This window comes from Cupressus sempervirens, chromosome 7 (genome assembly GCF_028749045.1).
Source record: "Cupressus sempervirens isolate cs-2001-9-10 chromosome 7, ASM2874904v1, whole genome shotgun sequence".
Classification (NCBI taxonomy): Eukaryota; Viridiplantae; Streptophyta; class Pinopsida; order Cupressales; family Cupressaceae; genus Cupressus; species Cupressus sempervirens.
Window position 1 is genome coordinate 429,916,051 of NC_143124.1, and position 72,089 is coordinate 429,988,139.

Genomic DNA, 72,089 nt, shown 5'->3' on the forward strand with positions numbered 1-72,089 from the left:
ATCTAAAAACATTAAAAATTTGTAGCTTTTAGAAATAGGTACCCATTTCTAAAAATTGAATTTTTTTTTTTTTTTTTTGGGGGGGGGGGGCGAGTGGGGGATTTTATGTGCCGATTTGACATTTTCAAAATGGGAACCCATTTTTTGAATTTAAATAATGGGTGCCCATTTCCTAAGACATTGGGTGAGATTTTTTCCTCCTACCTCAGATTTTGGTTTGGGATAGGCTTGGTGAGACCAAGCCTATGCCTTGACCTCTCAAGATTTGGCTAAGGCATTAAACTGAAAAATTCACACCTTGCCATAATTTCTAGAGGATATTCCTGATCAAATTTTTTTATGAAACAAAAACCCATTAGAGATCTCACCATCCTAATTTTAGAAATATAAATTTTATAGTGCTATGATTTTATTTACTATTTTTTGCATTATTTTTTAATGAAAGGTGGTACCTAAATGTAAAATAGTGAAGTTCACTAAAACTTTAATAACTTTTTTATTTTATAATTTTTCTTAAATTAATGTATGTCATCAATCTACATACAATTCTTTTAAGGTTTTAAAAAAAAGAATTTTTAAAAATAGTTGAACTTTGTTAAATTTTTTTTACCTTTATAGCCAATTAATAATTATTAATAAAAAATTATTTAATAAAAAATTAAAGAAAAATATTGTCATCAATTTTAGGTGTATTAGGTAACTCCTTTTAAAAGGATTTATAAAAATTCATTTATTTGTGTCAAATTATGGTGTTCGTACATGAGTGTGGTATGGTCTTGAAACAAATATTTTAAAAATGTGGTTTTAAAGATCCATACCAAAAAACAAAAAATATCATATGGGTACACAAATAAATTACATATTCAAAAAGTAGATTTCAAACACTAAAATTTTTATTTCCAAAGTTTTTTAATATTCAATCTCTAAATGCATCAAATTTTGACATCAATTGACAAAAAATTTCAAAAATAGGAAAAACACTTTCACTTTTTGCCCAAAAGTTAGACCCAACTTCTTGCACCTACCCATGTAATTTGACATTCATAATATGTGTCTCGGCAGTCACTAAAAGTTGTTGTTTCTATGCAACTTAATTTACAACATCTTCACTAGTAGGCATACCTTCATATATTTATATAGATGATTAATATTCTTTTGGTTCCTTCATAGGTTCAGCCTCATATACTTTTGTATATTCATCAAATTTCACATTTGTATTTTCCAAAACTTTGTTATTTTTAGTATTTTAACACTTATAATCTTTGCTTCTTGTGGAATAATCAATAAATATTCCTTCTTCACTTTTTCCATCCAATTTACTATTCCTGAAATCTTTAATAATATAGCATTTTCTTCTAAATAACTTCAAATATTTTACACTGGGTGAGTATCCATACCATAGTTTAAAAGGTGTTGAATGAGTACCTTTCTTTACTTGTACATGATTCAAGGTATAGATAGTTGTACTTACAGCTTCTCTCCAGTATTTCAAAGCAACATTTTCTCCATCATGAGTGTCCTAGCACATTCTATTATAGACATATTTGTCCTTTCAAAAATTCCATTTTGTGGAGGGTTTTAGGAGAAGATGTTTGACTTTTGATTCCTTTGTCATTACAAAACACCTCAAATCATTTGATGTAAATTCTCCTCCTCTGTCAAATCTCAAACATTTTAGACTTTTACCTATTTCCTTCTCAAATCTTGCCAAGTAACACTTAAACATTTAGAAAGTATCAGATTTCTATATTAGAAACATAACCGTCATCATTCTAGAATAATCATCAACAAGCAAAAAAATGTACTTATCTTCTTTGTAGCTTTGAACTTCAATTGGTCCACACAAGTTAGTATGAACAATCTCTAATAGTCCTTTAAAGGTATGAGTGTTACTCTTAAAACTTGACTTTCTCATTTTGCCTAATGGCCATTGTTTGCAAATTATATTGTTAGGCTTCTTCAACTTAGGAAAACCTTTGACTCTTCTCATGTTACTAATACTAAGAAAGTTATCAAAATTAACATGACATAACCTCTTGTGCCATAGCCACAAATCATCAAATTCTACAATTAAACAAGTAGCATCCTCTATATCAAGGTAGAATAGATTACCTCTATCTTGATCACCTTACACTATTTCCATCATAATATTTCAAGGTAATGAACTTACTTTTATCTCCAATCATGTGATGTGAACAACCACTATGAATGATCCATCTATCATTCTTTTTCACTCAAGACACTAGTACAGTTGCCTCATCCTCATCAGATTCATCCTTCATTCCAACATACACTACTTCATCATCATGATCTTTAGATCCATCGTTTGTTTCCTCTTCAACAATGTAGCAATACTTCTTACCTTTGTCTTTGTAGTCTTTGTTATCTTCATCTCTTCTACTTTTGTACTTGTCACCACCTCTATAATTCTTCTTCTCTAGACATCTAGTAGAAATATGACCAACATCATTTCAATTAAAACACATGATAGGTAACTTACCTTTAAACTTTTTTTTACCTCTGTGAAATCTCCTTGCTAGTAGTGCTTCAAGTTGATCTAAAACTTCCTCATCTATATCACTATCACTTGACACATATTTTGACTTTTTCTTCTTCTTCTTCTCATCAAGTTCCTTTAATGATAGTTTAACTTTGAAAATAGATTCAATATTTTTAGGTTTGTAATTATCAAAGTTAGATAGTTCAAAAGTAGTGATCCTACCTAAAAAACCTTCAAGAGTTAGATTATTCCCTGGCATACATCTCAGTTCTTGTATTGCAGAAACTCTAGTAGTATATATAGGCAATAGTGTTCTCAAAAATTTACTTAATAGAGTATCATCATCTATTTTACCAGTAGCTCCTGTTATTGCATTAACAACATCTTTTGTCCTAGATCAATATTAATCAATATTCTCACCTTCTTGCATTCTCGTGTCACCAAATTTACCTCTGAGACTTTTAGCTTTGTCTCTTAGAACATTCTTGTCACCTCCATATATAGTGTGTAGAGAATCCCACATTTTTGTTGCACTATCACAACCTTTGATATCATCAAACTTGACATAGCTTTGGGAAGAGACAATATCCAACATTGCTTACTTGTGTTCTTTTTTCTTTTTCGGATCTTCAATAGTTAGGGCTCTAGCAAAATTAGTATGCTCAACATCAATGATAGATTGTGTATGATCTCCAAGACCTCCTAGGTGCAGCTTCATAAGACTTTGTGATTCAAATTTTTTATCTCTATTAAGCTTGGTACTTCTCTTTTTGACATCTTGATCTTTTTGCTTCTAGTACCTTCAAACTAGTCCTCTTAAGAAAATAGCTTTGATGCTAATTGTTGGAATTCCTTAAAATAACTGAGAGATGGGGTGAATCAGTTATCCAAGGAATAGATGTACAATTAAAAATTTTTACAACTTATTGAACCCATATCCATTAAAAATTTTCATCATGCATGCATCCATTAGATTATGCAATCACTCAAACTTGTAGCTTACTCTCAAATCAATTTACAAAAATGTAAACATGAAACATAATAGATTCAATAACACATTTTTAATGTGGAAACCCAATTTGGGAAAAATCAATCGTAACATGGTACTTATTCTCACTCTTCTAAAGTGATTCCCTATGAAAGGCCAACCCTGTTAAAGGTTACAATTAACACTATTAAATGTGACCATGTTAAAGGATTTCAATCACCTTGTTAGAGGACTTTAGATCATTCACCTGGAATGTAATGCCCCGCCAAGGGATCCAAAGAATTAACCTAGTATTTCACTAAGTTGGTAGCATTTTTTATTTTTTTCATGAAAGTAAATACCACATATAACTTATGCACAATAACGGAAGCAATAGCAATGTCCATCTAAAGAGTATACATATCATACATAACAGACTACATTCTTTAAGATCCCCTTAACGTGAATTACTTACATGAATCCATCTAGTACAACATCCACATGAAATAATATGATAAGTCCAATGTTCAATTATTACATATCCAACTGCTCATTCATCCACTGTACATGTCACAGGGTATGAAGGCTTAAAAGAATATACATATGTAGAATAAGGTATATCATCCTATTCTAATCCATGATACATCAAAGTAAAGATAATCACATGATACTCATGATACATCATCATAAAAGTCATTTACATCTATCATAAAGATCTAAAAAATAAACTAAGTGCACAGTTCCTCCCAACCATTAATAGCATCATTAGACCATCGTGGATCCTAGCCATCCCTCCGTGTGTAACATTCCAAGCACCGAAGAGATCATCGATATTATCATAGTAGGAATGTCACTCCTAAACATCCTACTAACATAAAAAGTAAAGCATAAGATATCATCATCTAACATATGCTAATCATCAATGAAAGGAAACATATCCACGATCACGAAGGACGCATTAACCAAAATGTCTCAATGAATCTCAGATGATAAGAGTGGAAAATACTCTACCACCCGACCGTGTGGTACCTAAGTGGTCCACTCCCACCGTGCTAAGGAGATAATCTCAAGTCCCAAACAGATTATCAAAACTACATAGCACACGACTCTAAAGTCCAGGATTCCTAAAAGTATACTAACTCAAAGGTTCCAATCACAAAATAGACATTTACTTCCCAGAGGCACATAATGACATGTAGGAACCTACTATGCAAGCGGGAAAGTGTCATCGCATTTATCTCGTACAAGTTACCCTGGCAGTTAGCTAAACTCCATAGGTCCATACAGATCTCATGCGGCCACTAGTATCCTTTCATACTGACAAGGCATACTATGGAATGCAAGGTTGCAACCATGCGTTCTCTCTACTCCCATCCTAGCCTATGCAAGCACTCAAGGCATGGGCGAGAACCAAAAACTCTTATCTTTTTAGGTTCATTCAGTTAGTATTAAGTGTGTGAATTTTATCACTTATTAATCCAACTTACAATGAGTTACCCTGGCAGCCTATTAGGGCCCCGGCCCCCATTGCAAGCCAATTCCTGACACTGCATGAAGATATCCTACCCTAATGCTCATGGTATCATAATCATAAAGAAAGTCCACAAAATCACCATATTAAGGATCAACAAATATCCATGATTAAAAATCATCAAATATGCATAAAAGCATCAAATCACCATGAGCAACATCCATAGAAAATCATGAACACAACAGCTCTCTATTGGCAACTGAAGTATCACTGATAATCAAAATATCCATTGGTTCTCAATAACCAAAATATATCTCAAAATCATACTGATTGAAGACTCCAAAATGGTTGAGTCAAACATGTCACAACATGACATCATCAATAATAAATCCACATATTAGTCCCATCATGGCGACTAGAATATATCCAAGGATAACTGATCGATGACCAAAAATAATGGTTAATTCAAGGGTCCCAGACATAAGAATCTCAACTATAACAATCAGTATTCATGACCAATACATAGAGCATTCCATCACATAATCATGGTTGGGTTTATAAAGATCGAGATTAAAACATCATCAAGACATCACATTCACATAACCCCCAAGCCTCTGGTAGACGTCCTATACCGGTCAACACTAGTCATCCCAAAACCCAAAACATTAGCATAATGAATACACAATGTAAACACATGTTTTGGTTTTGCTAAGTTTTCAAATTTGAATTCATATGCAAAATCTCAGTTTTTGTATTCCAAGTTTAGAGGAAGAACATTTTCCTACGTTTCTCCATGTATTAATTTTTTTGGATGGATTAAAAATTCCCTCTAAACTTTAGTTTCCAATTATAATATTTAAAAGACGTTTCCACTAACTTAATTTTCATATGCTTCATATATCTTATAATCTTAAACTATTAATTAATTCATAATAGTTAAAACTATAAAATTACAAAACTATTCATCATTAAAAAGATGAATTTATAAATCTTTTATTATCAACTTTAAATCTTTTAATAACATATATATATATATATATATATATATATATTACATATATACATATATATATATATTTAAATATATACATACGTACATATATAATATAATATATATATATTTTTTACCATTTTATAAAAAATAGAACCAAATTTTTATTAGTTTCGATTCATAAAAAGGAAATCGAATAACAAAATTTCCTTAGAACAAAGCCGAATCGAATATGCCGTCGGCTGTCACTGTTGTGACATTTTCTGCGAGTACCTTGCGACCAATACAGTCGTGGGTACATTGTGTAGCAGGTACCGCGCGACCCTTTAAAGCACGGGTACGGGGTGCGATTCCGCTCCCACCCAAACATGCATTAGTATTTGTTTTATCAAACAATCGCAGCGTGATTTAATAAGTTGCAAAATACGTTTATAAAAATGTTTTCGCCATAGTAAGGTTGTGATTATATAAATATATTATATATATATATATATGTATATATATATATATGTATATATATATATATATATGTATATATATATATATATGTATATATATATATATATATATATATATATATAACAAGGTTTATGTATATATATATATATATATATATGTACATATGTATATAATATACAGAATCTCAGTATGTTTATAAAAATACAAGCTTTCATTTTCAGAACCTCTCTATGAAACTTGTTCTTTTAAAAATTCTCTAATGACTAATTCTAATGGGTTTGTCCATGAATTGCAACCCTAGTCCGTATTATTTTCAGATCTAAGCATATAGAATCCTTAAACAAAACTTAATTGCCCAAATTGAAAATGCACAATGAAGACATATGGAAAATACGAAGAAGACAGGGGAGAGCAAGATGCAAAAGTATCATAATGAAATCACAAGAATCTACCTGGATTCTGATGCTAACTCGCTTATCCTCAGATAACCCACAGAGCAAGCTCCCCTTCTTCAGAATTTTCCCAAATCCTCCAATGCTTCAACTGTTCTCCACGCTAACCACACTATCGACGCTATATCCAAGCTATTAAGGAATGCCCAAATATAAAGAGCTTTCGGATAACCCTACAATGCTTCTAGAACCAGCTGGAAGATATTGCCAACTAAGCATGGACCTATTTCCAACGTTTTTGATAAGCCCTAGGGTTGTAGACACCATGTGCTCAATTGATGCACTAACCCCCGTGTTGTTGACATTTGAAAAATGGGAAACTGCATTAATTTCCAAGCAAGTTTATAATTCCAATTATTTTTAACTAATTTCCATTTATAACTCCCATTTTAATTTTCATAACTTTTATTTTAATTTTTATAACTTTTATCATTAATATTTGTTTATTAATTTATTAATATTTTATAATTATTATTTATTTTAATTTAATTCTTTTATTTCTCGATTAATTCTCCTTGAATTAATCATAATCAAAATATCAAAAATCATGATATTTAATCTCTCAAATAATTTATTTATTAATTAAATCTATTTGTTAAGACTTAATTAATAGAAAATTCACCATAGACCTTCATGATAAAATATGAAAACCTATCATAGGACAATTCATACGAAATCAGTCTAAAAGATTAAAAATCACAAAATATGTCATCCGACACATTCAGTGGGTACTCAACTCAGATACTTGTCCTAACTCACTAGGACAAATGGTTTTAGGGTTTGGGATTTGGACTTGAGAATTTATCTCCCCTCTCTTATCATTGAGATAGTATAATAGGGTACGCTCATCCTGGAAATTTAGGGAAGTCGATACCTGGTACCTGCAACCTGTAGAAAAGCCATGCATGTACATACAATATATATAGTGCTAAGCTAAACAGGCAATGGAAGGAAGTGGTGCATCATGTAGATCCTGACTAAGCAGGTGACTATGACTCCCTTCCTTAACCACATCAGAAATGCCATACAATAAGAAAACATGCACACCATGTGTCTAAATGATCTCATCATATAATAACTGAATTCATAACATAATGGCTGATAGTGTGAAAACAATACCACTAATCCATCTACATAGTACTAGTCCATCAAAGTCTGATAACAATAGCAATAATATGTCTAGAGAAGATGTGAACGAGGGTAGGCACTACATGGAATGTCACCTAATTAAAGGATTTACAAATGACTATTAGGTCAACCTTAATCCAAAGGATTTACCCTAGAATGATACAATTATTAGAGTGTAGTTACATTAAGGCTTGATTTGATAACAACTTACAACTTCATTTGTAGATTATAGATCTCTATTTCAATCTTCCATTCTACTTGGCTTTCATACACTTTACCTCTAATAGCTTGTTTACCCTTCAAGCATCCACACTCTTAAGTTTTCTTTCTTTGTTTGGCAATGCAATCTCTTCTCTAAGGTCATTGAATGGACTGATACCCTAGAATCCTTGTCTTCCTTAAGTTCTCGCACATGAAAACCCTTGCTTCTGACCAGCCATCTCTATAAATAGAGAATTAAGATCTTTTGTCATTTATCCTCTATCGTCCATTTTAGGGTTAGCTTAGATTAGGTAGGATTTAATGAATCTACCCCTCATTTCATTTCATTCCCTTCTAGAAACTTTTCCTTTAGTTCTCTTTGAATCCAGCCTTAAAATGGTTCACCATAAATTCTACGCCACCCGCTCATCAATGTTATCTTGCACTCAGCTCAGACAATCCAAGAAATCAAACTTGTCAGCTCAAATACATTGAATTCTTGATATTTCTCATAATGGTAACACTCGACATTAACTAGCTTTTGATGCTTAACACATATTGTAATCCTTGGTATCCATTGTCAAAACACTCAGTGTGAACTAAAGTTTACTATGCTTGGCATCAACTAAACTTTACTCAGCTTACACTGAATTTGACTTTTCTCGACTCCGACTAATTTTTTGCTTAGCTTGCACCAACTTTTCTCATCGCCTACTATCCACTTGGTCAAGCTTGGAAAACAAACCTTTTTTATCTTGTTCTTCCAAACTTACTCAATTTAATCCAACCTTTGCAACCTTAAGTAGATTATCAATACACTATAATATCATTGTCATAATTGATGCTTGTACTCCTTTTCATATTATAAGTCAACCTTTCCTCTAGGTTCTACTGTTACCTCATTTGATCAAATCCTTTTCATCAATGAAATAAATGATAGTACTCAAATCATATAAGTAATTGCCTAACTAGAAAGTATCAGGTTTGACATCATTGACAAAATAATGATTGAAATACATTTATCATACTTATATTAATCTATTTTCAATAGAGACTTGAATGAGGAGACAAGTCATAGTATGCCACAATTACATAGTGGATGATAAGTGAATTGGACCAGGATAATATCCCTTGCACCAAAGATAAACCTAGAGAGATACTTAAGAAGTGAGATATCCTAATTTTTTCAAGTGTGACTACCAAGAAGTTGTTCTTACTTGACCAAATAAGGGAGCATGAGGATTCTACCTTGGTGTCAGAATTTGAGCCATTGGATAAGGTGGAAGGAATGGGTTTTGATCCAAGAATTGAGCCATTGGCCACTTGGGTAACACTCAAGGAAAATAAATCAAAGTTGAATAATATTTCACAAGGTGAAGAAGTAATGGCACTAATCCAAATTATTGAGAATATAAATCTAGAACTTATTGCTAATAGACTCACTCATGAGTCAATGTTCATCCAAGCTCAAAGTAGGCATATGAAAGAAATGATAAAATATTTTCAACAAAGAGAAATAGATGTGGATTCTATCATTAATAGAATAATATAAAGACTTGAAGGGTAGAAAGGGTTTTGAGTGAAAAGGGTTCTGGTGAAGTTTATAGTGCAGTGGTTGTTTGGAAAGCTCCTATCATTATTGAGGAAGAATGTCCTACCACAAGATTGATTAATCATTGTGATTGTGTTTTAAATACATTGAAATAAGTTATTGTATATAGGGAAAATATTATTTTAGTGAAATGTAAAGAATTTTATGAGGGATGCAATAATATTTCAAGCATACTGCATTTCTTCATGAAAAGAATAGAAAAGTTGTTAGACCTAGGCAAAAAAAGTTGTTCATAAAAGGGACCCTAATGCACTTGTGCATATTAGGAGTACTATTGATTTCCTTGACACATTAGCAAAAAAATGGCTTATATGAATTAAAAGAAAAAAACTCCAATAGAAGTAAAAGGCAATCTTGGTTGTTGAGCATTCTTGTATTCCTTCAATTATTGATGAAAAATGGAAAGATTAAATCTCTTTAAGATTGGATTCATGAATTTAAATTTTTTCCATTGTTTGTTATAATAGGATACAATGATGAAAAGACCTCTTAGATGGATAAATTTCATAGATTATTCAACAAGTTGATTGTTATGGAGAATAAGTTTGCGAAATTCATCATTGAGGTTTAAATAGCCTGAGGAAACTAGGGGAGTGATTTATAGGATTTTTCCCTAGTGGTTTCTACTTTCACATGGCCCACTCATGCAAAAATAGTCAAATGAGTTGAAGTGTACCTGAAGGTGCCTAAGAAGGTCAATGATGTCACTATTGCTATAGAAGAAGAGATTGAAGAAGCCTAATAATTGTCTTACAATTTATGTATAATTTTTTGCTTAATTAGGTTATTTTTTTTAGTTATGTAAAGGTCTAAAGTTTGTTTGTACCTTTTCATTTTCTAAGGAAAAGGCACCAAGACCTATATTTATTAGAATAACATTTTGAAACTAAAAAAGAGGAAGAAGAAGTAGAATATTGGAAAGACCACTTGGCAATTTTCAATATGAATTAAATACTTTTAGCTCCATGTATTTAGTGAATGGCTCTTGAATCCAAACTCCTCTTCTATGTTTCCATATACAGAAATAGAAATAGCAATAATTCTCTTAAATTTTTTTTGGCTTACAACATATTAAATCTATCACATTCTTCATTATTTTCTTAAACTAATACTATTGTATTAAAGAATAGAAAAATTGCATGATTTGGTTCTATATTAGTCTCCTTAAGTTGGGATTAAATTCATGTAGGCATGAGATTGCATTTATCTCTCCTCTTATTCAGTGGTTGATGGGAGGCACATTATCTCTAATGTTTAAAATATTAAGATTATGTGAGAATTGACCATATTTTCCCAAAAGGACTAAGGATTGGTCACTGTATATCTCTTGTAAGTGTATATGATAGAGGGCCACACCACCCTTACCCGCTCACAATCAAGAAAGCAACAATATAGAGACCAAGAGAAATAAAAAAAATGCTTCACAAGATATTTTATTATACTTGAAGATCCTTACAACACCCACAAGATGATATCAAGCTTCTCCTTGAGCTTCTCCTTCCACAACTTCTACTTCTCAAGCTTCTATTCCTCAAGCTTCTACTCCTCAAGTTTCTACTCCTCAAGCTTCCCCTTGAGCTTCATTTAGAAATGCTCATATGCCTTGCTTAAATAGGCACTTACCACCCCATGCATGACTTATCCACAACCCTCTAGAATTCCTCCACAACCTTCTACAACTTCCACAACCTTCTACAACTTCCAAAACTTTCTACAATATTCATAACTTTCTAGAATTCTACCCACTCACCTCGATAAATGGAGTGACAACCATTTATTTTTATTTTTTTTCTATTATGCCACCTATGCACCTCAAAAATAGAAATCACCTTTTCCTTTCTTTTCTCCTTTTTCCCTTTTTTTATTTTTTTATTATTTCTCCTCTAATTTTCGTCACTTTCTCTCTCCTCCACAATTTTTTTTTTTTTTTTCAATTTTTTCAATTGTTTTTTTTCCATGCAAGATGCTCTTGCATCAGACTCCCCCGGTAAATAGAAAAGTGTGTCCCACACTTTGATGCCACAAGAAATATCTACCACCATCTTCATCTTCACAAAAGGCTTCCACCTCAATAGGGACAACAAAACCACCATGCAAATCCTCCACATCTGCATTACTCTATCAAACACTCGAATCTCAACCATCCAATCAGCATGCTCACCCTCAGAAACAAACTAAACATAATGCTTCATTACCAAACTTCCATTCACATCAACAACTAGTGAATCCATACCAGCAATAACAAGCTCTACATCAGCATCAACATGTAGATCTCCATCAACACATTCCACACTCACAACATCAGCAACCTCATTGCTCACAACAAGATGCTCTGCAACATACAAGTCACAACCAACAACAACTGGTTCATCCACAACCGAGTGCTCCACAATCTCCATGTCAGACTCAACCAACTGATCATGAAAACCAACCTCTGTCCCAACATCAACAACATTAGGAATATCTTCAGCAACAATCTCTAGTTGCTCTGCAGGTTCTGCATCAGACTCCACAAACTGATTAGCAAAACCATCCTCTTCCACCTTGACCTTCTTAGCTTTAGCATCCAACCGAGAAAACATCTTAGAAAAATTCCTCTCCACTATATCATGGATTTTTGCAATCATCTTAGGGTCCAATCCTCTTGGAGCCATCTTCTAAGATCTTCGTAAACCCTCTGCAACAAATCCTTCATATGCTCCTTGTGACAACCTTGAATTGTTTGCAAGTCAGATCGCAACCTGCCACCCCGCACGAACAATCAGGAACCACATCACAAGTCTAGGACAACGGATTTGCAATCCACAAGCTCTAATAAACTTTTCCCAACCAAGGTCCTAGTACAAACTGCCTGACACTTCGGCGATCTGCTTATACACTCAGGATCTCCTACTCTAATACCACTCGATAAAGGGCCACACCACCCTTACCCACTCACAATCAAGAAAGCAACAATATAGAGACCAAGAGAAATATAAAAAAATGCTTCACAAGAAATTTTATTATACTTGAAGATCCTTACAACACCCACAAGATGATATCAAGCTTCTCCTTGAGCTTCTCCTTCCACAACTTCTACTTCTCAAGCTTCTACTCCTCGAGCTTCTACTCCTCAAGCTTCCCCTTGAGCTTCATTTAGAAATGCTCATATGCCTTGCTTAAATAGGCACTTACCACCCCATGCATGACTTATCCACAACCCTCTAGAATTCCTCCACAACCTTCTACAACTTCCACAACCTTCTACAACTTCCAAAACTTTCTACAATATTCATAACTTTCTAGAATTCTACCCACTCACCTCGATAAATGGAATGACAACCATTTATTTTTTTATTTTTTTCTATTATGCCACCTATGCACCTCAAAAATAGAAATCACCTTTTCCTTTCTTTTCTCCTTTTTCCCTTTTTTTATTTTTTTATTATTTCTCCTCTAATTTTTGTCACTTTCTCTCTCCTCCACAAATTTTTATTTTTATTTTTTTTATTTATTTTTTTTCAAATTTTTTTTTTCCATGCAAGATGCTCCTGCATCAGTATATGTACATGATTTTAGGCTAGTGAATTTCAATCCATCAATATTGTACAAATTCCCTAATAATACTTTCTTTCTATTTAAAGTCTTTTAAAGCAACTAGACTTTTCCTTGAGAACCTTCGCTAACTCAAAAGCATCATTAAGTCTACACTTAAAACTATTCACCACCTTTAGCATAGGTAAAGTTGTTACAGTAGTTAGATATTTCCTAATTAACTCTAGTCTAGTTAAGCTAAACTTTAGGCATATAATAATTAATTCTTTTATTAATTATTATTATACAACATAGCTTAGACATTTTTAGGGTTCTGATCTCCTTTATAAGGATGATCTCTCTTTCTAATAAATGAATTCATTATTAACAATAGCAATTTATTTATTTTCTCATCAAGAATGTCTCATCTATGGATCTAGCAATTTTAGCCTCCATAGCTTTTGCTTCTCTCTTTCTGTGATAGGTGTTTGCATGTAGGTGATTCTTGAGAGCTATGTGGTTGAGTCTTCTTCAAGTTCAACATGGTATCAGAGCTCCAAATCTTCATGCACCTATTCTATTTATGAGAGGTTTGGATTAGCTTTTAGATTTGTGCTTTCTCTTTAAGAGGGTTTCATTTTTTAGAGTTAGTTTGTATTAAATCTAGGGGGTCACTAATTTTCATGTTAGTTTGACACCAAATAGACATCACCATTGAGCTCAAAGAGCTCAAAAACCCTCATTTCCATATAAAATATGTCCAGTTTGGACATTGTTGAAATCTGAGGCAAAAAAATTTTGCACCCAGACTATTTAGCTTGGGCACATAAAATGAGGCAATGGTATTTTTCTATTTTTAAAAAAATATATGTTAATTTTTATTTTATTTTATTTTTATTATAGAAAATTTGTGGAGATTTTTTTTTACAAACAAGGTTAGAGGGAGTTATTTTTATTTTAAAAAGGGAGGTAATGTGGATTGATGGGAATGACATGATTTTTTTTTTGGCAAATTTAGTTGAAGTAAACTCCATTATACAAGCTTGTACCTACCTCAAGCTTTGATCACACCTCAATACATTGTCATTTTATTTGGAACCTAACACCATGATTTCAACCCCACGTATTTTGAAGGACACACTTTGGGAGTCAGTCTTTCATTGAAGACAATGCCTCCACCTTGCCCAACTAGCTCCATTCCCAAGACACCCAATCTTAGCCTCATCCTCTATGCATGGAATTGAGCCATTTTTGTTCACTTTTTTATATAGTCAAAGTGTGATTTTAATTGAAGGGTGCATTTTTGGAGGCTGCACCTAGCCACCTTATGAATGGGAGCCCACACCTTATTTCCACCCTCCTCTCCACATGTTTTCTAGAGTAATTTCCTAATTATTTTTGGCTCCTTCATTATTGGTGGCTTCCTTCGCTTTATTGCACTGACGTTGACCCTTGATTACTATGGTAAGTGTTGGCTCTTCCTACATCAACGCAGATTCCTCCAGTCACGCGTTCCCTCCTAGTTCAGTGTGCTAGTTAAGTCCTCTTGTGGGCATGATTATTTTTGGGAGCATTGGTTTTGTCGATGACCCCTTCGCCACTCAAGCACTAGTTGTGGCGCAACATATTTGCACTAGTTGTATGTCCTCCCCTACATAGGCATTCACATGTACGGGATTATCAAATCATGTGTAGTTGATGAATTGTACATGTAAAAAAAAGAGTGTCAGATGATATAGATTGTCTTAACAATTACTATAATATAGATATCATATGTTTTTTTTAATTTAAATAAATTTATAACTCTAATATGAATATAATTTAGATTTCATACGTTATTAAATTTAAATAAATTTATAATTGTTATATGAATATTTAGCGAGTTGTTAATAGGAAACAAATATTAGTATTACTTCATTAAGCCACAAAGTCATTTAAGAATTATTAAAATAACATTATAATAGTTCAATATGTTCTTTAATTATTTAAATAAATTTAATTTTTTATAATTTTAAATGAATTTATTTAAATTTTTCTTTTACATAAATTTACAAAATAGATGATTTAAGATATTTTTAATATTTTTAAAAATAATATATTATATTTTTATAGTTTATAACTATAAATCTTATAATAGATTATAAATCTAATAACATTGATTACATTTTTATGTTAATTTCTAAATCAAAGCAACAATGTGTTTTTGTTTAATAAGCTTTTATAGAAAAAAAAAAATTGCAATTAATTATTTTTGAAATATACGGAAATTGAAATAATTTAATATATGACTCAATGTTTCTATTTATTTTTTTGAAAAATGAGTAGTTTTTATTCTCAAATTTATTTAGTTGGTTTTCTTGATTTTGGTTTGTTAGTTTTTAGGATTGCCCAATTTTTGTGACATTGTAAAATGTTCTTTTCTACAATTTACTATTTAATCTTAGATCACTCTTTACATTGGAATGTACATTTATAAATATTTAACTACAAATGAAATTATAGATTTCTAAACATACTTCTAAATATTTTTAGATAATATAATATGATAGTTTTGTTTCAAAATATTTAGATTTTGTATTACTTCTACTTCTATGATAATTACTTATAGTTGTTACATTTTTAGGAATGCCAAAGTTATGTTAAAGATTTTTTCTTTTTAAATAATAGTTTTGTTAAATAATGAGTGCTAATATTATATATTTTAATATTCTTGAATAAATGACAAATTATCCTTACAAAATTACTTGTTTGAAAATGAACTTATATTTTACTATAATTTCCAATAATGTGAACATAAAACTCAAAAAAAATTAACTTATTCATATATTGTATTAAATTATTTAATTTAAAATTAAATAAAAATATATAATGATATATTATTATTAAAAAAATTAAAAATCATAATATTTTTAAATTTAAAATTGTTTGAAAGTATAAAGAAAAAACCTATTTAAATAAATTTACATCAAATTAAAAATTATTTAAATGAAATAAAAGAACATATGAAATCTATTAATTCCTAAAATAATCTATACCATACACTTTTGACACGCTCACTTATAACTTTTGATAGTTTTTTTTTTTTTTTTTTGACAAATGTGCTCCAGTTAGAGATATGGTACATGTAGATGCAACATGCCTATGCATGTGTGCACATAGGGGAGGACATCCAGCCAATGCAAATATGTTGCACCATAGCTGGTGCATGCCATTCATGGCAGCCATTATTTTATTGGAAGTGTTTTCTATTGGGCACATTAGTTGGTTTTTTTTCAAGTTAATGCAGCTCCTCCAATTTTTCTGGTTGTTTCAATTTTCTCAACCACTTCTTTATTGCTAGTTTTACAACACCAGCCCTATGCCTTCCATGTGGTTTCAATTGGCCATGATGTACACATGTTCCTTGATTCTTAACATGATGGCTATCTACACCATGCCACTACTTCCTAGGATGAATTACATGTATCCATTGAGTGTGGCTCAGCTAGAAAGCCTAAGGTACTAGGCTATGAACATTGTAGCAATGAGGCTAAGCAAAGATGAGCCTCCTTTAAGGAAGGAGGTCAAATAATACATGATTGATGTGGATTCTGAGATGTGGAGCATGTAGTGAAGGCCAACCTTTTCAGGATCATGGTGTACTATTTGGGTTCATTGTTGTGACCCAATGGTTTAGGGAGATTTGCTATTGGAAAAACCTTATGAAAACAGTGTTAGCTCACATTTTTTTCATGATTCTAGTATGGTACCCTGAGCTTATTCTACCCATTATTTTCCTTTACATATTCTTGATTGGAATATGACATTACTACTTGAGGTCAAGTTTCCCGATGAGAGGAGGGTGGTCTCCATTACCACTAACAACACTTTTTCATTGGAGCACATGTTGAGTTTGAGTCCATGTGGCATGATTTCTTTCCAACCACCCTTAGTGGTCTTCCTAATGCTTGTTTTAGTATGTCTAGCTTGGCTAGTTAGAAATATCAACTCCATGATTGGTTCTTTTATTTGGCCTCATGCATTCAATAAAGAATTTTTTGGGATACATTTTGTGACCATGAATCCCATGCAAATTTGGTGACCATGGTTTTGGCCTCAATTCCTACACCCACCTCAACAAAAATATTGGGCATGTTAGGGAATTGCTAGTGTTTGATTGGTATGGATTTTTTTTTGAGGGCCCACCAAAAGTTAGTACGGTATTATTGGAGACCCCCAATCATCATTTTTCCTTTTGGGTGCATGGTGAGTTTTATGACATGTGTCATCTTTTGGAATTTACTTTTTAATCTAGCACTATCCCTTTGTTCTAGCTATTGTTTTCGGTAGTTGGACATTTTCTCCATAAGGGGTCATTTTTTAGGTTTTTTTTTGCATCGACAATCATTTGACTATTAAATGTTGGCTCATCACTTGCTAACATCAGCACTTTTGTCACCTCCTCGGGCTCTATTTTGACTTACCTTCACATTTTTTCTCATATCTCTAGCATATAGACTCCATTTTCTAAAAATGAGATATGAGTAGAAAGTTGGTTCTGAACCCGTCTGAGCCCGTCTTAGTGGTGTAGTTAGTTTTTAGTTTTGATGCATTCTTGATATATTTTTCTTCTATCAAAGTTAGGGGTACATTTTTGCATTTTGAGAGACATATCTTGAGCATCTAATCTCTAATTTGGAAAATCTTTATATCATTGGAAGGCATTTCTGAGCTCTTTCAAGTGATGCTAGTTATTTTTTCATATTCTTCTCTAGGCACATTATATTTAGTCTTTTGTATTATTTCATTCTAGTGGATATCTTAGTTGTTTCAACTCCAAGGATCAAATTTGTTGCTTTAGATGATTCATCATGACTTGTACTATCTATTGTATTAGTCTTATGTCTCTTCTAGTTTATTTAGGTATCATTTGTATGGATTCTTGCAAATACATTGAGATAAAGTGTCATATTCCATCTATATTTTCATTTCAGTTGTTTTTCCCTATTTTTCCTTCTAATTTGAGTAGTGTCATTTGAGGACACTCATGTAGTTTATTGTATTCTTGGGATTCATTATGTCTTGTGCCTTATTGTACATGCAACACTCATGAATAAAGTTTCATGAATGGTTGATTTTTTACCTTTGTTTTCTATCTTCCTTTTTCCAGTGAGTGTCCCTTCCATGACATTAGCCTCATGAATTGTCTAAGATTGATCATCTTAGTACACACATATATACTCTTTTGTGCATCTTGATCATGGTTTCTTGACATGCAGTTCTTTTGGCCCACTTTTCTAGTTGTCTATTACATCACTCTTATTTGTATTAGGGGGATTCTTTTGTTGTTTCTCATGCTTCCTTGGTTCAATTGATCAGCTCTTCAGGCTTTGGTGTTTCATGCCATCTGTATCTTCAAATTCAATTGGTTTCCTTTGTGAACCTCCTAACTTGATGTAGATTACAATCTTCTCTACCTAATTAGGTTCTATTTCATTGGAGTAAAGATCAATAATTACTTTTGACAGAGTTTTGCAACTTCTAAATGCTTTTGTCATGTATTTCATGACCATCTTTTGTTCCTATCTTCTAGGACATTCCCTTGTTTGGAGGCTTCTTCAATCCTTCACTAGTTCTTTTCAGCATTATTTCCATCTCTTTTTGGAGTAGGGTTTTTCCCATGTTGTCTTCTCTATTTCTCCTATTTTCAGAGATTTGGTTGTGTTTGGGTACCTCATTAGGCTTTGTTGTCAAGACCCAAATCTACTTTTTTTAGTAGTTTCTATGTTTTTAGCTATTCCCTAAGTTTATATTAAGAGGGGGTGTTAGAGTAATTAGATATTTCCTAATTAACTCTAGTCTACCTAAGCTAAACTTTAGGCATATAATAATTAATTCTTTTAATAATTATTATTATGCAACCTAGTTTAGATCTTTTTAGGGGTTCACTCTCCTTTATAAGGATGATCTCTCTTTGTAGTAACTGAATTCATTGTTAATAATAACAATTTATCCTTTTTCTTATCAAGAATGTCTCATCTACGGATTTGGCAATTTCAACATCCATAGCTTTTTCTTCTCTCTTTCTATGACAGGTGTTTGCATGTAGGTTATTCTTGGGAGCTGTGGAGTTGAGCTTTCAACTTCAACAAAAGCCACCTAGGTCTTACAAAGCCTTAAGTGTGGAGGTTGAACAAACAAAGATTCAACCTTCTTCATTGACCAGAGTTGTGTTGAGTTTCTTGGCATCGAGGAGACAAGCTCATAGGAATTCAACCAATAATTTTGTGCACCAACACCTCCTTCTCCCACTTTCTTCCTCCACATCAAAGACAACAATATGAATTTCCTTTTTCAATTGTAATTTTTTGAGAAGTTAGGGTGGATAGGTCATAGGGCATTTAGTTTCCCTAGTAGACACAACCTTGACAAAGACTTGAGAGGTTGAGTTGGTGGTAGTTAGGTTTGGTAACACAACCTGAACATTAATAGGCTAGAGAAGACAATGGGGATTTATTGAAGTTGTAGAGTGTAAACATAAAACCCTGATGAAGAACATTATAAGGTCTACCTAGCCTCATCCTTTTCCTAACATTAAGGATATTCTCTTTCATAGAATGAAGAATAAGATAAGGGAACAAAATGAGGTCACAATTTCTAAAATAACTAGGAATAAAGAAATGGTAATAGTAAACAATATGATACCTTCCTTTGAGAGTAGTATATCGTATAATGGCATAACATACCTCTTTCCAAGGATCTGGTAGGGTCATTCTCACAAAATCACCATGATCATGACACAAACTTTCATCAAGGTGGAAGAACTGGTTGAGGTTGGCTGCATTTAAGACTCTAGTTTGTTTTCTCCATTTCTAACCTTCTAAGGAAAGATTTTCTAGCTTTGTGATGACCTCTTCATTGAGTTTAAATGAGATCTCATTCACAATCACCCTTCCATTATTCTGAGAATTGACGAATTCCGTAGACACAACCTCATTGTATCCTTCAGTACACTGCATATAAGGAAGCATACCATCCTCTTCCAAGTAGGTTCATGCAGTTCTTCATTGTATTGTTCAATAGTATCTAGTTCTATGTGCACAAGATTCCCACCAATAACTTTATTATCTCCCGAATCCTCAATGAAATCCTTAGAAGAACCCGACATAACCACACCTTGCTTATGAAAATGGCAAGAGAAATTATAAAGAGAAACTTGGGAATAAACTAGTTCAAGTGGAAACCAAACAAATGGTAGTTGCCCAAGTAAAAAATGTGAATCGTGGGCTGAAACCACTGAAAATCATTATGACTCTGAGTACACACCCTTCTATGATAGCAACATATTATCCTTCCAACAATGCTCATACTATTATTATTTAAAACTCTCATCGTCTCATATTTTATATGACACATAGTTGCGACCAACATTTTTATTATAATTAGATTATATACATCACATTTGGGGTTGAACTGTACTTAAGCGTCATCTCCCAGTGTTCTTAAATTGCTTTAGCATCTGATGATCGATTGTGTGGATATCTTTCGAGTAGGGGAGCGAAAGATGAGTGGATATTCTTCTGGAACTATACTTATTTCAATTATAGCCAACATCAGTACCTGTTCTTCCTATTATACAGAACCTCTCCCCTTTATTCGTCTCCTTGCCCGCGGATCGTCTTGGTTTCCTTACTATTGAACTTTCAATTTGTTTATATATAGAGAGATAGTTATTATATATAATTAGACTAGTATGTAATTTAGCTACAATATTATATCTTGGTTCTCTTTATTTTTGTGTAGAAATTCTATTAGAATGTTTTAGTTTTATCTATATATATTAAAATATAGATAAAATATTCAAATATCACAACACAATTTTCATTTGGGATATCATTAGCATACATGTGATGTGGAGAGAGAGAGAGAGAGTTGTTTACTTGTAATTGATGTCAAACCAAGTCATTTGAAATCAACTCGATAATTCATGTTTCTAAAGGAACTAAAACAAGTGATCTGGTATTTTTTTTTTTTGGCTTGAGTGTATCTTTTGGTCGAATCTATCCTTGGTGTATTATGTTGGTTTGGAATATGTTTTTGGTCAGTTTCCTTCTTCCAAAATCTATTAATGGATAAGTTATATGTGCTCAAGTTGTGTTGAGCAATATTCTACTTCTATGTTGCTTCATGTATTACTATGCTTACTTGGCCAACCTTGTCAAGAACTTTGTAAGAAGGGTTTTGCACACACATGCATGCAACCACATGCGCATGCACACACACACACACACACACACACACACACACACTTTCAAGTTTGTCATTTAAATAGTAGATAATATATGGGGATAATAGCCATGAATATGATAGATAGAATTTAATCTAATGCAAAGATCAAATAGTAAGAAAAAATGAGTGATAATATTAGATGACAGACAAAGATTTTAGATGATTAATAGTTTGGATATGCACAATGTGAACCAAACTAAAGAGCTATGATTTGCATATCTAGATGCATTACTAATTAAAGTTCAATTGTTTCATACTAGTCAGAGTTATTTTATCTTACCATGTAAGTAATAAGATTTAGGTGACAAATCAATTATGTTGTATCCTAATGCATTAGGAGTGAGCTCCTATTTTATTATCAACAATAGATCTATATAGTAGATCTATTCTCATTGTAGCTTTTCCCTATTGGGTTTTCAAAATATAAAATGATTAATGTTATTGTGTTTATTTTATAATGAATAAATGCTCCTTTTATGAGTAATGTTTGTGGAGAGTGTTCTTGGTATGAATATGTTTAAATAGAAATTGATATGAGACATGGACTAATTTATGCATTGGCTAATCTAGATGCAACAAAATCTAAGTTGATGAAGGTTGGAGATAATATTGTATGTCAAAGAACACTTCTGGAAGATGCAGAGAGGGAAATAAAGGATCTATATGAAAGCTATGTAGAAAAATTAAGAATGTTAAAAAATAAAAAAGGAACTATACCAAATTAGATAGGAATTAGAAGAAGAAAATAGATAAATTTAGGAGTTCAAATTATGAGGTGGAATAAAATTACTTGATTTTGTACTTAGTAGGAAAAAATTAAACCATGAAAATTTTGTCTTGGGATAGAAAGAAAATGACAACTCAAAGTTTGAAGAAGTAAAGAAATATAAAGATAGGGTTTAAAAATCCTTCTCCAATAACTAATAGGTATAGTTTCAAAGCTAATTTTTGTGCTTGAAATGAATATAGACATAGATATATTCAATGTAGAAGTCAATTCAAAAATAATTTAGAGGACTAAAGATGTTATTTCTATAACAAGTTTAGGACCACAAGAAATGGGAATAGAAAAGTTCTCAAGACATCTCAAATGGGATATGACAATGTACCCTATATAGAGAACCTTATTATATGTCACCCTTTTTTTTGGAAACAAATCTTCAAATTGTATATTGTCATTGATGTAACACAAATTTCAGCATTAACCAAGCATAGTCAAGCAATAAAAGAACAACAGTATTAGCTGAGCGCAGCTAGGAAATGAAGGAAATTTAGTGTTAACCAAGTATAGTTGGGAAATGAAAAAATCATAGTATTAACCAAGTAGTCAAGCACCAAAGGGATCCTACACCAAGAGTGTTAACCGAGTGGTTAATCCCAATATTAATTGAGTATAAAAAAATTACACTTATTAATTAATTAAATAATTAAGGTCGACTAGTTGGATGTTTAATGATTATTTGAAACGGTATTCAAGCCAAATTAGCAAATCTTATGATATATAAGAAGGGTCAAGAGGTGAAGTGTAAAAGGAAGTGTGTGAAACAAGATGAATATATGATGGAAGAGAAAGGGAAGAGCAGAAAATTTTGGAAGATAAGTAGCAAAGAATATTCTAATCATGAAGGATCTAGAGGTCATAAAAACTAGAGATCTAAATCTACAAAATAAGTTGCTTTATAAATTAAGTCAAATTATGGTTACACTAGTACATTTGACCCAATTTTTAGACCAAAATTTTTGACCATCTATTAAAATGGGGTCAAATTGGTTGGAATATGCAAGGAAAAATGTCTTTTTTTCAAAATCAATGCCCGTGTTGGTCAAAATTTATACCAACATGGGTTTGTTATGTTAAAATCAAAAAAGTTTTGTTTCACACAGGATTGCAAGTGGAACTATAGTCAGTCCATTTGGAGGATGGGCTTGTGGGCTACAGAGAGTGAGAAGTCCTTTGGTTGGAGTGGCGAAAGAAGGGTAACATTCATTTCCCAGCCATATGCTATAGAGAAACATGGACATGGATGGGTTGGGAAGAAAATTGGGCCTTGCAAAAAAAGGGAAGGTTATCAAGAAAGTTGAGGAGCTGAGATGCCTCAATAATGTGCATTTTAATTCTTCCACTTTTGGTGTGGTATGTTTATCTAAGCAATGCATCAAATTTAGTGCAATTTTTATCAGCTGGAATGCAATTTATTGGGAATATTCATCATTGATTCCTTTTTAAACCCCTTTTAACCTATAGGGTGAGGTTTGCAAATTGGTTCTTTGCTTTAAACTTGCTGGTACAAAACAATTTTTCTTGAACATTATTCAAATGGGTTCATCAGATTTTACATCCAAAAAGGATTCGGTCATTTCTCAAATTTATAGCATAATCCTTACAACAAAGATCATGCCACATGCTAGTAGTGAGATAATATAACACTAGGTTGAATCTTATTAATGTCATCTATCATTGCCATTACACTGCATTCCTCAGGACTAGATCTATGTTGCCCAAGAAGAAATAATTTAACAAGAGGAGAAATTATTCCTTGAACATTAGATGATTCCCATTGCTTACCCTTCATGGATTTCTAGTTCTCATTCTTTATAATTTTATTAGAAAAATTGCAACAATGACATTTAATTTGTAATGATTGAATGCATTGTTTGTACAGATTACAAGTTCCCTTTGATAGATAGAAGGCCATTAGGTTAAGTGGCATGTCTGAGAAAGCATATACTAGATCCTTGAATGCAATACAAAATGCACTTGGAGTTAGGTAGGTTAATTATCTAAATCGAATCAAGTGTAATTCTTTTTCTATTTGCCCTTTTGATGTTAATGGATTATATTCAAAAAGGATGATGAGTATGCACTTTTAATTTGCCTTGTAGGCCAAAGCTGGACATCCAAGAACTTGGAATCTAGTTTGGATTTCTTAGATTGATTGGGTATGCCCAAAGAGCCTTATCTTTCTAAGTTCCATTTTCCTTGACTTAGTTTTCAACTCTCAAATGGTATGTTTACTTAAACTTCAAATCTTTTGCAACCTATTGGTCAAATATTTATATAGTGCTCTATGAAACTTGAGAAACTAGGTTTCCTTAGTTATGATTTCAGGACCCAAATGCTTTTTTTCCTTGGGTTTCCAATCTTTTGAAATTTATGGCTCAAAGGCTTATAGTATGCTCTGTGCTCTTTGTGCTTGGGGAAATTATAAGGGTGGGTATAATGATTTCATCAGAGTAAGGCCTAAGGGCATACTAAATGAAATCCTATGTTGTTATACTTTGACCTTGAGCTCTCTGATAAGTGTGGAGTTAGCATATGATCCTTGAGTCTTGTCAGCCCAAAATCATGATAAAAAATGCAATTCTAAAATTAACCTTATACAGATACAAAGAAAGATTTATAGCTGCTCTACCAGAGTCCTAGAGATCAAGTGCTAATTTTGGTCGTCCAATGTTCACTGTAGTAGATTTTTACCTATGTGCCAGAAGAAATAAGGTTTTCTTGTACTTGCATTTTTCAAGCTTTTATTAGGCCAATAATAATCCTTTTATTCTATAGCCAATATGAATGGAGGATATAACCTAGGAGCATTTTTTTTCTCTTTTTTCTTTTTCTTTTGGGTGAACAACTTAAACAAAATTCAAACCCTTACTCTTGTGTTTCTTTTTAGCATCACACATATGACAATGCTACAGTAATTGCCTCAAGTTAGTCTTCTCTAAAATTTGTTTTCATGTTTATCCATATACCCCCCCTAAGTTCTAGAACTTGTTGTGCAAAAACCTAGCTTATTTATCTAGATGCAGTCAAAAGTTGATAGGATGAAACTAATCAAGATATGTGGTACATCAAACTCTGAGTTTTCAAATGTAAGTGTTCTTTTTGGGTGCATAGAAATCTTGAAGGTTTTGTAATATTATTCACATTGTCAATTTGCAGATGCTAACTAAATCAAACAAGGGAACCCTCTCGATGATTTATGTTTGTTCTTAACTATATACATATACATATACATATACATATACATATACATATACATACATATATACATATATATACATATATATACATATATATACATATATATATATATATATATACATATATATATATACATATATACATATATATATATATATACATATATATATATATATATATATACATATATATATATATATATACATACATATATATATATATATATATATATATATACATACATATATATATATATATATACATACATACATATATATATATATATATATATATATATATATATATATATATATATATATATATATATATATATTTCTAATTGTTTGGGCTAGGTTGCAACATCTATGAATGATCTTTGGGTAAAAGCATAGATCTATGTCACCGTTTGTGATACAAAAACTTGTTTTGGTCAAATCTCATTTCTCTATCAAAACTCAATTTTATAAAAAAACTAAAAATACCCTTTTATAGATTTCAGATTCAATATCATCATTATATAAATTTTTGAGTGTTTTGATTAGTTTTAATATGTTATAATCTAAAAATATTATAAATCAATATTTCAACATTTCAAAAGATGCTCTCTCAAAAAATTAAAAAAAATAGTAAATCATATCAATATATATATATATGTGTGTGTGTGTGTGTGTGTGTGTGTGTGTGTGTGTGTGTGTGTGTGTGTGTGTGTGTGTGTGTGTGTGTGTGTGTGTGTGTGTGTGTGTGTGTGTGTGTGTGTATGTATGTATATATGTATGTATGTATCACTAGAGGAGAGAATCCTCTTCATGAATATGCAATTTTTTTTCAAGAAGGTATAGATTTGATAGGGAAGTTTTGACAGGAGGAAAAAACTATTGGATTCTGACAAGGTCGAACTTGAGTACTTATAACAAAGAAAATATACATCAAAAATAATTATTTCTTTTTTTGTGCACTAGCTATGCATTTCATCTATAAAATATTTTCAAATCATAACAAAAAAATATGATTTGCACATACTTGTTTGACGGGAACTACATCCTATATTTTTTACAGTTAAAAAAGGGACTTCAAAATAAAATAAAATGAATAAATTCTTAGTAAAAAAAATAATAAAAATTATAGGCATAAAATTCATACAATTCTACACATTTCATCAGTTTACATCATCTTCATATTTTAAACGCAAATACCATTTTTTTTGTCCTTAATGTTGAACTGTCACATTCTGATATCACTTTTCTTTATAAAAGGTGACACAGGTTTGTGCTTTTACCCCTCTGTTTTGATATTATGGGAATTGCCAAAGAAAATAAGGATCCAAAATCTGTGAAAACAATAGAGGTGTGTTTTCTTTAGAGACTATTTTGTTTATGTGATGACATTGATTTTTTAACGGTTGCATATTTTTTAGATGGCAAGTTCTTTTCATTAATTATGGTCAAGTTTAGACTAGGTTCATTCTTATTACTTAATAGATACATTCTTATATTTTTGTGCTTGCTCAGTGTTGAAAAGTTTGAAAGACTATTTCGGGCTTGTTTACATTGTAGTGATTGTGGCCTTTACAAATTTCTCCTATATAAAATTCATATGGGCTAGCATATCTTAGATCCTTATTGTTGAAGATTTCAAAGCGCATTGCACTCTTATGTCTTAAATTGGTTTGATAGACCAGCTACATAATCATTTTTCTGTTGTTTACATGGTTTCATCTATTTTCACACCATCTTTAACTATTTCATAGGTTCACATTGATTTAGTATGGAAATTGGAACAAAAGCTTGGTCTAAATTCCGGTTGTTATGATTGTTGTAGGCAACTAAGTGTATTGGGTGTGTACGGACAAAACTTTTGGATGCATTGCCAAGCAAGAGAATATGTGAACACAAGGTAGAATATGACAATAGTGGCAAATCAATTGATGATGAATATGAACATAAGGTAGCTATGTTCATTTACTATACCTAAAAGTTTACAAATTTATTTTTATATATTTGATGTTATTCCAATGTGGATAGGTATGCAATGCATTTGTCATATAATAATTTATAACTAAGGATGTAAAAGGAACTTAGCTACTTTGTTTTATGTGAAAGAATGTGTTTCTTAGTTAAGCATTGATACTTGAGTGTTTCGTTTATTGATGATTGGAAGCATAAGATTATATTTCTACATGGTTGAAGGATGTTGTAGTTAAACATAATAACATTTTATCATAGCTATAGTAACATTCCATTTGCATGGTAGTGAAATGGTGTAGGAAAAGTGTAAGTGGTATTCAAATATTCACATCCAATTAAAACACAAGGAAAAAACTTGGGGGTTAACTGAACAAAACAATAGCTCTTATAAAAAAGCTATGTTATGTTCTGAGAGCTTGAGAGAGCTGATTTGATTGCAATGTTTGTATCCCTTGCCTAGTTTCCTAGTTTAAATTGCAATCTAGATTACTATGAGAATTTCATATGTTTCTTTTATTGTGAAAATCTTGCTCTTGGATGGTTTAGCCTTTTCGAGGATGACACCAAAATACTCTAGTTCAATAGTTGATGCTGAAATAGTTAAACTTAGAGCTCTAATGGCATTGCCACAAAAATCCAAGGAAGTTTGTTTCAAATGTCCTTTGTAAGCTAAAAGTTCTAAGACTCCTTGGATGTTAACCTTACTCTTGATTTTGATTGTGCCTGCAAATGATTGATATAGCTTATGTTCATTGGGTTCTTTGCTAGGAGGACATCACTTGGAAATTTTCAATATTTGGATCTATATTGTGTGGCCCTCTCATGGGATTTAAGTTGAATTTTTTTTTTAGAACTTAACAAAAGCTTTAGCTTAATCACTTTATAATAGTCAATCATAGATGTTCTTAGTTATGGCCCTTACTATGTCCACACATTTTTTATTGCTTGGACAAAATATTTTTTGGTCTCTAATCTGTAAGCATGAAATGCCAATTTTGAGTTGAATTTTTAGGCCAGCCACTAGTATATAGGCCATTCCTATCTACAATGCCACCTCATTTAGTTATGCGGTGTAGGTCAAAGTGGATAAATTTCAATTAACTTATTCTTATTGCCAAGTTTGCACATAGCTTTATATTTCATAGGATCTCAAAGACTTCAATAATATGTAAATTGATGGTAGATACCATATTAGAGGGCTTTAGATATCCATATTATGTGGCAATGAACTCAAAGCTTAATTGTATATTTGCTCAACTTAAAGCAATCTCCTTCCACAAGGTTTCAAAACTCTCAATCCAACTTGTTGATCCTTATGTTGCTAAAGGGCTCAAGTCAAAGCCAAACACAATCAGTTGAAGATGGTGGTATAACCTCTGATGAAGTTTTTGAAGCCATGCAAACTTGATGTTTTGTGCAACATCAAGGCAATTTAGGAGTCAAATTTTTACCATATAGAACTTCTTAGTGTTATGTGTGCTTTTGTGCAACACCATGAAAAAATGTTTTCAAAATTTAGGGAACCCTCTTAGGCTTAGATGTTTCAACATAAACTAGAATAAGTAATGCATGTCTTAAATTTTCTAAATTGCCAATTCTTAGGTTCCAACATCTCCACATATTTCTGTTCATCTTATTTCACTCATTATTAAATATAGATAAAACATGAATTTTTTAGCATCTATACATGAAAGATTTTGTCATTTGCTAAAAGTCCAATAGTTTGATGGTCCAATGTGCTAGAAATACAAAATATTGTGAATTTCTATTTTAGGATTCATTGGATTCTAAATGATAAATTCATAGATTAGCAAAGATTATTTTGGGGCAAGTGTAAATATAGCCTCAAAATGTTTTCACCAATTTTAGTCAACCAACACTATTTCACATGCGCCCAGTGATTGTAAGTGAAGTCTTTTGAAAACTACAATATCAAAATTTTATTGCATATAGAAATAAAATATTGAGGCTATAATATATGTTTGACAAAATGCTTGTTAGCTAGATAGATAGTGCCCCTAGAACCCTTCATGAAGGCTATAAATAGAAGGAAGCTCTATGGATTGGTTTTGAAGTGTCAGGAACGATTAATCTTTTGTCTTATTTGAGAGTTTCCTCATACAAGACAATTGATGGACGTGGGCATCGAATAAAGCTGGTGGGCAAGGGCTTACAGTTAAAAGAGTGTGAACATATCATTATAAATAATTTAGAATTTGAAGGTGGCCTATGGCCTGATGTTGATGGAATTCAAATAAAGCCAAACTCACAGCATATATGGATAGATCACTGTAGCCTTAGTGATTATGATGATGGACTTGTTGATATCACACACCAAAGGACTAATATAACTATCTCAATGTAAAGAAAAAATTTTTTAGTTTGGTTTGATTCAAGTAGTGCTTTAAAGAGCTATCAATTCCCATACAACCTTGAAAATAACATATATATTGATAGTCTTAATTATGTAACAAGCGTATATAACTACATTTCTACTATGCCTCTAGTTAATTCTTCAATGCTTTTCTTGGAATAGACAAACCTATAATTGGATCTTTGTTTGAGAAAATATTCTCTCTTATCATGATCTAGCTTGCTTCCAAAATACCCTGGGATATAATTATTATTCAGTCTTCTTACAATCATAATTGATTCCTGTTAGAGTAATTAGTTATTTTCACTTATTAATTAAATCACTTTGATTTAATTAATAAGTTACCTATTACTCTAGTTTGCTTAAGCTATCTTGTAGGTGCATATAATTAATATTTTATTAATTATATTGTGCAACCTAGCTTTTTTAGGCTTTAGGTTACCCTTTTTAGGTTTCGATCTCCTTTTATAAGGATTGATCTCTCTGTATTTTTCATTATGATAATTTGTTGAATAATATTTTCTTTGTCTGAGTTTTTCAAATCAAAACCTTGCCTCTTCTTCTCTTTTTCTTCTTTGTGACAAGTTTTCTGCATGCAGGTTTTCTTGGGCTTCGTGGATTTGTGTGCACTTTTTCTCAAATCCTACATGGTATCAAAGCCAGATCTATTGTAGCTTGTTCGGTGTTTCAAGAAAAAGGGAGAAAAAGGGTTTGGCAGATCAGATCTAGTGTTTTTTCAAGATTTTTTGAGAAAATAGGGGGGTCACCAATTTTCAAAGTAGTTTGAGGCAAAAAACCATCACGGATGGATTCAGAAGGTGTCAAAACCCCCCTTTTGATATAAAATTTGTCTGATTTGGACAATGTTGATCTAGGAGGCAAAAAAAAATTGTACGACAGGCCCATAGGGCCACCGGCATGTGGATCGAGGTGGAAAATTAAAAAATTTGCAAACAAATATATTTAAAAGCGACACTTTTTTCTGTAGCAATTTAAAAAATTGCCTGCGGTCACCGTGACCACTAGCAGTTAGCGGTAACCATTTGCGATAAACCATCGACGGTCCGTTGACTGCAATGACTCCCAGTGACCGCTACCGCTCAGCAGCCTCTACCACCAGTGGTGCTGCCTGCCCACCACCGTGGCCACCACCAACATCGCCACCTTCCTTAGCTCCACCTTCGCCCAAGTAGAAATGGCATTTTTTTGTGAAGTTTTTTTTGTTTTTTCTTATTTTTTAATTAAAAAATTAATTTTTCATGCATTCTAGAGGCCCTGGATTTTTTTTTCCATAACTCGATCATACAAACATATTTTTTTGATCCAAAAAATGTGTCAAAAAGCTAGTTCCAAGATGGAAATGCTGGTATAGGTGTTTTTGGGTTTTGATGTAGTTTGGTTGCCTATTTTGATAGTCAAAGCTGGATGTTCTGTTTTGCACTCCGAGAGGCATATCTTGAGCATTCGATCTCCGTTTTTGGACTTCTTTATATTGCTGGAAAGATCCTTTTGTTCTCTTTTCAATGATGTGGGTTGTTGTTCCAGATTCTTCTCTAAGCACATTTTATTTAGCCTTCTACATTTTTGCATGTTGGTGGATATCCTAGTTGTTTCAGGTCCGGGGATCTATTTTGTTGCTTTAGATGCTTTGTTTTGGGTAGTACCTTTTGTTGTATCAGCCTTATGCTTTTTCTAATCATTTTTGATATTCATTGTAAGCATCTTTATGCAAATACACTGAGATAAAGTGTCACTCTTACATTTTAGGATCTTTTTCATCATTGTGATTCGTTGCACTCGCACTATTTTATAAAGTGCCATGGGGGGATAGTTGTTTTCCACTTATAGGACCTCTTTCTCTTTTACCTCATGCAGTGTCGATGACACATGCCTTTATGGGTGTCTGTACCTCACTCTCAATGTGTCTGGTTCTTGTGTTGTAGGAGATTCTTTGGCCCACCTTTTCAGCTACCTGTCACCTCACCTACATTAAGGGGGGGTTATATTGTTGTTCTATGCTTCTTTGGTTGATGATTCGTTGGTCTGAGCTATGTATTTAGTACTTGATCCTACATACTAGGTGATTTTAGTGGCTGGCTACCTATGCATTTTAGTGAGATGGATCATCTACCATATAGAAACGCTTGGTTCATGCCTTATATTTCCATGGAAATTCTATAGATCAACATTTTGACAAAGTTTTCTAGTTCTTCATGCTTCATTGATTCTCTTCTGATCTCTTTGTTCCTTCTTCTAGAACATTCTTTACTATCTCTTTTTGGAGTAGGGTTTTTACCATGTGGTTTTCTCTATTTCTCCTCTTTATAGAGATTTTGTTGTGATTGGGTACCTGATCAGGCCTTGTTGTTGGGACCCAATTTTCCTGCTTTCATAGCTATGCTACATTAGCTAACCTCCTGAGCTTCACTTAAGGGGGGGTGTTAGAGTAATTAGTTTTTTTCACTTATTAATTAAATAACTTTGGTTTAATTAAATAAGTTACCTATTACTCTAGTTTCCTTAAGCTATCTTGTAGATGCATATAATTACTATTTTATTAATTATATTGTGCAACTTAGCTTTTTTAGGCTTTAGGTTACCCTTTTTGGGTTTCAATCTCCTTTTATAAGGATTAATCTCTTTGTATTTTTCATTATGAAGATCCATTGAATAATATTTTCTTCATCTAAGTTATTCAGATCAAACCCTTGCCTCTTCTTATCTTTTTCTTCTCCATGACAGGTTTTCTGCATGCAGGTTTTCTTGGGCTTCATGCATTTGTTGTGCGCTTTTGCTCAAATCCTACAATTCCTACTTTTAGTAGCCTATATGCTATATGCTAATATGATGAGTATAGAAAAAATAAGGCCTTATCTTCTAGCTTGAGTCTTGTTTGAATTTTTCTATTTAAAGCCGAGTTTCCACATTTTACATTTGTTAGTCAATACATATTAATGGTTTAATACATTGATTATTGTGTAAAAATAAACTATTTACAATGAAAAAAGAAAAATTTCATTGGATTTTTTTTTTCTTGATTGGCACACATCTTATTGGAATTCAGTTCTTTAATAGCCATCAAAACTTTTATCTTGTTCTATGCCTTCACATATATTTCACAAACTTTGTTGAGAAATTTTGTTTGAAATAACAAACAAATGGGATTGGCCTACGACAACACCTTTCAAAATTAAACTAGAAGATGTGAAATTGGTGGCATGAAATTACTTGTGTTATTACTTAGAATGATTTACATTTCTTTTTCAAAGTACACCTTGACTTATAACATTAAATCAGAGTAGGTGATGGATTTTTTATTTTTGATTGATAGTTGGGTTTTCAAAGATTGATCTATTAACTTTTTTAGGGAAAAGTGGCAATTCTTTCTTTTTGAGATAACTAGTTTAGCTATTTAGGACCACAACTATTCTTTGAGCTGAAACTATTTTTTAAATAGTCAGTTCATCCCCTACTATTAATTTCTTTTGCATATGGTTCTTTCTTTTTTGGGAGCTAACTCATCATTCCCATATTTACTAAGTAAAGGATGTGACAAATTCCAAAATATGTTCTTATTATAGTTCTCATTAATATCTTAGATTACTAGTGAGTTTCAACTTTCACATGACTAATATACAGCATTGGCAGTGTCTTCTCAAGAACATTTTCACAGACATGTCATTGAGTCTCACTGAGGATTTGTGGATTTGAGTCTAGGTTAGGCTCAATGAGTCAACAACCTTGACTTGCAGAGTTGGCAGATTTTGATTGCAGACATTAGTGAGTCTTGGTAGTCAGATGTAGTCAAAATTGTGAAAAATGAGAAATCCATCTTGAAGTAAGAACAAAAAAACAACATTTTTTATCTTACATATATTTTTCAATTGCCCATTTTGTGCTTAGTTTTGGTGCCAAAGCTGAGTCCGAAGCTACAATGGCTTGCAAAGTCTGTGCTGAGTTCAAGTCCGGACACTATGATTCAGATAGTTTTATTTTTGTGATATTTCAACTGCATGTAATATTTTTTGTTTGTTTCATCTTTTAGTAACCTATTTCCCATGAGAATTGATTTGTTTGAATAAGGCATAATGTGTCAGATTATTGGGTTTCTTAGCAAGAGTTAGTTCGTATAATGTACCCAATACAAGCCACACAATGTTACAGCATTATGTACTACCAATGACATATTATGTACTATCAATGACATATTCCCTAGAAGTGGAGAGCATGCTAGAGTAGTCTCCTATAGGTGTCGAACGTGCTGGTTGGTTGCTATCTCAGGAGCCTAGTGGTATGAACCATGGTAACTGCCTCCATAATTGCATAATAACAATAAAATTAATAAGATTACTTTCCCACAATGAATGGGTTTATACCTATGTGAATTTGTAAAAAGTGGTATTTTATTTTTTTAGTAGATTGTCCTTTATCTATAAGAAAATGATATATCTAGATAAGTAGGCATATTGATATATCTTCATGATATTTAGGCATCCAAGTGTTATGTGTTTGTAGAATATTTTGTTGACATATTGAATGGTAAGTGTAGAAGATATTTGTTAGAGATAGCTTAGAGATGAAAAGTGAAATCCTCAAGGTAGTTGCATCATTAAAAGAACTTACTACATGAATTTTATAAACTATTGTACAAATTTCCTGAACCTATTTAGTTATCCTATTCTGAATATGAGTTTTTTAATTGCATTTTGATCCAAAGGTGTGTAAAAGTAAACATGTTCTACTGATAAAATCTTCAACTGAGCATCTAATACCATCTTCATCTATAGGTATGGGATATCTTGAGTTGGATGTGAAACTGTTTATGGGTGCAATAGAGTAGTGTACAAAATGCATTTCAATATATTTGAGTTTGAGTGTTTGTCCCTAGACATATAGGATTCAAAAAAAAATTGAATTTTCCACACTTGGTTTTGGGTGTACAAGAGATTTACATTTTAAACGCTGTGCATACTAATTTAGTCTCATCTATGCCATTTTTGCAATTATTCAAAGAAAGTGGGAATTATTGTTCTTAGTTTATTTGGCAATTTTTGTCAACATCCTTGGAAATTGATGCATCTTTGTATCTTAAGATGATAGCTGTAACTGAATGATTCCTTTAAGCTATACATTTAGGTATGGTAGCCAACTAATGCTAGTTGTAAGGTACATAAATTTTATATTGTGGGAGTCCCTTAGTTTTCCTTAATGTTCCATAGGGTTTCAGCATCCTATTGCTTTTCTTTTCTTCAAGATTTGGTGCCTCTTGCAGCTACTTTATCAAGTAAAGAAAAATCCCTGTTATGTTCTTTAGATTAATGAAATACTTATAACATTAAAAAAAAAAATTTAGAATTAAACCCATTTATTTCTTATTGCAGGGCCGCATCAACCTTATGCTCAAAAAATGAAGAGGAAGCCTTATGTTATAAGATTAGAACCACAAGAACCATAGGAGAATGTTGAAGATAGTCACAATGTGCCTATTAGCATCGTGACTATCTTCGGCATTCTCCTATGGCTCTTGCAGAATGAATCTCAAAGCTCCTTTAGCCCGGGCATATCATGTCCTTCGAACGATCTTTCTAAAGCTACAACATTGTATCCTTCATGTGTTTGATTTTTCATCTTTCTTCTTGCCATTTCTTCTGTATGTGTGAGCTTCAATCAGCATGTGGCTTAAGGATGTGTAAATGGGTCTTTGGGTAAGGTAGTGAGTTGTGGTTAGTAATTTCATCTCTATTTAGTAAGGTTGACTTCTTTCTTAATTGTTGCAGGCCAATAAATTTTTACTAAAATTCAAACCATTAGAAGATTGGATGTGCATGTTGAGTCATGGGTTCTCAACATCCAATCTAGTATTTTAGTTTCCTTTCAATCAAATTCTCTATCATTTTGTAACTATAATTCATACTATGAATGGTTGAAAGAGTGATTTTACAAATAGTTTGTTGCCTAATAATGTTCATAGCAGACTTTTCTCATGTTGGCAAAGAATTCTAGTTTATCCATAATGTATACTATTAGAACTCTTAATGTCGTGCATTCATATTCATACATGTGTAATTTGATTACTTACAGACCAAGAGGAATAGTAATATTTAAACACACATTTCATTTACTGTGTGACTGTATAGAGATTATAATAGATATATGATCTATGAATTAAATACCAAAGTTAAATGTGGAATGTATTTGAACGTTTAATCTTAATCTCACTTTAGTATTTTTGCACTTATATTAATGTGTGTTTATAAGAGAAAATAAACTAGTTACATAAATATCTATGCTATTTAGGTAAGTAGAGTGTTTATTAAATAAATGCCTTAATTAAATAAGTGAGGAATATATCATTCACAATGCTGGATTTTTAGGGCTTGTTAAGTTTATTTCCTTAGTACATTCAAACTAAAATTTTACCTATGGGAGTGTAGACCGAAACTGAATTTGTTATGTTGATTTGAATTTTGAACTATACCTGAGGTTGTTAGATGATTTTCATAGGTGGTAGAGTTTGGCTTCCCAGCCACCAATCACATTTTGATTTGATTGGGAGACTCAAAAACATGATTGACAATTTCATTTTGTGCATATTCTACAATCATTGCATTCCATGCACTTCCACTCCCATTCAATTCTCTATCACACATGGCTAATTGATGAAAATTGCTTCAAGGGCTTGGAATGCCCATATTTTATTTTAATGTGTGTGGCTTATAAAAAAATCAATGTGGAGAACATATTGTGTTAAGGAATTCTATTAAATAACTCATTGCCTTGTTTACATGTCTGCAAAAAAGTACATATCTTCAATGTTGAATAATTATTGCACTTTAGGGGCACCTTTCAATAATTACATTTGATGAAAAAGAAAGTTTATAGGCATTCTTTTGCACACTTATCGTGCCTTATCTTTGTTTACATATTCACAATATCATCTTCATGACACTTTATGTTGTATTTTCCTAAACATTGTTACATTATCTCTTTGGGATCCTTTGTACATGATTTGGTGTATTTCCAAGTTACACTGCACTAAGATGTCCCATTAGATGTTGGAGTACACTTTTGATGTTTCTAAACTACTAATATCAGTGAGTAAGGTGTTATGTCTCCTTTTAGAATCAAAATCCGGAGAGAAGTGTTGAGATCTGGCAAGCCTTCATCATATAGTGCCTCAAATTGTGTAGAGTTTTTTATTTTTACATCACCAGAAGATAAGGGTAATCTTTGATGACTGATTTCAAGAGTTTTATATCTACTATTGTTATGCATGCCTAGTTGTGTAAATTAAGGCAGATTGATCCATGTCACTATCCCTTTTATGGAACTTACTTGACTTTAGGGTTACAAGTCACATTTGAGTATGCAGGCGTCACATTAATTTACTTACCCTAGATTGATTCAAGAAGGGAATATATTCAATTTATGATTTATTAAAAAGCATGGCATAGTTTACTATGTGATATTTAGAATTTAAATAGAATGGAGTTTACTTGCTCAAGGCTCCTCATTTAGGAAGGGTAGGTATCATTCTATTAAAGAGCCTTCTATAGCCTATTTATTAATGCTCATCATTTTAATAAAATGGAGTTTTATAATGAAAATTCAAGTGTTCTAAAAATCACTTAATTACTTTTGTGACAGCTGGTTGAGTAATGCCTTTTCTCTTAGTTAAATTCGTTCTACTATAATATTTCTCCATCATTGCTGGGTGAAACTCACCGATTTCCTTCTTCTGCATCCTTTTCTGACAAAATGCCTTCTACACATGTATTTTTAGCCATCATCATCATGGGTTGGTTTTGTGATCAAATCATTTTCTCCTACATTTTAAAATTTTGAGTTTCCACAAGCAATATAATTGATCACCATTATTTAGTTATCATACATAATTGTCTTTTTAATTGTGGAAACCAAATTCCTTGGTTTTAAGATTATTATTTTTTGCAATGACATATGTATCTAAAAGAAGAAAAAATATCAATTCACTTTACCAACAGATTAATTTTTTTAAGAAAGGGTTAATTTTAGATTGTCTAGGAATTTACTTCTGATTTTTGGTTTTGGATAAATGGATTTCAGGTACAGGATATCCTCAAATATTTGTGAAGTTGTCTCAATATTCTTAACTACAACATTAGCTATGCTAGAGGGCTTGAGACCTGCCCAGCTTTTGTGTAAACTTGGTGATTGATGAGCCACCTACAATGGCTTTGGGTTTCAATCCACCAGATGTGGACATAATGAAGAAACCCCCTCGAAGAAGTGATGATTCTTTGATTAATGCATGGGTTTTGTTCTGCTACTTAATATTTTCTTCTCTCAATACTCTGTTAATAAAATTAATTGTTTTGTTAAACAAAAGGTGGCATAATATAATAGTAAAAACTAATTATGATTACACATATTTATTTTGCAAGTTATTGGTCTTTATATTGGTGTAGCTATAGTTGGTATTTTTTGTATATGGTATACCCATGGAACATTTTTGGGCATAGATTTACTAGAGGATGGTCATACTCTTGTGAGATTTTTCCAGCTCAAAAACTAGGACCTGTGCTCTTCTTGGCAAGGTTTTTCTATGTCTCCCTTCAAGGTAGGAACACAAGTTTTTTCCTTTGATAGCAATCCATGTGATTACTTCTCAAGTAGAAAAGTTAAAGCTATGACACTTTCCTTGACTATGTTGGTTGTAATTGAGATGTTCAATTCATTAAATGTATTCTCAGAAGATGGAAGCCTTCTTGCCATGCTGATGTACTGTATTTTTTTAATAGGTGAGACATTTGATTCTATAGTCACATATTCAGCCCAAGCATGTAATGAGGAAGACATGCAAGCTCCCAATGATAGAGGTACAACATCTTCCTCAACATCTTAATATGGCAGCTTGCTTTAGCTCTAACTGGTCTGTTACATAGCTTCCAAATGGTTGGAGATAGATCTAGAAAACTTAGAGGTAAATTTTCTAGTCAGTTTAGATTGGAATAATATAAAATTCTTGACATTTATTTACACGGAACCTATTGGTAGAACATAAGCTATTCTCCAAATTACATTTTTTCCACATAGAATAGTTAAAATAAAACTTGATGGTGCAAAGAACAATGGAAAAAATAGTAAAGAATTTTTCTTGCTAAATAGATGATTTTAGCTAGAAGATGGCCAATTTTAACATTAATAATGTCAGAAAACATGAGTTGAAAACTAAATTATAAAAATAGAAAGTATCAATTAATAATAAATGTCTGAAGTTCAAATTACTTTAGCCATTGACATTGACAAGATTTCTAGGATTTAGCAGTACAGAAAGAACATGTTATAAGTAATTTATGTGGCACATCAAGTTTTATTTCATGAGATTTTCATTCATTCTTTATCAACAGTCAAAACTATTAATTAACTTATCCATAATTTTAGAGAGGGGTGTCTATATATACCAATAAGTCAAAACCTTAAGTGTGTTGACATGTTATAAGTAGTTTAAGTGGCACATCAAGTTTGACTTCATGACATTTGCATTCCTTCTTTATCAACAGTTAAAACTATTAATTTACTTATCCATAATTTCAGAGAAGGGTGTCTATATATACCAAAAAGTCAAAACCTTAAGTGTGTTTGAAGCTTCTGAGAGTTCCCCTTAATAGGTAATTGAATTATGGTATATATCTTGGTGAGAAGTGTGTTGTATTCATGTTGTCTTTGATTTTGATTGACTTTCCATGCTAAAGTGTGAGATGGTGGACTTTCTTATGCAGTTACTAGATCTAGTTAGTTTTAAGTCAAATTCAACTTGTTCAAGATTTTTTGTACCACACAAATTTGTCCAATTCATCCTTGGCTTTTCAATTTCAATACAAAAATTAGTGAATTCTTTCTTGGGTTCTGGATTTCCAATTTTTATGGATCTCCTAAACAAATCAATTTTTTGGACCTGGTAATTATGATTTTTGAACATTGAATTGATCAAACCTAGTGGTTTTGAACCTTTAATTTTTTAAACCTAGTACCTATGTTTTGTGAATTTTGATCTAAGTAATGTGGTATAGCTTTGTACCTACCCTGGCTTTTACATTTTCAAGAAAGAATTCAATGGTTTACTTATAAGTGATTTATGCCTTGGGTACCTGGAGGTTCTTGTAGCATGTCTAATTTTTTTGCGCTTATGATGCTACTTGATATATATCATGATTATTCATGGTTCCATTATTAGTTCCTTTATGTACTTTGATATTTGCAGCCCTTTGATCAGGCCTTAGCTTATTCCTTGTATAATGATTCTTACTGGGACAATATGCATATCCTGCAATATTGGCTTGCCATTAGATGACATTTCATGGAGGTAGTCAATAAAATAGTTCAAATGCTTACCTATGATTCCACATTTTGCATGCATTTCTACCAGGGCAGTTGCAACTTAAACAAATATATTCTCTCAATATATCTATTTTGTGCATATCCAACAACCATGGCTTTTGATTACCACATTACATTCAGGCATCCTGTCAAATAGTTCACATGACTTATCTATGCTTCCATTTTGCAAGCATGTCTCAAAGGTAAATGCTACTACTTCATCTACACTGTTTGAAAAAATACTTTATGCTTTGATGGATGCATATAGCTTATCCCAAAGCTCTCATTCAGCAGTTATGAGATGATCAATCAAGAGGAAATAGTTGAGAGCTTAGAGTGACACAATTTTCAAATTGTCATATGAAATGAATGGGCATGTAAGTAGAAAGAAACTATAAAGACATTGTGTACAGATGAAGACATGAAATGGATGGTTTTGGAGCACTCAACATAGACACTCAACATTTAGTACATATCATCATTCAAGATCAAATGGGTGTGTTGGATTATATGCATAATGAATAATAAAGGAGAGAATTGAACCCTCCCTAAGGCTCACACTTGTTGAGGTCCACTTCAAAAATTTCTCTTCCTATGAAATTGTTGTCTAAAACCTTTCTAATGAGATAATGTGTTATGAGCTCTTCATCAGTGGGATGGAATGTGAATCTAGGAGGCAATTGTGCATCACCCATATCATGACTGCAACTAAAGTTAAGAGCCTCTATTATTGAATTATCTTCCCTATTTCCCATAGTAAAGGAAATGAATATGGGTGATAGGGAAGAGAATTCCATAATAGAGGCTCTTAACTTTAGTTACAGTCATGATATGGGTGATGCACAATTGCCTCCTGGATTCATGTTCCATCCCACTGATGAGGAGCTCATAACACATTATCTCATTAGAAAGGTTTTAGAAAGAAATTTCATAGGAAGAGCCATTATTGAAGTGGACCTCAACAAGTGTGAGCCTCAAAAAAAATGACCAATGCTTGGCAGTTTTCTACCAAGCATTGGTCAAAATTTTGACCAATGCTTGGCACACCTTGGGCCAAAATGTTTGAAAGTTTTCAACCAACTTATTGGTTGAAATTTCAACCAAAAAAATTTTGACCAATGGGTTGGTCGAATTTGGTCAAAATTTGGGTAAAATTTTGACCAATATTGGTCAAAAAATGGCTCAAATGTACTAGTGTTACCTTATAACCATTGTAGCAGTGAAGAAATATCCTAACATGGTTAACCTAATATTCAAATTGTAAATCCTCTAACAAGGTGACATTTCAAGATTGAAGTGATTGAAGACCTCTAACCAGACCACTCCTAATAAAAAGAACTAAGTCCTCTAATAAGGTCATACTTAATAGTATGCATTGTAACCTTGATAGGGTTGGTTCCTAATAGGGTTCACTTCATAAGAGTGAAAAATGTTGTAATTAGTTGCATGGTGGCTCTCCAAAATTTGGTTTCCATGTTAAATCTTAGTGTCATCTATAGTCATGATATTTTATTTATTTTTTATGTTTCTATAACTAAGTTACTAAAGGTTAAAATATATTAACAATAATAATATTGCTTGGTTAACCAAGTTACAAAAAAGAACTTAGTTTTAACCAAGAAAAAATAAACAATTGTGTTATCAGTTAAGTGTTTAATCTGACATCTAGGGATTGGGAATTATTTTTTGCTAACTGATTCACCCTTCCTCTCTCAATTACTCTCTTCATTTCCAACACTTTTTATTATGCAATAAGTGTGGGCATAGAGTATTTGAATGGAGAACTAGTTATAGATCCAAAGACAAAATGAGCCTAAATAATTAGAAGGATTTCATTTCCTACAATTGTAATAAGATTGGTCATATAGAAAACTATTGGAGAAGTAAAATTATTAAAAACATAGTTCCTTGGAAGGTGAAGTAGGGATTAATGAGAATATAGAGAAAATGAAGAAATATTGGGTAAATAAATTAAGTAAGCTGACATCTAGTTCTAAAAAGAAATGAGATGAACAAATATCTACAAGTTATGATTTGATGTCCTCTTCTAGTATTGTCTTGATCTTTGAGTGGGAGTAATGAAAATTATAAATTTGATCTCCTGAACCTTATAATTCTAGGAAATTATATTTTTGAAAGTTATCAAGAAATTTCTTTGAATAGAATGATGTTTGCATAAAATGGCATAAAAATTATGAATAGTTTGATGAAAAAATCTAAAATTTAATTTTAATGTAAGATGAATAAATAAGAGGTTCCCTTTCTCTTTTTATCACTTATGAATTAAGAAGAGAAAGAGAGTCGGCCAAGAAGAATATTTGCAATCAAATAGTTGTATATTTGTGTTCCCTCTTAGAGCCTTAAGAGTGTAAGATGATTCTTCTTCTTGTGGTTTCTAATTAAACATGATACTTACAAGGAAGGTATATTATCAAAAGTTTATCATGAATACCTACATAGTAAATATGTTTATCAATACTACCATACAAAATATGAAGAAGAAAGTCTTTCCAAATTCTATGATTCATGGGAAATATTTTCTACTAAAAATTAGTTTCTTCTGAAAGAAGAATATGTGAGTATCAGGAAAAGGGGTTTGACTATATGGGTGAGTGCACCAAGTTGGTGGTAAAAAAGTGACCACATGATAAATAAATTTTTAAAAAATTCATAAAATGTGTGCATGTTATTTAAATTTTGAAATGTCAAAATGTAGGGAAACCAAACCTAATGTAACATTAACAAACATTATCAAATCATTTGGCATGTGTAGCACTAGTGGTTTATTCTTTATAGCATCAAGGATAAAATCTCTTCAAACTCAAATAAATCCTCCTCTAATGTGGTCCCTAGTGTGTAATCATCATCTTATTTCAAAAATTAATATTCTCCATTGGTTGCTACTACTAAACAAAATCTTTACCCTTGAAAATATGATGAATAGAGGTATTTTTTTTACTAACATATTTTTCTTTGTGAAGCGACCCTTCACTCTAGTGACCATATTTTTTGTAGTACATATATGCTTGGGAAACTTGAATGATTTCACTACCAAATCTTTGATTTCACTAGGGAAGATTTTTGAGTTGTTGATTATGTGGAGAAGTTGTTAGCCACCATTAGATAGGCCTTTTGTTTCTCCTTGATACCCATGTTACATGAAACCTCTAGAAAGAACTAAATAATAGGGTTTTTAGGGTTCCTATTAATCACTAGTACTATTGATCAAGATATAAAAAAGAGTGTTACCTAAGTTGAACAAGAAGAACTTCCCAACATGAAAAAAATGATGAAATTATATCTATCTAGAGTTGGAGACTATATTGTACTACCTAGAAAATAAATACATTGAAGTTTGTAAATCCATGACTTTTGAACAAATGAATGAGATGAAGAAGCATAATCAAATGATGATAGACCTGACTTTTTTTTTCAATTATGTTGAATTTTATGATGTGATAAAATTTACGAATACAAATAAAGTGTGGGAAAAAGTAGCTCAAGTCCATGCAAAAGACAAAAATGTTTTGGGAAAAACTACCAATTGCAACTAGTTATTGATTTTAGGAGTGGCCTTGTTAGAGGTATTTAGACACTTAATCTAGAAACACCACCTTGTTAGAGGATTTGGAAAATAGCTTTTAAGCTAACTCTATTAAGATATTTGATACACTATTATGATTGTTAAAGAGTAACAATCATATGACCTGATTGCTGATACAACTATATTGCTGATTTCATATCTCTATTCTAGCTTGAATACTTAATACTCCTTGATCAGATAAAAATTTCCACCTTGAACAACTAAGGATACTTTGCTATACTTCAAATTCGCTTCCTTGGCTTATCTTTTCAATCCCATGCTTCTCCTCATTCAATCCCACAATATCACCTTATACTTATATATTTTGCATAGTCAAGTCAACTAGAATACACATACAAATATCCAATGTTCATCCCTTAATCCTGATAGACTTAACAGATGAATTCATTAAACTAAATATTCTGATTTTCAAAAATCCTTCATTAGCATACATAGCTTGGTAGGCACTAACTCTTAAATGGTTTTCCTATGTTAACTAGGTGAACTCAATTAACACTGCAACTTCACAAACTTCCTTTGTTAACCAAGTGAGCTTGGCTTACATTGGTTCCATGCCAACTTTCCTTTGTCAACCAAGTGAGCTTGATTAATACTCAACTTCTATTAACTTCTTTTTGGTGCCTGAGTGAACTCGGTAGACATTGTCTTCTAAAATTGGTTAACTCTACAATGCTCAAAAGACTCTTGAAGATGTCTTCATCACCTAAGTGAGATTGACAGATACTTACTAGTAAAGATATGACATTTTGTGTAACATCAAAGACAATATAAAATTGACCAATTGTTTTCAACACTATAGGAGTGCAAAGATATTATGATGAAAAATATTTCATTCTCTTTATTGATGACTTTTGTACAATGATGAATCTAATATTTCTAATGGAAACATATGATGTATTTTAAATCTTTAAGTGTTTTTTGGATAGAGCTAAAAAGGAAATGTGAAAAAGTATAAAGTTCTTGAGATCAGATAGAGGAGGTGAATTCATATTAGATGAGCTCAACATATTATATAATGATAGAATAATTGAGAGAAAAATGAGTACACCAAGGACTCCACCATGAGAGAAGCTATAAGTACTACAAACTACACTTAGAACTAAGTTCAAGTGAAAAAGGGTACAAGAAAAACAACTTTCAAACTTTGGTATGGATTGTTGAATAAAATTTGATGCAGGAGAATCCTAATTGTAAGTGACAAATTGCATCACCCAAAAATGTTTTTATTTCTAGTCTTTCTATGTTAATTAGGACTAGTAGACAAGGGTATATGCAGGATCATGGTGTGCCAAAAAATGGCAATGTGAAAAAATAAGAGTTTGAACACATCTAAAAGTGCTTCAAATTCTGCTTTGACTTTTTTTCACCTATCCAGGTACCAAACCTGGAAAGTAAGGCACAAGCCTTATTGAATATCCAATTTGAGATCGGATATCCAATATGAGATTGGAAATCCGATATCATATCAGATATCAGATCTCATATTGGATATTCAATATCTAATACCAGCAACATACAAATTGGAGGGAAAAGGCACAAAAATTAGAGGGAAAAATGAATTTGTAAGTGATTTAACTAATTTGAGTTATGAAATATGTAAAGACATAATATATAATCTATAAATATATAATATAATAACATAACTATTATATATAAAATAATATATAATCTATATATTATATAATAATATAGTATTATATAATAATATATATATAAAATAACGTAACGTAAAGATATAATATATAATGATATATTATGTTATTATTACTATTATCTATAAATATAATATATATTATTATTTTTACTATATTTTTATTAAATATAATAACGTAATATATTATATATATATTATTAATACATATTATTATTATTATCATATATAAACTATAATCTATAATATATTATTATCATATGTAAATTATAATCTATAATATATTATTAATATTATGACTTATGTTATTAATATATAATTATATATTATGTTATTATTATTATAAACTATAAATATTATATATATATATATATATATATATATATATATATATATATAATTATATAATTATTATTTTTACTATATTATTTCTATTGGAGTCGTTTATATGGGTCGAAAGGGCTCACAAGATGACGTATGACCCCTTTCAACACATTCCATGATGACATATGTCCCTAAGGGATCCTAGAACCCCTAGGGACATATTAGAAGAGTTTATATGGGTTGAAGGGGGTCACAGGATGACCTATGAACCCTTTCGACATATTACAAGATGACATATGTCCCCAGGGGTCCTAGGACCCCTCGAGACATATTAAAATCATTCATATGGGTCAAAGGGGATTGCAAGGTGACATATTCCATGATGACATATGTCCTTAGGGGTATATTAGAATCATTCATATGGGTTGAAGGGGATCGTAGGGTGACATATGACCCCCTTTGACACATTCTACAATGACATATGTCCCTAAGCATCCTAAGACCCTTACGGACATATTAGAATCTTTCATATGGTTTGAAGGGGGTCATAGGGTGAACTATGACCCCCTTTGACACATTACATGATGACTAGGGACATATTAGAATGCTTCATATGGGTCAAAGGGACCCATTAAATGATGACATATGTCCCTAGGAGTCCTTGGACCCCTAGGGACATATCGAAATCATTCTTTTGGGTCAAAGGGGGTCATAGGTTGACCTATGAACCCCTTCAACCAATTACATGATGACATATGTCCCTAGGCATCCTAGGACCCCTAGGGATATATTACAATTATTTTTATGGGTCAAACAGGGTCATAGGGTGACCTATGAACCCCTTCGACCCATTAAATGATGACATATGTCCCTAGGGGTCCTAGGACTCCTAGGGACATATTATAATCATTAATATGGGTGAAAGGGGGTCATAGATTTGCCTATGAACCCCTTCGACCCATTAAATGACGACATATATCTCTAGGGGTCGTAGGACCCCTAGGGACATATTAGAGTCATTCTTATGGGTCAAAGGCCTTCGACCAATTACATGATGACATATATCCCTAGGGGTCCTAGGACCCCTAGGGACATATTAGAATCGTTCTTATGTGTCAAAGGGGATTATAGGGTGACCTATGACCCCCTTTGACACAATAAATGATGACATATGTCCCTTGGGGTCCTAGGACACCTAGGGACATATTAGAATCATTCTTATGGGTCAAAGGGGACATATTAGGACACCTAATTTAAAGGCTCAACTGGGAAAGAAATAAGAAGAAAACCTGGCGTCGTTGCCATTACAACAAAGTTTGAAAAAAAAATTACATAGGATTTCAATACCAAAATTTCAACAATGTAATTGAATATCCTTCATGACCCTCATCAAGGGTACCGTATCAATATCTATAACACATTTCTAAGAACCGTGGAGGGAACAGAATCTAATCAGGTGGCAAAAATCATGACCAAGAAACAAATCAAACATGCATATTCATACAAGGTTTTTACAATAGGATTCACAATGAATCAAAACTAGGGAAAGGTGGATTCTTCCAATAGGAGAAGTCAGGCACAACACCAAAATAGATGCCCAATCGGGGCTATAAACCAAGAACTTCCATTCTTCCATTCTAACATAACAAACTCATACGAGGTTTGTGCTGACAGGTAGGGGCCCATAACACCCTACCCTCTCTCCCTCTTCTCATCCTGAGAAGAGACTCTACACTAGTTGAAGTCCAACTAAAAAGACCTTTCTAAAATCAGTCACTTCTACCCTACCCAAGTGTGAGTAATACCAAAAAATCCATACAAGAAAAATTCAAAATTCAAACATAAACATGAAAGGAAAACATTCAAAAAAAACATGGTTTTCAAATCTTCCCAACATACCCAACATACATACAAGCATTCAACCAACAACAAAGTAGCATAAGCATGAAACAAGCATGAAAATCTGAACTGGGGAGATGAAGAACTCCTACCTTCACAAAGAGGTAATGGCAAATGAACAATTTGAGTAGAGCTTTTCCCTTCCTTCCTTCACTCTTCCAAGACTCCTCTCTAAAAGTAGAGATTGGGTAACAACCTAAACTACTACAAGAAGGGCCTCTAAATAAGCCTCAAACTTAACCACCAAAAAGAGAAATAACTTCTCCCACCCACCTAAAAATCTATAAGTTCCTAACTCAACCCATACTATGGTTAACCACAAAGTGGAGTTGAGGTGATGCAACTCATGGTAGCCATAGTCAATTATCACACAAAGGCAAAAAGAGACTTTTTGAGTGATCTCAAAAGTCAATAAAAGGGGCTTAGGGGTTGGAAAAGACCCCCCAACCCATACCCATACCCTTTGGGCATAAATATTTCATGTTTTAAAGCCTTAGGAATAGGTTTGGGACCAAACAAAAGCTAGGAAAAAAATTAAGACCATATAACAACTCTAAAAATGCAGATTAAGCACTAATCTGAATTAAGGGTGACTAAACTCAACTAAGAACCAAATTACCAAAAAGGCACTAACTTAATCTGACTTAGGTTCAAGGTTACACAGCTAACCCTAATTAGCACACTGAAGAATGTAAACAATTCACGAGTGTCAAGTGACACTAAAAGAACTTAGTTACGAACATTAACATTTACTGAACACAGAAAGACACATTCACACATCTCACAATAAAATACTTGAATTACGAACAACATGGTTTCCACAATGAGCACATAGGGATCAGTTATGTTCCTTCATCAATTGTCTCAGCTAAAATATCTGCATACTCATTGCATACATCAGTAGTCCCATAAAATCACATGCACATATGTATATACATATCAGGAAATCACATAAATTAAAACATACATCTATAAATTAGTCAGGTTTTCTCTCATTTCTTAACCATTAAAATCTCTTAATCCAAGTGTTAATCCTATGTTCTACTTAATTCATCAACATACATATACATAAAACATTAAATGACGAACATCAAATATCTAGAAGTAACATCACATAGCATGAAATAATATAATATGTTCAAACCATCAGATAATGTCTCGACATCTCAAGTCGTTAGTATCAAAATAATAGTAATGTAACAACTAAAGCTATGGAGGGTCGGGGCAAGGCCTCACATCCTCTCCCACTAGGCAAGAACTTCCTCCTGGAGTTCATCAAAAGATAAGGGTGCTGAGATCACATCCATGGCACATCCTCCCATGAAGCTGTGACCTCATCGTAACAATCCCACAGGACCCTAACCTGGTCTAGCTCGCGACCTCAAAGTGCTAGGGTCTATCAAGCAATAATACGGATAGGCTCCAGTTCTAACTGGCTGACCAACTCCACCTATAGCCTCAATCACTATAGCCTAATGCTCAGTCTAGTGGTTGTCAACTGATATCAAAACTCTAGGGGACCTACCCATGTCTCCAACTATCAGCTCTAGAAAAGCCCCTCTCTGACCATTGGATGACTATCCCTATGAACACTCTCTAGCTATGTGACCCATGCTACCACAAGTGTAGCATGGTCCTTGTGTATAAGATCGTGCATCCTATGATCCAGACTATTATGGGCCTCGTGACCTGCTAGACCCACTGTATCCACCCCTAGAAGACTATTGAGTCTGTACTAACTATGGCTATGGGGTATGTACTTTCTAATCCTACTGTAACTGCTACTGCTTGGGCTTGGAGCCCTGGTAACCCATTGAGAGTTCCTACTACTTCTGCTAAGACTGTTGGCCATTAGAGGACCTTGGTGTATAGTTTTGATTCCCTTTCCAAGGGGGTTTCTGTCGGATAGAGTTTCAATTCTGAGACTGATCCTATGATTCCTATCTACCTCAAGTATCCTCTGCAACTAGTGCTATCTCCACTACCTATCTGAAGGTGGTAGGTAAGGCCATCCATACTAGGCCCTGAAGAGAAAAATTCAAACCCAATGATAAAGCGATGCACCCATAGTTTCTCGTCCTTCATGTATTCCACATAAGGAAGGAGCTCGAGAAACCTGCTCTCGTACTCAGCCACTGTAAGACCTCTCTGATAAAGAGAATGAAACTCCTCTATCTATTTCTGTTGGAAATGCTCTAACAAATACCTCTCTCAAAATCTCTCTAGGAATGATTCCCATGTGAGGGTATCCATCCTCACTCCTCCTATAGTCTCCTCTCGATGCCACCAATTGGAGGCATCTCCTCTCAAATGATGAACTACTAGGCATGCCTTTAGATTACTCCCATAAGAGCATAACCCAAAGCACTACTGTAGGCTCTATAACCATGCCTCTGCTACTGTCCCCTCAGTGGAACTAGTATATAATGGTGGCCCCAGTCGAATCAATTTCCTGATATCATCTCCTATTTGTCTAGGAGCTCTAGGAGCTCCTTCATGCTCATCATGCCCCTCTAACTATCTTGGTGGGGGACTCCTATTCCTCTCTCTACCTCTAGGCCCTCCTCCTCCAGGCCCCTCTACTTCCAATACTAGAATCTGTTGACCTGGCTGAACCATAGGTACTATCCTCTACTGAACTACACTGATCAAAGTTTGAAGTGCATCCAAAATGTCTTGGTTCATGTTAGGTGGTGGTGGAGGTGGAGGTGGAGGTGGTGGAGGTGGTCCATCCTCCTGTCCCGCTCTACCACCTCTCGCCCTATGACCTCTGCCTCGTCGGTTGCTTCGAGTAACAGGAGGCATCCTACACAATTTAATATTTAGTTTTAATTTTTCAGAAGCGTAATGGTTTAAGGTTCCTAGTGTTGAAACATAGGCTCTGATACCAAAATGTCATGCCCAAACTACGATGCAAAAATGCACAATTTTTTTTTTTTAAATTAATAATTAAAATGTTCTAAGTTCGAAGAGGTTGCAATCACAGTTTAAGAAAAAGGTTCTCTACATTGTTAAATTATTACTCTCATTATTAAGTTGATATCAACCAAAGTTATGTTATTACATTAACTTACAACAATATGTGAAAATTATTTTAATAACAATTTAAATGAATTTGGGTTTAGATAGATTTGAAAATATCTAATCAAATAAAATCTACATTTAAAATTGATTGCCAATTAACCTTTATAATTAAAACTAATTAATACTCAAAAATTAAACTAACTTCACTTAACTAATACAATCTAAATTGGTTTAAATTTAAACTAACTAACTATCTTTTAAATTTAAACTAAAAAAAAAAAGTTCAAAAACTAAATTAACATTAATATTAAAAATAACTAAACTTTAACTAATCAAATTAAAACTTAACAAATTAACATTTAACTATGTAACCATTTAATTACTAAGCATTAATTTCAACCAAATAATAAAGAAAAATTTATTTAAAATCTACTTACAAAACTAATCTTACTAAACTAAACTTAAAATGAACTAACTAAATTAAAAATAGAACTAATTGCTAACTAATCTAAAATCTTAAAAAATCTCTATTAAAATAACTACTAACAAAAAATAATAAACAAAAGACTAAACTAACCTATTGCTAACACCTATCACTAACCCCTACCTATACTAACACTAACCTATACTAACATTCCTACACTAATTCTTAAACCCTACTCTACCCCACCATACCATGCACTTCCCCAAGCGCTTACTCAGCGCGCTGCCCAAGTACACTGACCCTACGTCAGTGATATTCCCCCCACCCCACTTGCCTTGGGTGGAAACCAAGATGGCCGCCCATGGAGAAAGAAAATTTTCTTTAAAACTTTAACAAATTCAAAACACTTTATACCAAAAGCCAAGGTCAGTGAGAGTTAAGGAAGGGCAGGGGGGGTGACATCATCCTAAATGATGACAAAACTAACTTTGCAACCAAAAAACTTTTAATAAAACCTTTTTAAATTGTAAGCTTCAGAAATGACACCCAAGGAGAGATGATTAGGCATTTAAGTCATAAAGTTTTCTAGGTAAGAAGGATATTAGATGGTAAGATAGATATTATTTTATTTTTTAAAATTTCTTTTGTTATTTTAAACATATAAATCTATGTTTTCTTCCTATATTTGTTTTACCTTCCAATTTAAATATAATTTTTAATAAAGAAAAAAAGAATAATAAGGGAATCTTTTAGATTCTCTATCTCAAGGAGAGAATTTAAATTACTCCCCATACAAAAACCAGAGAGTTTTTACTCTCTTGAGACACTTTTTTTTTGACAAAATTTTTCTAAGTATAGATTTACAAAGCAATGTATTTTTTTTTTTTTTTTGGTGTATTTTTTTTTTGATGGATTTAAAACATAGATTTAATCATTGTGACACAATAATAAAAGATTAATTGATATCTTAAACAACTTGAATTGAACTATCAACCATAACCATTTTTCTTTCCTTAACATGGTTTTCATATTTAACATATAAGGAAACTTGAAAATTTTCTTAATTAAACCATCATCATTTCATCCTATTTTTGATGTTCATCCATCTAACTGAAAATTATAATTAAATCACATGATAAGAAATTATACTCCATCACCATTTTTTTTGGCAAACCTGATTCAAAGGCTTAGCTGAGAAAGAACTAGGAAGAAAACCTGGCGTCGTTGCCATTACAACAAAGTTTGAAAAAAAAATTACATAAGATTTCAATCCCAAAATTTCAACAATGTAATTGAATTTCCTTCATGACCCTCATCAAGGGTACCATATCAATTTCTGCAACACATTTCTAAGAACCATGGAGGGAACAAAATCTGATCAGGTGACAACAATCATGACCAAGAAACAAATAGAACATGCATATTCATACAAAGTTTGCACAATACGATTCACAATGAATCAAAACTAGGGAAAGGTGGCTTCTTGCAACAAGAGAAGTCAGGCACAACACCAAAATAGATGCCCAATCGGGGCTATATACCAAGAACTTTTGTTCTTCCATTCTAACATACCAAACTCATAAGAGGTTTGTGCTGACAAGTAGGGTCCCATAACACCCTACCCTCTCTCCGTCTTTTCATCCAGAAAAGAGACTCTACACTGGTTGGAGTCCAACTAAAAAGAGCTTTCCCAAAATTGATCACTTCTGCCCTATCCAAGGGTGAGTAATACCAAAACACCCATACAAGAAAACTTCAAAATTCAAACATAAACATGAAAGGAAAACATTCAAAAAAAAACATGGTTTTCAAATCTTCCCAACATACCCAACATACATACAAGTATTCAACCAACAACAAAGTAGCATAAGCATGAAACAAGCATGAAAATCTGAACTCGGGAGATGAAGAACTCCTACCTTCACAAAGAGGTAATGGAAAATGAACAATTTGAGTAGAGCTTTTCCCTTCCTTCCTTCACTATTCCAAGACTCCTCTCTAAAAGTAGAGATTGGGTAACAACCTAAACTACTACAAGAAGGGCCTCTAAATAAGCCTCAAACTCAACCACCAAAAAGAGCAATAACTTCTCCCACCCACCTACAAATCTAGAAGTTCCTAACTCAACCCATACTATGGTTCACCACAAAGTGGAGTTGAGGTGATGCAGCCCATGGTAGCCATAGTCAATTTTTGGACAAAGGAAAAAAGAGACTTTTTCAGTTATCTCAAAAGTCAATAAAAGGGACTTCGAGATTGGAAAAGACCCCCAACCCATACCCATACCTTTGGGCATAAATATTTCATGTTTTAAAGCCTTAGGAATAGGTTTGGGACCAAACAAAAGCTACGAAAAAAATTAAGGCCATCTAACAACTCTAAAAATGTAGATTAAGCAGTAATCCAGATTAAGGGTGACTAAACTTGATTAAGAACCAAATTAGCAAAAAGACACTAACTTAATCTGACTTAGGTCCAAAGGTTACACAGCTAACCCTAATTAGCACACTGAAGAACGTAAACAATTCACAATTGTCAAGCGACACTAAAAGAACATAGTTACGAACATTAACATTTACTGAACACAGAAAGACACATTCACACATCTCACAATAAAATTCTTGAATTACGAACAACAAGGTTTTCACAATGAGCACATAGGGATCAATTTTGTTCCTCCATCGGTTGTCTTTGCTAAAATATCTGCACACTCATTACACACATCAGTAGTCCCATAAAATCACATGCACATATGTATATACATATTAGGAAAACACGTAAATTAGAACATACATCTAGAAATTGGTAAGGTTTTCTCTCATTTCTTAACCATTAAAATCTCCTAATCCAAGTGTTAATCCTACATTCTACTTAATTCATCAACATGCATCTACATAAAACATTAAATGATGAACATCAAATATATGGAAGTAACATCACACAGCATGAAATAATATAATATGTTCAAACCATCAGATAATGTCTCGACATGTCGAGTCATGAGTATCAAAATAATAGTAATGTAACAACTAAGGCTACGAAAGGTCGGGGCGAGGCCTCACATTATGACCCCCTTCGACCCATTAAATGACAACATATGTCCCTAGGGGTCTTAGGACCCCTAGAGACATATTAGAATCATTCTTATGGGTCAAAGGGGGTTATAGGGTGACCTATGACCCCCTTTGACCTATTAAATGATGACATATGTCCCTAGGGGTCATAGGACTCCTAAGGACATATTAGAATTGCTCTTATGAGTAAAAGAGACCTATGACCCCCTTTGACCCATTAAATGATGAGATATATCTCTAGGGGTCCTAGAACACCTACAGACATATTAGAATCGTTCATATAGGTCAAAGGGGGGTCATAGGTCAAGTTGACCTATGACCCCCTTCAACCCATTACATGACGACATATGTCCCGAGGGGTCCTAGGATCCCTAAAAACATATTAGAATCATTCATACGGGTTAAAGGGGATCATAGGTTGACCTATGACCTCATTCGATCCATTACATGATGACATATGTCCCCAGAGTATTATGATCCCTAGGGACATATTAGAATCATTCATATGGGTCAAAGTGGGTCATAGGTTGACCAATGACCCCCTTTGACCCATTAAATGATGACATATGACCCTAGAGGTCTTTGGACCCCTAGGGACATATTAGAATCATTCTTATGTGTCAAAGGGGGTCATACATTGACCTATGACCCCCATCAACCCATTAAATGATGACATATATCCTTAGGGGTCCTAGGACCCCAAAGGACATATTAGAATTGTTCTTATTGGTTACAGGGGGTCATAGGTTGACCTATGACCCCCTTCGACCCATTACATGATGACATATGTCACTAGGGGTCCTAAGACCCTTAGGGACATATTAGAATCCTTCTAATGGGTCAAAGGGGGTCATAGGGTGACCTATGACCCCCTTTGACCCTAAGAACTATTCTAATATGTCCCTAGGTGTACTATGACTCTTAGGGACATATGTTGTGATGTAATGGGTCAAAGACCTATGACCCCCTTGGACCTATAAGAATGATTCTAATATGTCCCTAGAGATCCTAGGACCCTTAGAGACATATGTCATGATTTAATGGGTCAAAGAGTGTCAAAGGTCACCCTATCACCCCCTTTGACCCATAAGAATGACTCTAATAGTTTCCTAGCAGTCCTAGGATCATATGTCATCATGTAAAGGGTCAAAGGTGGTGATAGGTCAACCTATGACCCCCTTTGACCCATAAGGATGATTCTAATATGTCCCTAGGGGTCTTAGGACCCCTTTTGACATATGTCATCATGTAATGGGTCGAAGGGGGTCATAGATCATAGGTCAACCTATGACCCCATTTGACCCACAAGAAGCACAGTAATATGTCCCTAGGGATCCTAGGACCCCTGAGGACATATGTCTTCATATAATGGGTCAAAGGGGATCATAGGTCAACCTATGACCCCCATAGACCCATAAGAATGATTCTAATATATCCCTAGGATTTTGAGGACCCCTAGGGACATATGTCATTAAGCAATGTGATGAAGCAGATCATAGGTCAACCTATGACCACCTTTGACTCATAAGAATGATTCTAATATTTTTCTAGGGGTTCTAAGACACCTAAGGACATATGTCATCATGTAATGCATAGAAGGGGGTCATAAGTCAACCTATGACACCCTTTGACTCATAAGAACGATTCTCATATGTCCCTAGGGGTCCTAGGGACATATGTCACCATGTAATGGGTCAAAGGGGGTCATAGGTCAACCTATGACCCCCTTTCACCCATATGAACAATTCTAATATGTCCCTAGGGGTCTTAGGACCCCTAGGGAGATATGTCATCATTTAATGGGTCGAACGAGATCATAGACCAACCTATTGCCCCCATCAACCCATATGAACGATTCTAATATGTGCCTTGGAGTCCTAAGACGCCTAGGGACATATGTCATCATGTAATGTGTCGAAGATAATAATGATTCTAATATGTCCCTAGGGTTCTTAGGATCCTTAGGGACATATGTCATCATTTAATGGGTCGAAGGAGGTCATAGGTCAACCTATAACCCCCTTTGACCCATATGAACAATTTTAATATGTCCCTAGGGGTCCTAGAAGCCCTAGGGACATATGTCATCATTTAATGGGTTGAAGGGGGTCATAGGTCAATCTATGACCACCTTTGACCCAAATGAAATAATCTAATATGTCCCTAGGTGTCTTATGACCCATAGGAACATATGTCATCATATAATGGCTCCAACCTATGACCCCCTTTGACCCATAAGAATGATTCTAATATGTCCCTAGGCATCCTAGGACTAATAGAGACATATGTCATCATCTAGTGGGTTAAAGAGTTTCATAGGTCACCCTATGACACCCTTTGACCCATAAGAATGATTCTAATATGTCTTTAGGGGTCCTAGGACCCCTAGGGACATATGTCATCATGTAAAGGGTCAAAGGGGGTCATAGGTCAACCTATGACCCCCTTTGACCCATAAGAATGATTCTAATATGTCCCTAAGGGTCCTAGGACCCTTTTGGACATATGTCATCGTGTAATGGGTTGAAAGAGGTCATACGTCAACTCATGACACCCGTTGACCCATAAGAAACATTCTAATATGTCCCTATGGGTCCTTGGACCCCTAGGAACATATGTCATCATCTAATGGGTCATAGGGGGTAGACCTATGACCCCCTTAGACCCATAAGAATGATTCTAATATGTCCCTAGGGTTCTGAAGACCCCCAAGGATATATGTCATCATGTAATGGGTCAAAGTGCGTCATAGGTCAACCTATGACCACCTTTGACCTATAAGAATGATTCTAATATTTTCTTAGGGGTCCTAGGACCCCTAGGGACATATGTCATCATGTAATGCATCGAAGGGGGTCATAGGTCAACATAGGACACACTTTGACCCATAAGAACGATTCTCATATGTCCCTAGGGGTCCTAAGGACATATGTCGTCATGTAATGGGTGAAAGGGCCTTTGACCCATATGAACAATTTTAATATGTCCCTAGGGGACCTAGGACCCCTATGGACATATGTCATCATTTAATGTGTCGAAAGGGATCACAGGTCAACCTATGACCCCCTTTGACCGATTTACATGATTCTAATGTCCCTAGGGGTACTAGGACCCTTAAGGACATATGTCATCATGTAATGTGTCAAAAGAGCTCATAGGTCAACCAATGACCCCATTTGACCCATAAGAATGATTGTCATATGTCCCTAGGGGTCTTAGGGACATATGTCATCATGTAATGGTCAAAGAGGTTCATAAGTGAACCTATGACCCCTTTGACTTGTATGAACAATTCTAATATGTCTGTAGGGGTCCTAGGACCCCTAGGGACTTATTAAATGTCATCACTTAATGGGTCAAATGGGGTCATAGGTCAACCTATGACCCCTTTTGACCCATATGAATAATTATAATATATCCTTAGGGGTCCTATGATCCCTAGGGAGATATGTCTCCATTTAATGGGTTGAAGGGGGTCATAGGTCAAACTATGACCCCCTTTGACCTATATGAAATATTCTAATATATCTTTAGGTGTCCTATGACCCCTAGGGACATATGTCATCATGTAATGGGTTGAAAGGGGTTATAGGTTGACCTATGACACCTTTTGACCCATACGAATGATTCTAATATGTCCTTAGGGTTCCTAGGATCCCTAGGGACAGATGTCATCATGTAATAAGTTGAAGGTTGTCATATGTCACCCTATGACCCCCTCTGACCCATAAAAACAATTCTAATATGTCCCTAGGGGTCTTAGGACCCCTAGGGACATATGTTGTCATGTAAAGGATCAAAGGGGGTTACAGGTCAACCTATGACCCCCTCTGACCCATAAGAATGATTCTAATATATCTTTAGGAGTCCTAGGACCCTTTTGGACATATATCATCATGTAATGGGTCAAAGGGGGTCATAAGGGGTCATAAGTCAACCTATGACCCCCTTAGACCCATAAGAAGCATTTGAATATGTCCCTATGGGTTCTAGGACCCCTAGAGACATATGTCATCATGTAATGGGTCAAAGGGGGTCATATGTCAACCTATGACCCCCTTAGACACATAAGAATGATTCTAATATGTCCCTAGGGTTTGGAGGACCACTAGGGACATATGTCATCCTGTAATAGGTCGAAGCATGTCATAGGTCAACCTATGACCATCTTTGACCTATAAAAACAATTCTAATTTTTTTTAGAGGTCCTGGGACCCCTAGGGACATATGTCAACATATAATGCATTGAAAGGGGTCATAGGTCAACTTATGACCCCCTTTGACCCATAAGAATGATTCTCATATGTCCCTAGGGGCCCTAAGGACATATGTCATTATGTAATGGGTCAAAGGGGTCATAGGTCAACTTATTATCTCCTTTGACCCTGATGAACAATTCCAATATGTCCTTGGGGGTCCTAGGACCCCTAGGGACATATGTCATCATTTAATGCATCGAAGGGGATCATAGGTCAACCTATGACCCCCTTCGACCCATATGAATGATTCTAATATGTCCTTAGGGGTCCTAGGACCCCTAGGGACATATGTTATCATGTAATGTGTCAAAAGGGGTCATAGGTCAACCTATGACCCCCTTTGATCCATAAGAAAAATTCTCATATGTCTCTAGGGGTCCTAGAGACATATGTCATCATGTAATGGGTCAAAGGGGGTCATAGGTTGAGTCATAGGTCAACCTATGACCCCCTTTCACCAATATGAACAATTCTAATATGTCCCTAAGGGTCCTAGGACCCCTAGGGACATATGTAATCATTTAATGGGTTGAAGAGGATCATAGGTCAAGCTATGACCCCCTTTGACCCATATGAACAATTCTAATATGTCCTTAGGGGTCCTAGGACCCCTAGTGACATATGTCATCATTTAATGGGTTGAAGGGGGTCATAGGACAATATATGACCCCCTTTGACCCATGTGAATAATTTTAATATGTCCCTATAGTTCTTAGGACCCCTAGGGACATATGTCATTTTTTAATGGGTCGAAGGGGGTCATAGTTCTCCTTATGACCCCCTTTGACCCATATGAATGATTCTAATATGTCCCTAAGGGTCTTAAGACCCCTAAGGACATATGTTTTCATGTAATGGGTCGAAGGGGGTCATAGGTCAACCTATGAACCCCTTTAACTGATATGAATGATTCTAGTATGTCCCTAAGGGTTCCAGAACCCTTAGTGACATATGTCATCATATAATGTATCGAAGGGGGTCATAGGTCAACTTATGACCCCTTTCAACTCATAAGAATAATTCTAATATGTCATTAGGAGTCCTAGGACCCCTAGGAACATATGTCATTATGTAATGGGTCAAAAGGGATCATCAATCAACCTATGACTCCCTTTGACCCATATGAACGATTTTAATATGTCCCTAGGGGTGGTAGTACTCCTAAGGACATATGTCATCATGTAATGGGTCGAAGGGGGTCATAGGTCAACCTATGATGCCCTTTGACCCATATGAATGATTCTAATATGTCCCTAGGGGTCGTGGGACCCCTAGGGACATATGTCATCATTTAATGGGTCGAAGGGGGTCACAGGTCAACCTATGACCCCCTTGGACCCATAAGAATGATTCTAATATGTCCCTAGAGGTCCTAGACCCCTAGGGACATATGTCATCATTTAATGAGTCAAAAGGTGTCATAGGTCAACCTATGACCCCCTTTGACCCATAAGAATAATTCTAATATGTCCCTAGGTGTCCTAGGACCCCTAGGGACATATATCATCATGTAATGTGTCAAATAAGTCATAGGTCAACCTATGACCCCCTTCGACCCATAAGAACAATTGTAATATATCACTAGGGGTCTTAGGACCCCTAGGGACATATGTCGTTATGTAATGGGTCGAAGGGGGTCATAGGTTGACTCATATATATTAATAACATACATCTTAATATTAGAATATATGTTAATAACATATATATATATATATATAACGTTATTATATTTAATAAAAATATTATGTTAATATATATATAGTAAAAATAATAATAATATAAATTATATTTATAGATTATAATAAGAATAACATAATATATTATTATATGTTATATCTTTACATTACATTATTATATATATATAATATATTATAATACATATTTACATAGTAATGTAACAAAAGTAATTTATAAATCATAAGCTATAACTGTTAAATCTGGTTTTCCTTGCAAAAATGGGTTGGGATTTCAAATTTTCCACCAAAATTCACCGAGCCATATCGGATATCCGATTTCATATCGGATATCCAATTTGAAATCTGATATCTGATTAGGCTTGGTATTCACCTAGCCTACCCAGTCAACTGAAAAGACGTGTCTGAAGAGGGTGTTAGTGATACTCAGACTTCGGTTAGCCATCTGACAATGTTATTTTGATCAAAATTGAATGAAACGAAAAGGGTTTTTTAATATCGCTCTTGTGATTTCATCGATATATTTTCTGTCAAATTTTGAGTTTGATAAATATTTATTAGTTAATTATCAATGAAAATTATTGTAAATTGTTAGTTGACATACTGATTGAAAAATAGCTATAACTTTCAAATGGTATAACATTTTTTAAATCTAAAAGTTGTGTCACATTCTATGCTTCGCCTAGTATAAGAAAAAAAGTTAAATTAAATTTGGTAAAATTTTCTATTAGTTAAGGTGGTTAGACATGAGACTTTTTTTTTCTGAAAAAAAATTGGTAGAAAATTCATATTTAATTATTTATTTGGAAGAAAAATACCAAAAAATATGTGTCACATCCAGACATGAGTCTACTTTTCATATCTATAATTATATTAAAAAAATATTATCATTTTATTTTGATTAAAGTGGTCAGACATACACCTACTTTTTATTTTCACCCTAAAATTTTTGTAGTATTGCATTAAAATTCAAATTTTTCACCAATCAAGTTTTTTTTTCTCTTAATAAGGCCTAGTAGTTTAGAAAGTAAATTCAATTTTTTACAAATTATTTTCTTACAACTTTTTGATATATAGTCCATAACCACTTTAAAATTATGTATCAAGTTGACATAACCCTGATTTGCTAATTTTTCACTACCACTTAAGGCCATAGTTTGGTACACCATGATCCTGCACATACCCACAAGATGGTTACTATGTATGGGAGTTTACTATTTTTAGTAAGTTTTCCATACAAGGTCAAAATGTTCTCATTTTCTATATGAAGTTTCATTTTAGAGTTATAAGCCTACTATAAAAATTTCATTACTCTTGGTTAAGTATCAGAGAAGATATTGTATATTTTTGCTAGAAAGATTTGCCAAACAAATCTCTAAGCTCATTGTTGGAGGCATTAGAGTGCCTGCATGAGGTCTGAAAACTTGATAGAAGGGTGCTACCACACTCTAAGCTTGTAGATTAGGAGTTGGCAGTTCTAAAAATTGGTTATAATAGCCAATCAAATAAATGTTTTGAGAGTTATGGCCTCCTAAAGTTGGGCTACCCAAAATTTCTAAAATAATTTTTCAAAGATTTATTTAGTTGACTCTATACATATTGTTAGGGTTTTTTGGCCCTAGGTATTAAGTTTGAGTATCTAGAACCTTCTTGAGAGGCATAAAATTTCTTTTTCAAAAATGGCCTAAACATTGTCTGGAACAACTCTAGGTAGTAGTTTGCAACATAGTCTTATATAGAATACTATAATGAACATGCCCACATCGGTTAGCATATTGTACTTGTGAATTGTATAATTCTACATTTGTGGTGATAATAAGAAGTTTTTTTTTTTTTTCTCACATTTACTTTTTTTTCTTTGTTTCTACTATGGGTTTATGATATTAAGGGGAGCACCTTGCATCAAGTGGTTCCGGAGCTAGAGTACTTGAGTTTGTGGACAAATCATTGACTGAGAGGAAATTCACACTAGTTAAGATAGTGGTTTGTGTTGAGTGTGTAGATAGATCACTAATTTTGAGGCAGTTTGTGCTAGGGTTTCAGAGAAAGTGCAAAAAATGCCTCCACGAAGAGAGCATGGTGCAAGAGTTCTAGGTGTTACACTTGAGGGTTCTAAAGACCTCTAAAGAAAAATGCAAGCATTGGAAGAACAAATGTGTAGATGAATAAATCTTCCCATAAGAGAAAAAAACAAGGATGAGGATGAAGTAGAAGAAAATGCTGAAGTAGAGGAAGCTCTAAACCCAGAGGAATAGAGACTTTTTCAGGCCATTTTCAAGATTGAAAAAAGACCTAAGTTTGAGGTTCCCACATATTTGGGAGATCTTAACCTAGAGGAGCTAATCGATTGGATCAATGAACTGGAGGAGCTTTGAGTATGAATATGTTGAGGATCCTGATATGGTCAAGTTTGTGAAGGTGAAATTGAAGGGATATGCAAAGATCTAGTGGTAGGAGGTTCAGTTGGAGTAGAATAGGAAGGTAAAGGATCACCAAATGAGCTTGAATGATAGCTAAACTGAAGCAACAATTCATTCTCATGGATTATGAGCTTGATCTATTGAAGAAAATGTAAAGGTTGAAGCAAACGGGAAAATCTATTCAAGAGTATAGTAAAGAGTTCTACCGAATTCTCATTAGAACTAGCCATGCAAAAGATGATAAGAAGAAAGTGGCCCATTATTTGAATGGTTTAAGGCCAAGCATTTAGGATTAGATGAGTTTTGTTCGAGTGACTAGTATTTTGGAGGCATACCAGTTTTCCCTAAGAGTTGATGAGAAACTGAGCAAGAGGTTTGACAACAAGAATAGTGGAAGAGGTCATGGTGGAAGCTCTAGCGGATGATCTTATGGATGTCATAATGATGATTAGAAGAAAAAGGGTAAGGCTAGAAGTAACAATTAGAACCAAAGACCATAAAATTTCAATGATTTCCATGATCAAAATAATAGAGATTAGAGGGGAAGAGGTAGAGTACAAGGATTTTGAAGAGAAGGCCTTCGTCAAAAATGTTTTTATGATGGAGAAGAAGGGCATAGAGAATTTGAATATTCCTAGTGCCAAGGAACGATAGATGAAAGAATAGAAGTCTAGGCTAGAGTTGTACATGTTGATGAAGATGCTAGATCATCACATTCTAAAGATGCTGAAGGAGGAGAAGTCCTAGTTAACGGTAGAGTCCTGCTAAGTGGTGAGAATGAACCTAATCAAAGAAGGAGCTTGTTTCACACACAATTTAGATGTGAAGATAAGTTTTGTGATGTGAACATTGATGGTGGAAGTATTGATAATCTAGTGTCAAAAATGATGGTCACCAAGCTGAAGCTAAAGAGACAGAAACACCTACATCCATATTGTATTTCTTGGGTGCAAGATGACCACAAGGTCATGGTTGATGAGAAGTGCTCGATGAAGTTCAAGAATGGAAGCTACCAAGATGAGGTATTATGTGATATCATACCTATGGACATATGTCATATGTTGTTGGGTAGGCTATGGCTATTTGACAAGCATGTTTTACATAATGGGTGAGAAAATACCTACACTCTAACAAAGGATGGAGTGAAAGATAGGTTGAAGCCATTGAAAGAGAAAGAACAAAAGGTATGTAATGCTGTTAGAATATGTTTGTTGATGGAAAAGAGTTTCTCAAAGGTATGAAGTGTGATCATATGTGTTTTTCCATAATTGCAAAAGATATTAAAGAAGAAGTAAAGGAGGTACCTATAAAAGTTGCAGATATGTTGGGAGAGTTTTTTGATATTGTATCAGATAATGTACCTGATGGATTTCTCCCAATGAGGAAGATCGATCACTAGATAGATTTGGTTTCAGGAGCTAGTTTTCCAAACAAGGCAACCCAAAAAATTACACTAGCAGAAAGTGAAGAGTTGAAGAGATAAGTTCATGAGCTGTCGCAAAAGGGGTTGATTTGAGAGAGTCTGAGTCCATGTGTTGTACCAGCTATATTAGCACCAAAGAAGAATGGAGAATGGAGGATGTGTACAGATTCTTGTGCTATCAACAAGATCACAATCAAGTACTGATTTTCATTACGAAGGATGGATGATATTATGGACTATTTGAGTGGAGTTGAGTATTTCACAAAAAATAGATCTGAAGACTATGTACCATCATATTTTTATTAGAGAAGGTGATGATTGGAAGACTACTTTCAAGATGAGGGAAGAATTGTATGAGTGGTTAGTCATGTCTTTTGGGCTAACCAATGAACTGAGCACTTTCATGTGGCTCATGAATGAGGTACTGAAGGAGTTTCTAGGTAAGTTTTTCATTGTTTACCTACATGATATTTTGATCTTTATTAAGAAATTGGAGGAGAATTTGATTCATACTTGCAAGGTGTTTGATAAGTTGAGGGAAGAAAAATTGATGATAAACTTGAAGAAGTGCAGTTTTGTAAAGGAGTTGGTGTACCTAAGATTTGTAGTCATAGCTAAAGGTCTAAAAATGGACCCAAAGAAAGTGAAGGCTATCGTTGAATGACTTGCTCGAAACAGTGTGACAAAGGTAAGATATTTTAATGGATTAGCAAATTTTTATAAAAAATTCATAAGATGTATTAGTAGTATTTGTGGACCCCTTATTGAAATAATGAGAGGGGATAGGAAAGAATTTAAGTGGACTATAGGAGAAAATAAGACTTTTAATCTATTGAAATAAAAAGTTATTGAGTAGCTTTTTTTAGCACTTCTTGATTTTAACAAGGTGTTTCAAGTAGACTATGATGCTAGTGGTGTTGAGATCTTATTGAAAAGATCATTTTTGAAAGATTGTTGGAACTAGATTGAAAGAAGGAGATTGCTGAAGAAGATTATGTGTTTCAATCATTGTTTTGTCACTGATGTCAGACCTACTATTTGTTAGTAAGACAACTTCTTATAAGATTTAAGTACTATCACTTATTTTATTAATGAAGAGGATTTGATCAAAAGATGTAACAATGGCTCCTAGAGGAAATGATGAGTAATGATTATGTATTGAAGTACAAGGATCAATTAAGACAATGATGACATGATGTATTAATAATCTACTTAAGCTTACAAAGGCTGGTTACACTAAGAAATATTAGAAGAACAAGTTACACAAAGTTTGTCTACTAAGCTTGAATGAGTGGATAGTAGGTGCTAAGAAAAGTTAGTGCAACATGAGCAGAAAATTAGTTGGAGCCAAGTAAAAGTTCATTCTAGGATATGTTGAGTAGAATAGTGGATGCCGAGTAAAGTTTAGTTGATGCTAAGTACTAGTAAACTTTAGTTCGTGTCAAGTAGTTTCATAGTGGATGTCGAGCAATGTAGTATGTGCTAAGCATCAAAAGGTTGATAATGCCAAGCTATTGAATTATTTAAAAGATCGTGGATTTGATCAAATCTGAGCTAACAAGTTTGTTTTCCTAGATTATGTGAACCAGGTGGAAGATACAATTGATGAGCTGGTGGCACACAATTTAAGGTAAACTATTTATAGGTGAATTCAAATTGGATTCTAGGATAAGTTTCTAGAAGATATATGAGATATGGGGTAGATACGTTGTATCCTACGTAATCCATCCAAACTCTAAATTGGACAATGGAGAATGAGTGAGAAAATATCTAAATTTCCTATTTATAGGAATGGTTGGTCATGAAGCAAGGTTGTCATGTGCAAGATCCTAAAGGAGACAAGGAGTCAAGTGTTTTTCTTCATCAAGTGACCTAAGAGAAGAGTCTGCAATGGCATGTTAAGCAAGAAGGCTTAAGGAGATGAATGCTTGAAGGATAAACAAGCTATTAGAGCTACAAAGTATAAAGAACAAGTAGAATTGAGGATTGGACAAAGATGTATAATCTGCAAGTGAAGTTGTAAGTTGCATCAGATCAAAATCTTAATGTTACTCTCTAAAAATTGTATCAGTATAGGGTAAATCCTTTGTATTAATGTTGACCTAATAATTATTTGTAAATCCTTTAACCAAGTGACATTCCAATTGAATAGTCTAAATTTCTCTAACAAGGCTCACTCCTAATAGGGTGATTGAAATCCTTTAACAGACTCACATTTAATAGTGTGTATTGTAATCTTTAATAGGGTTGGCCTTTCATAGGGCATCACTTCAAAAGAGTGAAAAAGTAGCATGTTATTGGTGGTTTTTGCCAAATTGGGTTTCCACGTAAATCATTGTGTCAAGTGTGGTGATGAATTTTTTATGTTTCATGCTTTACATTTCTCCAAGTTGATTTGATACTAACCTACAAGCTTTAAGTTATTGCATAATCTTATGGATGCATGCATGAGTATAAATGTCTTATGGATTCACTAAGCTATGAAAAGTTTTATTTATATATCTAGACCTTGGACAACTGATTCACTCCTCCCTAGTTAATCTAAAGTATTTCAACAATTGGTATTAGAGCCATCTACTTAAGAGGACTAGTTTAAATTTACTAGAAGCACAAAGATCAAGATGTCTAAAAGAGAAGTACCCAAGCTCAATAGAGATAACCTTCCTGCATGGAAAAGTTTGATGAAGCTACACCTTGGAGGACTTGGAGATCATGCACAAGCTTCCATTTTTGTGGATCATGTTGATCCTTCTGGTGCCCCAACTACTGAAGATATGATGAAGAAGAAAGAACACAACCAGGCAATCCTGGAGATTGCCTCTTTCCTATGTTATGCCAAATTTGATGATATCAAAGGTCTTGATAGTGCAAAGAAAATGTGTGATGCCGTAAATACTATCTATAGAGGAGATGAAAATGTTCTTAGAGCCAACGCTGAAAGTCTCAGAGGTAAGTTTGATGATATGAGAATGGAAGAAAGTGAGAATATTGCTCAATATGTTGAAAGAATAAAAGAAGGTATCCGATACAATAAAAGTAGATATTGGTAATATAGATGATAATACTATTTTAAGAAAAAAATTAAGAACACTATTATGTGTATATGCTATTAGATTTTCTACAATTCAAGAACTGAGATGTATTTAAGGGAATAAGCTATCACTTGAAGGTCTGGTAGCTAGACTCAGTGCTTTTGAGCTATCTAACTTTGATAATTACAAGCCTAAAAAGATTCAATATGCTTTCAAAGCTAAGGTATCATTAGAGGAACTTGATGAGAACAAGAAGAAGAAAAAGAAGTATGTGTCTAGTAGCAGTGATATAGATGAAGAAGATGTTGAACAACTTGAAGCACTACTAACAAAAAGATTCCATAATGGCAATGAGAAGTTCAAAGGTAAGTTACCTATTATCTACAACCAATTTTTATTTTTGACTATTCTAGACAAATATGTTATCTATAACATAGTCTAAGATCAAAGGAAAATATGTTTATTTCCATATAGTTTTGTGGCAGGAACTAAACCCCTAATTTTTAGCATTTTTCAACACCTAAAATATTATCTATAAAAATTAGAAAAAGATATCAATTATTATTCCAAATAATTATTAAAAAATATAATCCTAAAATTCATAAATTTCTACACATTTCATTAGTTTACTTTATTTCCAAATGCAAAATATAAGAATTTTATGTCATTGAAGTTGAATAGTTATACTTTTGTTAACCTTTTCCTTTACAAAAGGGTGACACGGGTTTGTACTTTTACTGACATAATGCTATTTATTGGTGACTATTCTAGGATGATGACAATTATGTTTCTAAAACATAAATCTAATTCCTTTCAAATGTTTAAGTGGTAGTTAGAAAAAGTTTAAAAGGAAATAGGTAAAAGTTTGAAGTGTTTGAGATCTGATAGAGGAGGAGAGTTCACATCAAATGAATTAGAGATGTTCTGTAATGACAGAGGAATCAAAAGATAGACATCTACCCCTACAACACCTCCACAAAATAGAATTGCTGAAAGAAGAAATAGATCTATAATGGACTATACTAGAACACTCATGATGGAGAAGAATATTTCTTTGACATACTAGAGAGAAGCTATAAGTACAATTGTCTACACCTTGAACCATGTGCAAATCAAGAAAGGTACTCATTCAACACCTTTTCAACTATGGTATGGATACTCATCCAATGTAAAATACTTTAAGGTATTTGGAAGTAAATGTTAGACTCTTAAAGATGTTAGGAATAAAAAACTTGATGCAAAAATTGAAGAAGGTATATTCCTAGGATACTCCACAAGAAGTAAAGCTTATAAGTGTTTAAATACTAACACTAACAAAATTGTGGAAAGTGTAAATGTGAATTTTGATGAATATATAGAAGTGTATGAGGATGAGCCTATGAAAGAACTAGAAGAATAAAAATCATTTGTATACTTTTATAAAGGTATGCCTACTAAAGAAGATGTTGCAAATCAAGTTACAAATCGATCGACAACAAGTTTCAGTGACTACTGAGTCACACCCCATGAATGTGGAGTTGCATTTAGGAACTAAGCTACATTCAAATTATGAGTTATAGAATGAAGTAAATACACAATCTGATTCAAATATTAGTATACATGAAAGAGATGTTGAACTACCTGATAGTAATATACATAGTGATTCTAAAGTTGAAAGACAAAATGAAGAAATAAGAGCTAAACCAAGATTGTCCAAATATGTCAAAAGACATCATCCTACTACTCAAATCATTAGAGATAAAGATGCTAGACCAATGAAAAGAAATATATTGAGAAGTGATACATGTTTGTTGAGCATAAAGGAACCCAAAATACTGAGAGATGCATTAGAAGATGATGACTGCAGTAAAGATATGGAAGAAGAGATTGAACAAATAGAGAAGAACAAAACATGGAGTCTAGTTCCTAGACTAGAAAACAAAATTGTGATTGGTACCAAGTGGGTATTCATAAAAAAGCTAGATGAAAATGGTGAATTCACAAGTAACAAAAAAAGATTAGTTTTCAAGGGATATGCACAAGAATAAAGAATTAATTTTGTAGAGACATTTTCCCCTATTGCAAGATTGAAAGGAGTAAGAATTCTACTTTCTTATTTTGCATACAAAGGTTTCAAAGTTTATCAAATGGATGTTAAATTTGTATTTCTGAATGATATATTAAAGGAAGAAGTTTACATAGAATAGCCAGAAGGTTTTGTTGATGTCAACAATAAGAACATGGCATATAGACTACACAAAGCTTTATATAGTTTGAAACAAGTACCAAAAGCATGGTATGAGAGACTTCATAATTATCTTGTGAAGATTGGATTTGAAAGGACTAATGATAACAACAATCTGTACATGAAGACAAAAAAATCCAAAGGTATTTTGTTATCTGAATTTTTTGTTGATGATATCATATTTGGAGGTCAAGATGCTTTATGTAAGGATTTGACAAATAAGATGAAGCAAGAAATTGAAATGTCTATGTTTGGAGCGATCAATTTTTTTGTTGGTTTGCAACTATATTAGATTATTTATATGGTATATACATCACTCAGTCAAAATATGTTAAGGAAATATTGAAAACTTTTGGACTGGAGGATTTCAAACTAGTAACTACACCTATAGTGATAAGACACAAGTTGTCAAAGAATGATGATTTAGTTGAGGTGAATCAAACATTGTACAGGTCTATGATTGACAAATTGCAATATGTAGTACAAAACAGACCTGATATTGCATTATCTATAGGGATAGTTGCAAGATTCTCTACTAATCCCAAGGAGAATCATTTAATGGTTGTGAAGAGAATACTGAGATATCTAAAAGGAAGATAAGAGTTTGGTCTATACTACAAGAAGAATAAAAACATTGAATTGAGAGCCTACACTAATGTTGATTGGGTTGGAAACATTGATGATAGAAAAAGCACCAATGGAGGAGCATTTTTCCTAGGAAAGAGACTAGTTACATAGACTAGCAAGAAACAAAGTCATACTTCACAATCTACTGCTGAAGTTGAATATGTTGTTGCTGCTATAAATTGCACAAACATTGTATGGATCAAACAGCTACTCAAAGGTATGAAGGAAGAAATCATAGAACCAATGATACTTTATTGTGATAACATTAGTGTTATCAATATATCAAAGAATCTAGTGATGCACACAAAGACAAAGCACATTGCAATCAAGTAACATTACTTGAGAGGGTTAGTTCAAGATAAAGAGGTGAAGATAGAATATGTAAACAAAAAGGAACAAATTGTTGATATCTTCACAAAAGCATTATCTAAGGATGCTCATGAGTATCTAAGAGGTAAACTAGGGGTGATACCCTATCAAAGACTATCTAAGTAGCAAGAAGGGTGCCCTGCATCAAACAAGCTGATGTTCAAATGTTACACATTGGTGCAGATGATCTTACTTTAGAAGCTTCCTAAAGTAATCAACAAGCTAAAACTTCAAATTAGTCATAAGCAAGGTGACATAGGGAGAAGCTAAAGAAACTAAAAATCCTATATCTGTATGTTAAGATGACAAGTTTTTGGCATTGTTGTCAAAGATAGAGATAATTTTGCTAATCAAGCTAGTATAAATGCTAAGGGAGATAATCTATAGGGAGAAAGATGATATCAAGAGATTGTTGTCATAAATGATGAGGGAGATAGAGAAGAATATAAGAAAGAGAGGGAAATCCTAATCTATCTAGTAAGAGGAAGAAATAAGATACAAGAAGAAACTTAGAGGGAGTTACAAAATTTTGTAACCTCTTCAAAAGATGGAAGCTGTTGATAGAGGGAGAGATTTCAATACACGGAATCATTTTCTTTTTGGTATTGTCTTGCTATTTTAACCTAGTTAGTTTGGTTTAACAAGATGTTTTCCATTTGGGTGATTTGGTTGATTAGTTTGGTTTGCCATCAATGCCAAAGAGGGAGATTGTTGAGGTCTAATTGAAAAGATCATTTTTTCAGATATTCTTGAAACTAGATTGAAAGAGGGAGATTGTTGAAGAATATTATTTGTTTCAATCATTGTTTTGTCACTGATTTCAAACCTACTATTTTTTGGTAAGACAACTACTTATAAGGTTCACGTACTATCACTTATTTGATTGATAAAGAGGATTTGATCAAAAGATGTAACAATAGCACATAAAGGAAAGGTTGAGTTATTATTATGTAATAAAGTACAAGGATCAGTTAAGATAGTGATGACATGATGTATCAATAATCTACTTAAGGTTACAAAGGCTAGCTACACTAAGGAAGATTAGAAGAACAAGTTACACAAACTTTTTGTACTAAGCTTGATTGAGTGGATAGTAGATGATGAGAAAAGTCAGTGCAAGTCGAGCAGAAAATTAGGTGGAGCCAAGTAAAACTTTATTCTAGTGTATTTCGAGTAGAACAATGGATGCTGAGTAAAGTTTAGTTGATGTCAAGTACTAGTAAACTTTAGTTCATGATGAGTAATATCATAGTGGATGTCAAGCAACATAGTGTGTGTCGAGCATCATAAGGTTGATAATGCTAAGCTACTGTGTTATTTCAAAGATCATGGATTTGGTGAATCTAAGCTGATAAGTTTTTTTTCTTGGATTATGTGAACAAGATGGAAGATGAGGTTGATGATTTGGTGGCACCAAATTCAAGGTAAACCATTTTTAGGAAAATTTAAACTGGATTCTAAGAGAAGTTTCTAGAAGAAATATTATATATGGGGTAGGTACATTGTATCCTACCTAATCCATTCAAACCCTAAATTGGATGATGGAGAATGAGCGGAAAAATATCTAAATTTCCTATTTATAGGAATGGCAGGTCATGAAGCAAGGTTGTCATGTGCGAGATCCTAAAGGAGACAAGGAGTAAAGGGTTTTGTTTCATCAAGTGACCTATGAGAAGAGACTACAATGGTATGTTAAGCAATAAGGTTTAAAGAGATGAATACTTAGATGATGAACAAGTTATCAAAGCTGCAAAGTATGAAGGCCAAGCAGAATTGAGGACTAAAACAAGATCTGTAATC

The 72,089-nt window shown here is 33.3% G+C and overlaps 2 pseudogenes; both read left to right on the forward strand.

The window, feature by feature from the left end:
• The first annotated feature begins 23,576 nt into the window (after positions 1–23,576).
• LOC149547376 (origin of replication complex subunit 6-like) lies at positions 23,577–30,915 on the forward strand (annotated as a pseudogene).
• A 43-nt stretch (positions 30,916–30,958) lies between these two features.
• On the forward strand, positions 30,959–38,766 carry LOC149547377 (calcium-transporting ATPase 1, endoplasmic reticulum-type pseudogene; annotated as a pseudogene).
• The last annotated feature ends 33,323 nt before the right edge of the window (positions 38,767–72,089 follow it).